This window comes from Mytilus californianus, unplaced genomic scaffold (genome assembly GCF_021869535.1).
Source record: "Mytilus californianus isolate M0D057914Y unplaced genomic scaffold, xbMytCali1.0.p SCAF_9, whole genome shotgun sequence".
Classification (NCBI taxonomy): Eukaryota; Metazoa; Mollusca; class Bivalvia; order Mytilida; family Mytilidae; genus Mytilus; species Mytilus californianus.
Window position 1 is genome coordinate 49,496,594 of NW_026262745.1, and position 65,549 is coordinate 49,562,142.

General features: G+C 33.0%; 2 protein-coding genes across 3 annotated transcripts; one reads left to right on the top strand and one right to left on the bottom strand.

Annotated features, from left to right (window-relative positions):
- Positions 1–826: 826 nt before the first annotated feature.
- On the top strand, positions 827–7,999 carry LOC127714827 (sodium-dependent glucose transporter 1B-like). 2 transcript variants are annotated; one of them, XM_052220860.1, is made up of 4 exons: positions 827–968; positions 3,115–3,310; positions 4,228–4,519; positions 6,569–7,999. In XM_052220860.1, the coding sequence occupies exons 2-4, from the start codon at positions 3,203–3,205 to the stop codon at positions 7,696–7,698; spliced, it is 1,530 nt and encodes a 509-aa protein (XP_052076820.1). In that variant the 5' UTR covers positions 827–968; positions 3,115–3,202; the 3' UTR covers positions 7,699–7,999. The 2 variants fall into 2 exon arrangements, with proteins under 2 accessions (XP_052076820.1, XP_052076819.1); XM_052220859.1 differs by having other exon boundaries at positions 837–968; positions 3,089–3,310.
- Positions 8,000–29,932: 21,933 nt separating this feature from the next.
- On the bottom strand, positions 29,933–39,065 carry LOC127715945 (uncharacterized). Its single transcript, XM_052222051.1, has 6 exons — positions 39,059–39,065; positions 38,347–38,529; positions 37,493–37,657; positions 36,168–36,728; positions 32,738–32,825; positions 29,933–29,936 (listed from the first exon to the last, which is right to left on the bottom strand). Exons 1-6 carry the CDS (start codon positions 39,063–39,065, stop codon positions 29,933–29,935), a joined length of 1,008 nt encoding a protein of 335 aa, XP_052078011.1.
- Positions 39,066–65,549: the final 26,484 nt, after the last annotated feature.

Consider the following 65,549-nt stretch of genomic DNA (forward strand, 5'->3'; position numbering starts at 1 on the left):
TGCAGAAAACATTTACATAGTTACATTTGTACCTTAAAGTCAAGAAAATATCCAACAGAAATATGGGCAAATAGTCTTTTTTCGTTCATTTTTTGTACATAAATTAGGCCGTTAGTTTTCTCGTTTGAATTGTTTTACATTGTCATTTCGGGGCCTTTTATAGCTGACTGTGCAGTATGGGCTTTGCTCATTGTTGAAGGCCGTACGGTGACTTTAGTTGTTAATTTGTGTCATTTGGTCTCTTGTTGAAAGTTGTCTCATTGGCAATCATACCACATCTTCTTTTTTATGTTTTCAAAGTCATGAAAGTTGACAACACAGTCATACAGTGATTAAACAAATAATGTGACTAGCCACGATATTTCCATACTTATGGGTTACCTTGTCTAAAATTGCCTGTTTTCATATTTATCGAGAACAAACCGAAACAAAACACTCTGTCATGTTGTTATGACCTATTTGTTGTTATTACAATGAAACACATCTTTTTGAATATCGGCATAATGAGACTATTCGATGACGACATTTTATTATGGAAGGCACTAATTTATAGAATACAAAATTATTGTATTTCATTGGTGCTTAGTAATCTTAAATGAATTTAATTTACTACAATACAAACAGATTTTAGGCTTCTTTTGGAAAATGTAATTTAAAGTATAACATTTGTCAAAGAAAGCTTTTTTTAAAGTGTCATTTAAATCAGATTTATTATGCATGTATCTACACCACATAGCTCGCGAAGCGTAACCATTTATAAATAGTTATTCTCATAAATGCATTTGATACGGTGTATTTAGTGTGATGTAATTTAGATTTCATTTAAGAAAATTTATAGAGCAGAGAATTTCTTTTTTAAATAATGTTATATGTTGATTTCGATATTTTTCACTTCAAACGATCACGTAAAAGTTCTTCAGAAATAATATAGGATGTATAGTTCAGTGCCAGGGAAAACAGAATCCAAGGTAAAGTGTTAATCTCTTCTTCACAAAAACTTCGAAATGACAATTAAACTTTATTCAATTAAATCTCGAAGAAATTGAAGGAATCATCTGAAAACATGTGGTTATAAATTTGTAAATGATTGATTTACTTTCAATGTATATATTATTTTTAATGAAGTAATATTTGGTAAATGCATAAACTTTTTCAAATGCCACTCCTAACGTTGGCATGGTATCCCCACCTTTTTCAAAAGCATTGAACTGCAACTGGAAGTTAATTACTAAAATATTTCAAATCTACAATGCAAACCTATCTTACGACTTCTTTGGACTACTGTGATAAATACTGTGTCTGAATTTTTTCTTTTTACTTATTTATGGAGTGACTATACATCGCATAAATTCACGTCAATTGTTTACTTTATACCAACCGACTGTCCCTAGCATAGATAAATGCATTTTCCTTCTTAAAATCTTTTTAAGAAACTTTTATTCTTATGGTACCTACACTATTTTACAGTTAGTGACAAATGTATGTAGACAAAAGCGTTGAAAATAATAAATGATGGGAGGGGGAATTAAGTGGATATTATTTTATAGAAATAAGAAGATGTGGTATGATTGCCAACTCTCCACCAGAGACCAAATGGCGTAGAAGTTATCAACCAAAGGTCACCGTACGGCCTTCAACAATGAGCAAAATCCACGCCGCTTAGACAGCCAAAAATGTCCCGAAATGACAAATGGTAAACAATTCAAATGAGAAAACTAACGACCTGATTCATGTAAAAAAAAACTATAAACGAAAATCAAATATGATAAACAGCAATAAACGACAACCACTGAATTACAGGCTCCTGACTTGGGACAGGCACATTCAGAATGTGGTGTGGTTAAACTAGTTTGCTTGTGACAAAACCTCCCCCTTACATGGGACAGTGATGTAACGGTACAACCGAAGATCAAACTATAAAAACAGTTAAAAAGGGCTTAACTCATTGGATTAAAAAGTCAGACATCAAAACAAATGAAAGATTAAAGATGGTCAAAAAGAATCTACTTGAAAAAGAATCTTATTTTCAAATGCAATACTGATAACTCTTAAAAATCGTGACTATATGACTCATTGTTTGGAATGTGTTTAACTTTATTATTATCATTGGCTGTTCCTGTGTTACACATGCATATCATATTGAATACATGGTGAAATTGTATTGATCATAAGAATGTTTGCGTATACAAAATATTCATTAAAAACTGTGATGTACAACGCACCAAAGCATACGGGAGAAAGTTTTTTTTTAATTTTATGTTTTAACTTAACATTTAGCGGTTACAAATTAAATTTCTCAATTCCAATTTGGAATTTGACCATTTCTCACGTCAAACAAACTTGACTTTTCTAATTTTCTGACTATGGTGTGTATATTTCCCTACTCCTTTGCTATCCTCGTGCCTGTAGTAACGTTTTGGATTTCAGTGAATGTAATATATACATGAATATGATAGTTTGTGGAGGGTTGGGCGCCCACAAACATGTTTAATCCCGTTACTTTCTAATGTTGATATCAAATAGGATAATTTACAACCCAAAATCTAAACATGAAGTGCAATAAAGGATTTGTTGGGGTACGATTGACAAAAATAATATGGGACCTGGTATTGACCAAAGAAGCGTGCACGTGTATACCATTAAATAAAAAATTAATTGTTAAAATATTTTCCAGGAAGTTTCAAAGAACCAAGGATATAGTTTGGTACGCAATCCGATTTTTTCTTATCTCTGGATTTTGTTTGATAAATTGAAATTATGATCCATATGGACTATTTTTCACGTTCTACACTTTCATAGGAATGATAAATAACATATACATTTTACGTGCTTCTGTCCACAATTTAAGCAAGACAACTTAATGGGTAGGATTGAGGGATAAAAACTAGTTGAACATAATCTGTATGCGTTTTGCCAAATCAGGAACTTTGTCGGTATTTTGATTATTATTACAAAGTGTAACCGTGTATCTTAAAAAAACGGGTTTAAGACTGAAAACTATTGAGAAAATCATTTAATTAGTATTTTTATTAGTAACTCTTATGAATCAATATAGTATTTTTATAGTCTGAGTTTATGCTGTTTACAGATTCCGATTTTTTTTCAAATTTAAAGACAATCTACAGAACAAAGAATCTATTCTACTATGTAGTATTATACAATATAAATGGATATGCAAATTTGACGTGAGTCTTTACACGTGATGGAATCAAAGCAGAATGATGACAAGAAACAACCGGAGTGGGAAACATATACTACAACTCAGAAGGTTACAAAAACTGCTGTCTTAGTCTTTACATGGCTAACTATTGTAAGTAGTTCTGTATTACAAGATGTAAGTCAACTGCCGCTAGATAGCTGAGTTACAGAAAAGTCAATATTACATCTAATAAAAAAATACATGCTGATTTTGTGGGAAAAAAACAGTCAAATAATAAATGAGACTATTTCTAAGAAGTCGGACTAAAATGAAAAACCACTTTTGATATGAAATTTAAAGTCTGAGACGTGCATAAGAAATGTAATGTGAAGAGATCAAGTAATTACCAGACCATCTTAAGATATAGACTAATATAATCAAAAGTTAGAACCATTGTGCTTTCGAACTGCATTTATTGGTGCCGAACAATTTATTGCTGAAATTTGTGCGAACAATATTCCAGTAATATTAAAAAAAACAACATATGAGATCATGCGATGACAACCTAACATATAGCTTTTCTTTGAGTCTTAAACTATTATTTAAATGTTAGTATTCGACGAAGACGAAGAACAAACTGAATCATTTATAGGAAAGCAAGGTTCAGAAATGTATTAATCCTCAAAGTTGCCACAGAACTACAACTGAAAACACAGGATAACTTGATTCAAACTTTCAATGAAGGTCTCATATATTGCCGTTTTGGTTGGCACATTTCTTAATTTTGATTTGTTTTAATGCAAATTCTTTTTTAAGCTCAACTAGCTTTTGGGAACTGTTGTAGACGGGGTTATGCATACAATGTAAGGTTAAGAGTGAAATAAAAAGACAAAAAAACAAAGTACCGATCTAAGAGTACTCGCAGCTACTGAAAGACTTTATTTCATTCATAAAAATCTGCAATAAACTAACCGATTCATTGTTCTTCTGGTAATGTGCTCGTTCCAATAATGTATTATACTATATGTCAGGATGACGCTTGACAAAGTTTTTAATGGTAACAAACAATAGTTTTCATTTACTTTCAGGGTTTATTCAATGAAATCACAGGACCAACTCAAAAAGATTTAATTATAAAAACAAATTCAGACTACGAGCTGGTATCCAGAGCTATATCTGGTCAAAGTGTTGGATATTTTATCGGGGCAATCATTGGTGGGCCTCTCATAGACAAATATGAAAAATGGTGTTACGTAACGATAGCCATTTGCCTAGATTGCGCTGCAGTCGCCATATTTGCTGCACCATACGCTACAAACACTAATACCTTATGGGCTTTACTCGCTGTAGCAGCTTCGTTTGAAGGCGTTGTAAATATAGGTAAGTTTAACGCGAATGTCATCATGTTTTGTTGTATCACAACTGGATCATAATAGACCTTTTCAACTATCTACACCTATAGTTGACAACGACACCGACAGGTAAAATGTAAGTGATCGTTTCAAAAGTATTAATGATCAAATATGATTACTAATAGTTAACTGAATTGAAAGACAATAATGTTTGCCTATCTGTATTTACCACAACATTTTTTTTCTTGTTGTAAAGCATTTGTTGATTTAAATTTAAGTGGGTATAAATGAAAGAGAGGTCTTTAACAATTTATATATTTTACTAAACATTTATAAAGTGTTGTTTTCAATTTTTGAGATTCTAGGTTACTTAGTACTTGGAAAAATTGGGAAAATGAATAATATATGTTTATATTCTATTTTACATGCACACGTGTATTTAAAAGGGCGGCACATGTCTGTTTTGGGCCTTGGTTGCCTCCACAATCATGATAATGTCCTTTTTGTTTCATAGTCTTTTAATTTGCTAATTTGATGTTCAACTCAATTCTGTATTCAGCAACAATTTTTACAGAACGTTTACGTATTTCGCATATCCTATTTCCTATTTTGGTTATATTGCTTTATTTAGTTTCATTAGAACAAAATGGACTTTGACAATAATGACAAAAGGAACTGATATTTGACAAGGCATGAATAATCATAAAATGACACACTACAATACATAAAACAGACATTCGTGGTTACCGCATGGTGTGATCTTCAAAACTGTCGGAGGACCATCAACAAACAGCGATATCTATAAGCGATCATAAACCCGACAAAAAATCAAATTTAAGTCCGCAGCATAACATTGTAAACTAAAAATTCTACGGAAAAAATAACTAACATATTCTGGGCTTGGGACAGGCACATAACGTATGACAATGGAGGTTTTACTTATTCAATTGGGTCCAAAACCTCCCTCTATGTTTGGACTGGGTGAAATAAAAAGACCAAAGGAACGAAAAGTAAAAATTAAGAAGAGTAGATAACCAAAGCGTAGATAAACAAAAGGGAAAATCAAGAAAGAATACAAATCCGGGGCAGTCAGGCAACTCGCAGACACTTTATTTGATTTCATCATTTGTGACATAATTAGTTTTTTTTATAAATATAATTTTTATGAACACTTTTCATATAAATTATTTTTATGAAAACTGGTGCAAGAGTAACTGTAACCACAAAATGTTTCCATGTACAAACCTCTCGTCGGTTTGCTTAGTAGTTAAGTTGAAATCTTTCGAATCGTCTAAATCGAACGCGGAGGATTAATTTCCTCCTTTCTCTTCATCTTTCAAGGAATTTGTTTAAGTCGAATTGTGATAGCGCAAAATGAGTCTCAACGGCAAATAAACTACCACCCATTTTGGACATTGGAATGGAAAATGAAAAAAATATTGTGTCACGTGATCAATACTTGGGACTACTGGAATATCACATTACTATAGTGAGCACGAAAATAAACTAAAAAAATTGATTTCCAAAATATGTGGATCCAAACACCAGACAAAATCTAATATTTTTCAATACATGTTATTCCCCATAAAAAAAAGAGAAGCAGTATTTTTTTTTTAGATCTGTATGTTTTTCTTCATTTTAGTGATGTCATATGTATCCCTGCTTGAATTTACGTTTGTCTGATTTCTCTTTCTTATTTTTTTATTTTCATACGTCATCATGGTTATTGATTTTTGAATGTCTTAAATTTGTTGTTTATATTTTTGTTGCTTACTTATTCTATTTATCTATTTGTTTATACGTACATATGTTGTTTATTTGGGATTGGAAGGGCATATGAGCTCAACTTTCAAAATAGGGGGGGGGGGTAATATATTTTGTCGGAGTGGTGGGTAATCCCTTCCCTCCCCTCCTTTATTCCCGCACAACTTTTTGGCAATTTGAATTAAAAATAAAAATAACAAATATTAAGACTTTCATAAAAGGAAATTCTTGTTATAAAAACTTTGTCTATCGATTTATGATTTTCAGTGCTACATCAATAGAACACATGTCTTATGTTTATCCTATTTTGTAGTAGGACAGAGGGTTCTCATACAGCTATGGGACGAAAAAGCAACTGGACCTTTACACCTTCTACACTTCGGATTTGGGATGGGATCAGTACTTGCTCCGCAAATAGCTAATCCATTCTTAGCAGTGTTGGCGCCTTCATCTAAAAATGTTACTTCAACTGTAATGCCAAATGAATCATTCGTACAACAAGTTTTAGTTATACCGATGCAAAACACATCGCACTTTCATCTTACAAATAGTACCAATAAAAATACTAGAGTGGAATATCTAAAAGAATCCAAGATAGAGACCGCCTATTTCATTGTTGCAATCATCATAGCTTCCGTATCGATTGTGTACTATATTTATCAGTTCTGTTCTCGGCATATTATATTAACTCCAGGAATACAAGTTGACGCCAAGGAGAGTAACTTTCGAAAAGTTGTACGATTAATCGATCCCGCAACATGTACAGATGGTAATAGATGGTTTGGTATTCAGATTTTCATTTTGTTATTTTTGTGTTTCTTTAATATTGGTGGTGGTGACGCATTGTATGGAAAGTTTATTAGAAGTTATTCCATAGACAAACATAACTTTTCAGGCGATGACGCATCCCTTATAAATACCGTATACTGGATAAGTTTTGCGGTCGGACGATTTATTGGTATATTTACCGTACGATTCATACCAATTCGTATCTTACTTCCGCTTGAAGTATCTGGAGCTTTATTTACAGGCATTTTGTTGGAAATTTTTGCGGATGAAAACGATTTAGCGTTATGGATTTTAACTATAATGATGGGATTATGTGTTGGACCAATATTTCCTTCTGGCTTAGGTTGGGCTAATGCTCACCTTGAGGTCACTGGAGTAGCAATTACATTTATTGTTATGGGTATGGCTTTGGGTGCCATGTCATACCTTTGGGTGATTGGATATCTCTATCAGCATCATGGTTATGACATGTTTTTTCATCAAATGATATTTTATGGGGCAATTGTTCTTTTCTTTACAATTCTAATGACAATAATTGGGAAAATACAAGGCGGGAGATTTGAAAAGAACGAAAAAGTAATAGAAAGCAAACCTGAAAAGTCAGAATCAAAAGTAAATGTGACGAAGTGTTACAAATTTGATACCAAACTTTAATGGTGAAACTTCTAGTGAAAAGCAACGGAACTGAATGGATTCTATAATGATATTGATTCTGATATTATTAGTTACATAGTGTGCTAGTGGCCTAATACGATATATATGGGGTCAGTAAATTCCATATGGGGTAACGAATTTATCTTAACATGTGGTATTTAGACTAGTGGCATATCAAAGTGATCAATCTTCAATACCGTTAGTATTAAGAACCTTCTTCCATTGGTCTAAACAAAAACAAATGCCAACAATAACAACTTGTTAGATTTAAATGTGTTTTATGAATGTATTTCAATCTTCATCATCAATTTCTTCGTCTGTTGAAACCTTTAAGATTTTTCCTCAACACCGTGTTGTTTTTATAAAGGGACGTAACACCACTACTAACCGTGTATTGAAATAAGCCCCGCCTACTTACCCAATATGGAATATACACGGTCTCCACGCTGTTGCTTTTAACCAATCATATTCCTAGAAATGTATAGGAGGTATGATAAAATAGAAGACACTCGACTTAACCACTCATATTTTTTATCCAAAGAATTGTAAAGTCAAATTATATAGATACACTTTTGAAATTATTAAGGGTTCAAGGTATATATAAGCCACTTAAACATTTTTTTTTAAACATACGCATAAACTATATATATGTTCAAAAATGATGACCACAAAACACACACATATATATACATGTACATTAATATATATTTGTATGAAAAAAATTGAAGAAGTGCACGCCAATGGGACAACAACCCAAAGACACGTTCGATAACTATACACCTAGATGTTAATAGAGCTTTCTTACAATCACACAAAAGCACATACGCTTGACGAATCATACGCAAGACCCGTTTTAATGATCCTTTATCTTGAATTATTCTTAAAATTTGACATATTTATGTAATCTTAATCAATGCTGTCATGCCGGGGACTAAGAAGGTGTTTCGCCTCAATGTTTGTCCAACAAGGACCAAAACACTGCATGCAAAGACATTTGTCAAACTTGATATGCATGCAACATAGGAATTTCGTGATGTACGATGTAAATATATATATATGAAAAAAAAACAGGGCGAAGGAGATAACTTAACATAATTTGCTAAACACAGACTCTTCAGAAAAAAAATCCCTTAAAAAATTGTGCTCAACTGCCCTTCCCTCCCCAAAAAATAAATAAATAAAAGGAATAAAATATTTTTTTCACTCCTTTTCATGAACTAACCTAAGAAAATATCAATGCAAACCCCCCCGCCTCCCCGCAAAAAAAAATTAAAATATAAAATTTTTTTCTTATATTGTTAATTTTGAAACCCAAAAAAATTGTTAGCAGTAAATTAAAACCAAACTAGTATTATTGCTATACATATAAACATTCATGGTTCTACAATCATGCACATTCACGGTTCTACAATCTGTCGATACCTGTATTTTGGCATTGCACAAGGTCATGTTTTTCTCTGACTGTTAATGACGTCTTTACACTAAATCCATTGAATGTTGGATGTGTGTTGACTGATACGTTAGTCTTATTTACATGATTTTTTTTATTAGTTGTTATTGGCTTTGAACTAGCTGTCAGTAACTGCGAGTACTCTCTTATCTGTTTCAACTGATTTTTATAGTTTGTTCATATGTTGTACTCAAATTTATTTAGAATCGGGCGATCTTTTGACAAATGTAAATTTGTCTGCTTATCATATTCAAAACTATTTAAAAAAATCGAAACTGTTTCCAGCAATAGTGTTCAGCTATGAAAGATCTCGAAAAAACTGCAATATGACTTAAACCTTCAGTTGACTCGAGCTCTTTATGGGAATTTTTGGTCTATATGTCGATGTTTCACTACTTTAATAATTAACCTATTAAATTGAAATCTAAAAAGATAAACCGAAACTATAACACTACTATTCTAAAAATCAGAAGCTTAAAAAAATAGAATCGAAACAGCTTAATTTAAGGGAACCAACTTTTTAAAAGAATGACCAAAGGCTGCTTCAAATTATTAATAACATAGTATTTCTTGACAATACAATCTATCATTTAGGTTGCATAATAAATATTACTGAGAAAAGATACACCAATTACTATAAAATAAGGAAATGTGGATGATTACCAGAGACAAACATCCAAAAAAGTCCAAATGTGAAACAGTTAAAAAAAAAAAAAAAAAAAAAAAAAAAAAAATATAACGATCTGATTTATGAAAAACAATAAACGAAAAAAACATATGACAGACAGCAACCAACAACAACAACTGCATAACAGGCGCCTGACTGAGGACATACAGAGTAAAAATCAGCTGGAAATGGCTTGACTCATTAGATCGACACGAAGCACACAGCACAACTAACATAAATACAAAAGACATAGGTACTGATCTAAGAGTATTCGCAGTTACTGACAGCTAGTGTAAAGACGTCATCAGCAATCTGAGAAAAGCTTAACCTTTTTCTATTCCAAAATGTAAGTGCATAACATCGAAAGGGTGAAGGACCATAAGTTACCATCAATGTAAAAATATTACAGCCATATTTAGTAATGTTTTAATTAAAAAAAAAAAAAAAAAAATCAATGTAAGCACCAACAAAAATTATTTTATGTTCGTATTGACCAGTCTTTATTTTTTTAATGTTTATAACAATAGGAAACGAACAATTGTCTATCGTGAACAGATTTATGCCCATGTCCGGCAAATTATGTATTTCGAAAAGTAAATACCTATCTGGTATGGCATGGTATTGGTTGCAAAAATTTGATATTTTTCATTTAAATGCAATATTTTTCATTTAATTGGTATATTTTTTCATTTATATGCAATTTTTTTTCATTTATATGCAATATTTTTTCATTTGTATGGTATATTTTTTCATTTAAATGGTATATTTTTTCATTTATATGCAATATTTTTTATTTTAATGGTATAATTTTTCATTTATATGGTATATTTTTTCATTTAAATGCAATATTTTTTATTCAAATGGTATAATTTTTCATTCAAATGGTATAATTTTTCATTCAAATGGTATAATTTTTCATTCAAATGGTATAATTTTCATTCAAATGCAATAGTTTTTATTCAATTGGTATAAAATGTCATTTGAATGCAATATTTTTTATTCAATTGGTATAGTAGTTTTTTATTTATATGCAATAATTGCATTATGGGAAATTCTTTGACGTCATAAGGTCAAATTTGCAACAACGTTTGTGATTGGTCGGAAATTGTTTGGATGTCTCCCCTTTCTTTCTAAACATGGGTGACCAAGAATTAAAAAACGCGTCAGAATATCGCCCCTCTAACTAAATCTAACGTTCGTGCGAGTCCTGCACTGGCTGTTAATGCCAATAATGGCCAGAACGAGCAAAAAATGCGAGTGACAAGTAATAATAATTAATTTGACACACAACTTGTTCATGGATAGCGCTGAAACAGATGCCTGCGTGCATGGCAAAAACACCTCCAATGAAAACCTTTTCTGAAGAAACTCTCCTACAGTCTACACATTGAAATAAAAAAAATACATAGCTAGCCCCCCTCCCCCTTCTAAGTCCAGATACATGTAATCATGACGTTCTTTAGTGCTATATCATTTTTTACTTTTCTTGATCCTCAGAGACGTTGCAGGAAGGCACATGAAAAAAGAATAAAAAGCATCCAGGACGTTACAATTATTTGGACTAAGCCCCCTCTTTTTAACTACATGTAGAAAAAAAATCACCTTATTACGACAGCAGAACTAGAAACCCACAAGTAGAGACATAAGCTGTTATACTCCGGAACTAATTCTTTAATAAAGACAATTCAGGATAAATTGGAACCAGTTACTAACCCATGTTACAACAATAGTCCTATGACATAGGACTTCACTATATGAGGAGTGAACTTCATATTTAATACTATCTATGATATGTGCTCTCATGTCTTATGCTGCAAATCATTTTACATCTAGGATTCGTTGCTGAGCTTTTTTTTACTGTTCTCGCCTCCGAATCCCTTAAATAGATTTTTTTCAAGCCCCACAGTAGTTAAATAATTACTATATGTCTTTGCATAAATAAGTATGCAGGGCATATTTCAAAACATATTTTATCTTCAGGACTTTTAAATGATTTACTTTTCAATACTGCATTGGGAAGGGGGGTATAAAAGTTTATTTTGTGACACATTATATAATATAATTAGGTATCCAACAAATTAAATGATTGTACGTTTAGCTATTATCTAGACCCGTACACAATGTATATAATTAGACACATTTAACAGGGGCGGATCCAAAACCTCGGTGTCTAGAAGGGGGGGGGGGGGGGGGGGGGGGGGGGGAGTAGGTTCAAATTTAGATATTTGTATAGAGATGTATATATGCGAGTATTGGCAGTAATGGTTATGGTGTGTGTGTGTGAGGGTAGGGGTTTCAGATCAAAGATCGTTTCTATAATTCTATATCTTTTAGTTTTTACCATTTCACTCTATTCTTTATCCTTTGATCTCTATTATATTTGTTCTAAACATGCGTGACATATTTGCCACTGGACATAAGGCAACCAAAAGTCAATCAACGTATTCTGTATATTTCATCATTTCTTTATCATGTTTTCTATAGGTTTGGTCCCGCCCCTTATCCATTTTTTTGCACATTAGGGACGACATCAAAAGTTAAATGTAGGATAAAAAAAAAAATAATTCATATAGTTTTTTTCACTGACCCCCCTACCCCCCCTCTTAATTTAATTTCTTAATTTGGGAAAAATTGATTGACCAATAAGGATATATATAAAATCGATGTTAATTAAACAAAACTTGCAGCAATTTTGACCCCCCCCCCCCCCCAACTATTTGAATTAAGTTTTTTATCCTTCATTGATTTTCTGATGTCGTCCCTTATCCTCTCTATGTAAACCCAATTCATGTCCTGATAAATGGTGACTCATGCATAGCATCATATGTGGTTATTAAAACAAGAAACATATTCATATTATAATAATTAATGTATGCTAGGACTTATAGATAGATGTCCTTAGTCCCAGGTCATGTAATAAAGTAGATCTTATAAAAATACAATAGCATTTTAATTTTGATGATTATATATATGTTTATATATTTAATAATGCCATTTTTTTGGAAAAAAGGTAGGGGCAAGGCGTTTTTAAAACATATCAATGGGACGCGTTTTTTTTTTTTTTTGTTCTTCGGAAGTGAGCCAGAAGAAGTCCATTTCTGTTTTTTTTTGCATTGGGAAGATCTTCTGGCTCTCTTCCACCTCTTCTTTTTTAATAGGTTGACGGCAGAGGCACATAACAAACATGGCGTCGTTTAGTCTAAATGAAATTAATAAATTTATGAATGCAGATATATTAGAATGTGAGCTGTTTTATAAACGTTTTATGGTATGACAGCCTTAGTAGGACATCCCTGTAGGACGATAAGCTGGATAAATATAAGAACTACACGGACAATAACAGTTAAGGGACGATTATTTGATATTCTAGGGAAGGGATTTTGATTGATTGGTGTTTTACGCTACTTTCAACACTATAGGGCTATTCCGTGGTGGTCAGTTTAAATTTATAGATGAAGGATGGGGAAGGGGAGAGGGGGCATTATTATTCATTTCAATCTGTCGCTAATCATGCCTATTTTTCAGCTCTTACCAGGCAACCATATTCATATATGAAATCCTTCTGTCCCCCGACCCAACAAATAAATAAATATCAAATGGGTTTCCTCTAATTTAACACAAGTTTAAATTGATTGGTTGTTTGTTGCTAATTTTAACGCCCAGTGAAAATTATTTCATGCTTGTTCAGGAAAACACGAGTTTAGAAGTCACGTATATAATATAAAAATGAAGAGATGGAATATGATTGCTAATAAGGCAACTATCCACCGGAGTTCAAATATGAAGTGGATGTAAGCAATTATAGATAAGATAAGATAAGAAAAATTTATTTTAATTCGGGTTACATGAAATACTACAAACATGAGCTCTGTAGAGCTTTTTGCCGTCATGTAGACAAATGATTTTTGTAGACAATCGTAAGGCCTTCAACAATGACAAAAACCTGATACTGTAAAGTCGTCTATAAAAGGCCCTACATTAAAAGTGTGACTGACAATTCAAACGAAAAAACTAACAGCCTAATTATACATAACAAAACAATTTACAAAATATCAAATATGAGTCGAGACAGGAACCAACGACAACCATTAAACTACAGGCTCCATCCCTGGGACAGGCAAATAAAGAATATGGCAGGGTGGATATAAAAAGGAAGATGTGGTATGATTGCAGATGAGACAACTCTCCACAAGAGATCAAATGACACAGAAATCAACAGCTATAAGTCACCGTACGGCCTTCGACAATAAGCAAAGCCTACACCGCATAGTCAGCTATAATAGGCCCCGAAATCAAAAATGTAAAACAATGCAATCGAGAAAACTAACGGCCGAATTAATGTACAAACAAATATGTATAACAAAGCAACAAACGGCAACCACTGAGTTACAGGCTCCTGACTTGGGACAAGCACATACATACAGAATGTGGCGGGGTTAAACATGTTAGCGGGATCCCAATCCTCCCCCTAATCTGGGACAGCGGTGTAACAGTACAACAACATGTTTATGAGCAACCCATCCCGAAGCTGGGACAGTGGTGTAACGGTACAATAAAATAACAACCTGCACAAATCAGCAAATTACTCAAAAGATCGATAGGAGACACACACAAAAACTAACATTAAGACAATAGACACAAAGCACCGACATAAGAGTATTTGCAATTACTGGAAGTTTGCTCAAACCTAATTACAACTGGTACTGAAATAAATCTTGTTCTCCCAGACCGAGTTATCAATCAGTACACAACGCGCGGCAAAGGATTTATTAAAAAAAGAAAACAGTCTGAGAAACGTCTGGTTTACGTTGAATATACATATAAGAAGATGTGGTATGAGTGCCGATGAGACAACTCTCCATCAAAGTCATAATTTGTAAATGTAAACCATTAAAGGTCAACGTACGGTCTTCAACACGGAGCCTTGGCTCAAACCGAACAGCAAGCTATAAAGGGCCCCCAAAAATTAGTAGTGTAAAACCATTCAAACGGGAAAACCAACGGTGTCTAATCTATTTAAAAACCCGATATACTTGCATATAAATCCATATACAATGAAACGGTTTTTGAAAAGTGGACCGAACGTTTTGACCATCGAAATTTTGCAATAGAAATACTAGTTATGACCACAAGATTTTAACAGCCAGTGCAGGACTCGCACGAACGTTAGATTTAGTTAGAGGGGCGATATTCTGACGCGTTTTTTAATTCTTGGTCACCCATGTTTAGAAAGAAAGGGGAGAAATCCAAACAATTTCCGACCAATCACAAACGTTGTTGCAAATTTGACCTTATGACGTCAAAGAATTTCCCATAATGCAATTATTGCATATAAATAAAAAACTACTATACCAATTGAATAAAAAATATTGCATTCAAATGACATTTTATACCAATTGAATAAAAACTATTGCATTTGAATGAAAATCATACCATTTGAATGAAAAATTATACCATTTGAATGAAAAATTATACCATTTGAATGAAAAATTATACCATTTGAATAAAAAATATTGCATTTAAATGAAAAAATATACCATATAAATGAAAAATTATACCATTAAAATAAAAAATATTGCATATAAATGAAAAAATATACCATTTAAATGAAAAAATATACCATACAAATGAAAAAATATTGCATATAAATGAAAAAATATTGCATATAAATGAAAAAATATACCAATTAAATGAAAAATATTGCATTTAAATGAAAAATATCAAATTTTTGCAACCAATACCATGCCATAATCTGGTTGAAGTAAGAAACACTAACTATGATGAAGATAGCGATGTTTAAGTTTTCATTTGTCTGATAAGACAATGATCATATGACAGACGAAAAGTTCGTTACGCAACGCATCTGTTTGAAGCATGCAGGTCCTCTCTCCTGAAATAAAAAGCTCTAAACAAAAAGTTCAGGTCGCCGACGCCGCCATCGGTTTGTAATCTCTATGTCTCGCATTCTGTGAATTGCGTTACAGGCGAGACAAAAACCTGCCTTTTGGCCATATTGATTTTGTCATCAGTAAATGTAAATCAAAATCAAACTAAATATCATTTTTATATACATATGTACATTCATGGCTCTGTCAATACCTGTATCTTGGCATTGTACAAGGTCATGTTTTTTTCTCTGACTGTTAATGACGTCTTTACACTAAATCAAATGGACGTTGGATGTGTACTGATTGATATTTTAGTGTTAGATGCGTGATTTTTTTATTAGATGTTATTGGCTTTGAACTAGCTGTTAGTAACTGCGAGTACTGTCAGATCTGTACTAAGTGTCTTTTTGTTGTGGGGATGTAAAAGTACCCTTCCACGTTTACTCTATGTTTTTGTTAGATGTATTTCTGTTTTGTATCCATCTGACGAGTTTAGCCTTTTTTGACTAATTTTTATAGTTTGTCTTATGTTTTACTGTTACACCACTGTCCCAGGTTAGGGGGAAGGTTTGCGCCTTCAAACTACTTTAAACCCCGCCACATTCTATATGTGCCTGTCCCAAGTCAGAAACCTGTAAATAAGTGGTGGTTGTTGTTTGTTGCTTTTTATCATATTTGTTTTTCGTTTATTGTTTTGTATAGTGTGTTCTTGTGTTGTGCTGTTGTACCAGTGTCCGAGGTTATGGGGAGAGTTTGGCGCCATTTAACTAGTTTAACCCCGCCACAATCTATATGTGCCTGTTCCAAGTCAGGAGCCTGTAATTCATTGGTTGTCGTTTGTTGCTGTATGTCATGTTTGTTTTTCTTTCATTGTTTTTTTACATAAATCAGGCCGTTGGTTTTCTCGTTTGAATTGTTTTACATCTTCTTATTTCTATATTCAAACTAACAGAAGGCAATGACATTTTATAAGCTTCTACTAGCTTTGACAATTGTTTTATGTTCTATGTAAATGTTTGTGAAATACATCGATGCTGTACAGGATCCTATCCCTTTAGATAGTATTTAAGTATATGTAAATGTCTCAGCTAATTTGACTTTCTGTTAAATAAGTCATATAATTGTGTAGGATGGAGGTATTAACCGGTTCCTACATGCTTTCATAACTTTGACCCACTTTTTTCACCGTTTGCAGTCTTTTGCATTTCTATAAAGCAAATATATACCAAGAACTGCTAATTCAATCCATTCTGCGTTAATAATACACAAGGTTTAGAACAAAGTACAAATGTATGTGCTTCAACACTCACCAAAAGAAAATTAGATAGTACCTAGAAATTGAAAACACCTGTCAAAAGACGGGGAAAACAACTTTTTTTACACCTTATAAATGTTTAAAAAAACACCTCTAGGTTCACTTGTAGCGAAACTAATACACGGTATACCAATTCCAAATTTTCAAATTATAAGGTCGATGTTATTTAAAAGCTGCATCAATTCTCAATGTGCACCCAATAGGTACAACTGTCAATCTCGAATCATATTCGGCAACATGAATATTAAATTAGTCCTAAATGTAGAAACTATAGGGATAATCCTTTGAATCATTCGAATCAATTTTACTCTTAACGCCTTTATGTAGGGATGACAAGCTATCTAAATGTGACTATGTTATCCTCAAATTTTAGCTTCAACCCTTGACCCAAATTAGAAAAAAAACGTGACTACTGCACACAACGACGATATCGATATTTCGACGAGTCTTTGTCTCCTTTTTCCTATGATATAAACTACAGCCTTGTATTATTCTGTTAACCCTAATAGATCAAACTCATTGACTGGGGACCCTACTATAAACGACAATAGTCATATTACTAGGAATTTTAAAAAAAAACATGGTACATAATCAGCATTTCACAAAAAGGTAGGACACGCGCTTATTGATACTAACTGTTTATAAATTATAATTTGAATAATAGGAATAAATATCCGTTATGATGAACACAGTTATAATATTGATATAAAAAACTCTGAATAATAATATTGGACATGGTTCTATTTTTAAAAGTTGACCTAGCTAAACCAGATGTGTTTTTAAAGGGCAGAAGACGTTAGACCATGTAGAACAACGATGTAAAAACTTTGGAGTGACTTCATGTTTGTAAAAACTCAATTTCCGAGGAATTTGAATGTGAGAAAAAAGTCACATTTGGTATCCCAAAAAATGTAACCACATATGTGAAAATGTCTCAGCTTCGTACCAAACCCTCATCAAGTTGACGATATGGGCAGAGGAATTAAGTCATATTCTACTATTTATAGACTACGTGAAATGAATGGCGCATATTGACACAGTTAGAACACATGGAACATTTTTATGATTAGTCGTGACTACAGATGTAGTGTGTTTTCGTTCTGACTTTTCATGATAACACTGTTCACAAAAGTTTTAATTTTGCACCGATACATGTACGGTTTAAAAATTTGTAGATTTCTTAAAAAAGGGGGAGATGATATAAAAGGGCAATCGAAAATAACAGCGCAGAAAAATGGACATCACCGACGGAAAACAAGTACTGTCGAGCAGCAGTTCATAACATACAACAAAGAATATTTGTGCTTTAAAATCACTGTCCCTGGTTAAAAGAGAGTTAAGCGAGCACACATATGCTAAACCCGCCATTTTGTTTATGTACATGTCCGAAGTCTGTAAATCGGTGAAAGTGGTTGACTGCTGTCTTGTATATTTTTTTTTATCGTGACTTGTTATGTCATTAATGAGGCGTTGATTTTTCTCGTATGAACTGTTTCACTTTTTGTCATGTCTTTTTAATAGCTAGCTATACGGTATGAGTTTGGCTCGTTATTAAAGGCTGCTGTACGATGACCAATAGTTGCTAAGATCCACATCATTAGCTCATTATTGAAAGTCGAACGGTGACCATTAGTTGGTTACATCCACGTCATTAGAACTATGATCGATACTTGTCTCACTGAAAATCATTCCACATCTCCTGTTTTTTTTTTAAAGCTTGAGCAATACGAATCCAACAATAATAGTTGAGAACTCTGTGCACTTATCCCTCCCTTTTCTGACAGAGCAATAGCATCTTTAAGAATTCAGTTTAACTTTACATTATTATTCAAAATTAGTTCAGAATTGTTAACTTGTCGTGAGCTACATGACCAATGCCATGATTGAGTGGAAAAGGTTTGCAATGCTTCCCAAAATGCATGCGTTCCCTTATGCTTTCTTTGTTAATTTTTTGAGTGTATAGATCAGAAAACAAACCTGAAAAATTATATAACAACATTTAAAAGACCGAAAAATATTTTCAAAGATGTTAGGTTCTTTTATATTTATTTTAGTTGTGGTATTTGACTACAGTAATAATTTCACAGATATTTAGATTTTTTCCCTCTATATTTTAGTTATGGTATTTGACTACAGCCAGAGAAATACGACGTGACTATGGTTGTTTTGATTACAGTGGTAACCTTGATATACAGGTTCAATCGTGTCACCAGATGAGAGGTAACCAAGCATGGGAGTTTAGAGAGGTATTATCTTCTTTTTTTTATTTTTTGGTTTCAACCCTTTCCGATTAATTTAGATTACATTAAAGCTATTCTGTTATTAACGATACAATTGTTTTATTTTAATTGGGTTGCTGAAAGAATGACGTATATCCAACGTTAACACCACTTACTATCATAAGTAAACTTGTCGAACTTCTCCGCTAAGAACACACCATTAATGAGAGAGAGCAAATGCTGGTCGGCTCGGAATTAAAATTATATGTCTTTTCTCGCTGTGTTGGAGACCCATTGGTGGCCGTCGGCTGTTTTCTGCTGTTTGATCGGGTTGTTGTTTCTTTGACACATTCCCCATTTCCATTCTCAATTTTATCTTGTTTTGTGATATGTCTTTCTGCAGACTGTTGCAATGTGAACTAGCTCATTTAAATCCGGCTAAATATAAAGCAGGGTATATATTCATATCGCACAAACCTGTTCTAGGATTGAATATGCATTTTGTTGGTCAATTAATGTACGTTTAACAATCATCATCATTGTCGTCCTCCTGCACCTCCTCACCCTCCTCCTTATCGTCATCATCTTTTTCTATAAACAATGACGTTGTGAACCTACTAATAAGGTAGTAGGAGTAAGATGAAATTCAAACATCGCAAAAATAATTGATAGAGAGAACATGTCTGCTAATTGTAAGAATATAATAGTGTAACGTTATTTCTCTAATTTGTTCACTATTTCACATTTCCCAACTGATTGTGAAAAAATTGTTCTCCTCACTAGTGAAATATCTGTTCTCGGCAAATGATTGGTCGAAATTTAATTATGACGTCAAATTTTCTTGGTTTCTTCTGAATTTCCTATTGTGACGTCATGGAAAAAGGCGATTATGCCTGATGACGTCACATATAAAGAACAAAATCTTTCAGAAGGAAGGATAAAAATCATTAGAGAAACAGATTCCACCACTATAACTCGTGTATTACGATATTTTTCCACTCTCAACAGTTCAATTTTAATTATTTAAAAAGCTCGGCAAGCCTCGCGCTTTAAATATTAAAATTTAACTGTCTCGAGTGGAGAAATATCGTAACACACTTGTTGCTGTGGTGGAATCTATATTTCTAGTTGGATAAAAGTTTTAGGGTTTTCTATCACATACTATCTTTAAACAAACAATGCACCAACTTAAAGCATAACGATAAAGATGTTTGACTTTCAGTTTATCTCTAATCACAAAATACACTGTGCATGTTGAGAATCTTAATACTTTATATCTTAAATGTTATGTTTGCTTTACAAAATTATGTTTTGTTTTTTTTTAAATTCTATTTGTCTTTTGTTTAGGATAATACACTGTTTCACGTGCTGTCAAAGAAGTGCCTTGAAATATCACAAGATGGACAAAAGTTATTTATGAACACTTGCTTAGGAACAGATTATCAAATTTGGAAGTCGAACAGGAGAAGACCGAAAGGGGCAACCAGGAACTGGAATTCAAGAGATTAATTTCCTTGAATAACATGTTAAATTCTGCTTAAGGATGTACTTAGGTCAGGTTTAGGAATGTTTGTCAGATGTTCGAACTCCTTGGGTTTTTTCCTGCGATAAAGGGTGAAATTGTTTGCCCCATAACACCCATTGTTTTTTCATGTAAGACTTAAATAGCTTATAAAAGGCCATTTACTAATATTTAAGCAGATTCTAGATTTTTTCTTTCGATTTGAGACCCAAATAACACCAATGAAACGATAAGGTAAAAATCCGAATCATCTTTTCCCGTCATTTAAAAAACAAGAGATATCTCGAGAAGGAGCTTCATAACCTATTTAAAACTTTTTAATTTATCTTATTCCTTAATGCCTAGGTCACAATTTACGGATTTGACGCTGGATTAGCTACGGTTACGATCCGGCATCGTTCGTGGCAATCTGTATTAGTCCGTGGATTTCCGTATTGTAGTCGTAGTTATACGTAGTAGTACTTGTATATCCTTGACAATTTTTGAACATGCGCAAAATTTGACCACGGATAAAACGACCGTAGTATATCCTTACTAAACCGTATAAGACCGTACTAAACCGTTTTAGTCCCTATCAAAACCGTATTAGTCCGTACTTATTCGTAGGCCCGAATGATTTCTACGGCTAGTTCCGAAGAACTACGTACTAGTACGGTTACACCACGTATTGGTAAGGATACAATACGATTTGTTACGAATGTGTCACGGAACGGCACGCTTTCATTACGTTGCAATAAGGATAGCTAGATTTCAGCCAGGGTTATGAAAGTCTGTTACGGTTTACTACGTTACAACACGACAAGATACGGAATATATTACGGTCCACGACAAAATGATATGAGGCTTCTTTATAAATACTCCATACTTATAGGGCCGAACTTATTCTGTGTCTTGCTGTTGAGTTATACATAACATTATCTAACAGAATAATCAACAACTGCTGCTTGCAATTAATTGGCTGGAATTGCATGGATATTGATATGGCAAAGTGGTCCAGTTACTTAGACGTAGAAGTGACCGGAGGCAGAGTAGATGGTGGACTAGGGACTGACTTCCTTACCATGGCCAGTATGAGCCCCCCATGACTAAATTGTGTGCGGAAAATCCAGCTACATTTAAGAACTTTCAAAGGATAGTCCCAAATATGTTCCAAGAACTGCTACATGTCGTTGGTCTGAGGACTACGAAGAACACCACATGCATGAACAGACAGACAGATAAATAATTTATTTAACAACAACAAAAAAGAATCTACGATTTTCTGCCATAAAGAAAGGATAAATCAAAAGCTTAATTATAGAAATGTGACGGTTCATACTAATCCGTTTCAGACCGTTCTAATTCTTACTAACATTACTTATACCGTAGCAAACCGCTATTTATCCGCAGTACATACGTCCCGACACGTGTTGTTGCGTACAAAACCGTATCATGATCGTATTCAACCGTGTCTTCCCGTAAGAACTCGTATCACTAATGTCGCCAAAATGAAACCCGTCCTTCATTATCCGTGGTAGTAACGTCAAAACCCATAGTCATACCGTTGTGTGTCCGTATCGTATCCGTATCGGAGTACGGAAACTGCATTTCCGGGATCATCCGTGAGATTTAATCCGTAGTGGATCCGGCGAGGTAATCAGTGAATGTGTGACCTAGGCATAACTAATGCTCGTCTGACTTATAGTACTAATTTCAGATTCACTTTGCAAAATGGAAATTTCAAAATATATCTATAACATCTAACACATGTTTTTTAACGATGCGATCGAGTGTATGCTCTAATGTTTTTAGAATTAATTTTGATATACAATGTAAATGTATGATTTTTTTTTTTTTTTGATTTTTTTTCAAAAGTGAACACCATCTCTTTGTAAATTTTGGCAATCTTTAATAGAATTGATGACAGTAAATCAAAATTCCTAACTTAATATTTCTTCTTATAGCACAACCATAATGATTGCTGAAGCGTCGTACTCAGACAAAAATGTACTTAAGTTTAAGCCCTATAAAACATCTTTAAACACTAAACAAAATCAAATGGACAAGTTGAATCGAGTTCATGGTTTTCTACTCGTCTTCTTCTTTGTATACATGTGAGAGAGTGTCTTTATGTGTGTGAAAGTAACATTGTTCATGTTTATTTATGTGTGTCTTTCTTTTTTGTTGTTACATGTTAAAAGGAAGAAAATCATTACATGTATTTCATTAAATCATTTAATCTATTAAATAATTTTGACAGTTTTATTTACGTTCTGCATTTGTGAGTAGTTTGTTTATCATCTAGAGTCCGACAGGTCTCGAATGCATATACATGTATACTCTACTTAAACTGGATGGTATCTCCTTAAGGCAAAGTTTTTATTTTCGCCTTTCTTGAAGATAGCGTTCCGTTGGTTCCCAATGCATGGATATATTAGATTGGTTCACTTTCCTTCTTGTCTTGAGATGAACGTAATGTATGTATGACTGGTTAAAAGTAAGACAACAAAAATACCAAACTCCAAGGAAAATAATGGTAAATTATCCAGGCAGAGATGTCGTGACAACACATTACTTAAAGCCTATGATTAATTTTTTTATTCGTACAAATAATTGGTTTGGATGGTTGACCAGTCCTGTACTGAAACCTGAATGCATGCCCCATAATATTTTAGTGGGTATTTGTTATGCTTTGCAATTGAGATTCGATATATATATAAACAAAATGATCATCGATAAATGTGTTTCTAAATGTTATTCAATTAACATTGGTACAGTAGTCCAATCTTAAAATGTTGTCTTTATGGTAAAAATATAGATTTTTTTTTAAATAAACAGTAAGTCTTATGGTCCTCCATTATTTTGATAGTTATATATTTGGCATTTCACAAGTACTTACAAATAAGAAGTATTAGTATGATTGCCAATGATGATGACAACTACCATAACTTTTATACCGTAGTCACAGGGAGAGGAGAAGGTTGGGCGCTTACAAACATGTTAAACTCCGCCACATTCTGTATGTTTCTGTTCAAACAGGTCTAGGCCAGGAGCATGTTTGTTTTTTGTTTTGTTTTAGCATATTTTTGGCCTATGTGTTCTCTTTCGGATTATTTAAAATTTGGTCATCCTTTGGCCTTTAGTATCTTACTGTATGGTATGGAGTTTTTTTCGTTGCTGAAGGCTGTACGATAACTTGTAGTTGTTACATGCCCTTTGACTTTATACACTTAAAATTTATATGACCCTGACTGTTTTACTATCAAGAACGATTGCACCGAAAAAGGAGATGTAGCATAAAATTGAGAATGGAAATGGGGAATGTGTCAAAGAGACAACAACCCGACCACAGGACAGACAACAGCAGAAGGCCACCAACAGGTCTTCAATGCAGCGAGAAATTCCCGCACCCGGAGGCGTCCTTCAGCTGGCCCCTAAACAAATATATATACTAGTTCAGTGATAATGAACGCCATACTAAACTCCAAATTGTACATAAGAAACTAAAATTAAAAATAATACAAGACTAACAAAGGCTAGAGGCTCCTGACTTGGGACAGGCGCAAAAATGCGGCGGGGTTAAACATGTTTATGAGATCTCAACCCTCCCCCTATACCTCTAGCCAATGTAGAAAAGTAAACGCATAACAATACGCACATTAAAATTCAGTTCAAGAGAAGTCCGAGTCTGATGTCAGAAGAATATCAATTAGGCCAAGAATACATCACCATACGGGCTTCAACAAAGAACAAATCCTATATAAGGCCCTGATATGAAATATGTAAAACCAATTCGATAAAAAAAAAAGCAACGGCCTGATTTATACAAAACAATCATGAAAATACGACTCACAACGAAAACCACTAAAATACAGGTTCCTGACCTGGGATTAAACATGCTTGAAATTAAGTAAATATCGTCATACATGTATGTAAACGCTCAGCGCAAATGTGCAACCTACGGATGTAAACCCTTAACAGTCTTTACTATATCAAATGAAAAGAAAAAAGTATTATTGTGCTTTATATGTGGAATTATGAGGGGAAAAATGCATCTGTGCTTAATGTTTCTGAGTAATTTGCTTTAGATTTGAATATCAGATTATTAGGGTTCAACGTTCAATGTCAAAACTAAAGCATGTAAAGTGTCGTACATAACAATTTTCATTGTCAAAATATTATTAATGAATATACCATCTTCATCATCAGCATGTATCAATTGTTAGTAGTTTTAAGGTGGATGGGGAGTCTTAATTAAAATCCATAGATTTTTTTTCATAATTTGTCAAAATGTAGTTTTTATCAAGCTTTTTTCCAAAATATAATAAAAAGTATGGGTCACCGGATTTTTTTTCACGCTACAGGTTGTGCAGATTTTGTATATCTTATGCATTGAAAATCCAATTTTGTGTGATAAAAGAAAACTACACCATAGAATTTTAAGATGAAATGTGAGAAGATAGCTCTTATAACATGCGCTCAGATAAGAAAAAGAAAAAATGAGATCACCGGACTTGTTTTCTTGCTACAATTTAAAATCTGTAAATTAACAACACTTACTATTATAAAAATTACTTTATCTGAGTCATCTCCCCTTCTATCTGAGTTATCTCTCCTAATGTGGCAAAGTTGGAAAAAAAAGGAATAAAAAAAGATATTGCGTTTTTTTTTTAGAAAATACAGCCGTAAATATGATAAAAAACATAATTTTCTATATCAACATGAAAAGTCTTACACATGAATTACCTATTACTCTCAAAATTTGCACATTTCATTAAAGATCTATACCAATTGTTATCTGCTACTTCAAAATCCAAGATGGAGGAAGACAGCCATCTTAAGTAGTTTAATGAGAGGTATCAAATTGTTACGTTTAAATACAAAAATCGATCGAAAATGAACTGACAATCATGTATCAATTATTAATTATTCTTTTCTTCTTATACATGTTATACTTGTTATAGAATAAGGGCAACTTTTCTTGTAATATCATATTGTCACCTAGACAAATCTTTTATAGCAACGAAATATATGGAGATAGTTATATACAAAAATAAAAATTATAACTTAGTCTAATGAAAGTAATTAGAAGTCTACAAGAATACTTTCTTTAAACCTGAAGTAGATACATTGTACATGTATCGGACCATAGCACATGAAATGAATGCTTCCAAAGTTATGTCTGAATTATTTTTTTCGTAAAGACGTTACTAAAATGTCCGTATTAAAGACCTTCACTCTCTTTACTCAGTTACAAACACTCAATTTTTTAAAGAAAGTTTGCCTTAATTTCTGACTCATCAGTAGGCAAATTAAGAAGTTTGATGAACAACCTAAAACGGTAGAAATTTTTTAAATTTCGGTTAAAAGTTTGAAGTTCTCTTTGCTTATATCAATATTTCCCCAGATAATATTGAACACGTAGGTCATTGGTTCGCTGTACGGAGATGAACCTAATAAAAGAAAAGGGAGATTATTATGAAGGGAATTAATTGAACTCTCGTAGCATTCACTGAAATTGAGAATCAACGTGATCATGACGATTTCCGCTTCAATAATGTTATCGTAGCAGTTTAAAGTGGGTTTTATTCTCGAGATAGCCTTACGATAGTTTGTTTCAGTTAATGATGACAACTTTTAGAACAGGTCCTCTATCATATCTTCATATTTTTCTTTGATTCTGAATTTCAGTTGCATCCCATAATATTTGTAAACATGATTTTCAACATAAACTTTTTGTTCGTTATTGTTGTGATACTCCATAAAGGTCTAAGTACAGCTAACATTTTTTGTAGTCCGAGAGAAGCTGTCGATAGAACAGAAACGAGATGGAAGCAATCGGCGAACTGGGTAGCACAGTAGTGAATGACACACAGAGGATATTTGATATCCAATAGATTTTGAGTGTCTGTTATGTCAATATGGATGTCTCCGATTTCCTCCGAGCTTCCAATGGGTATGGTAAAATTGTTGTTGTTACCAGGTCTACCCATATTATCATAATAAATTTCAAACATCGGCTCGAACCCGTAAATATACAATGCTGTCAAACTGTCGGCTACAGCAAGTCCTTGCATGAGAATTGTTGATGGCGTCTTGATTGCTTTGTCGAAAAGACCATAAAAGGCAAACATATTCATAATAATAGCTAGATATGTAATGGTAGGTCCTGCTACATTGTTAACTATGAACGGAATCCTCGAGAATATTATGAAATACATCTTCTCCTTTCACCGGATATGCTTAGTACTAGTATGTAGCTTCTGGCATTATTGGGGGTCTGGATTGGGTTTACAGAATAGAGAATAATGGACCATCATACTATAGAAAAATAGACACAAAAAAATCGAGAAAAATTGCCAAAAGCAATTTTAGAAATAGAAAGTAATGGTGTGCTACAATATAAAGAATAGAAAACACTAGACAAAATTTACAAAAAATAGAAAAAAAAATAATGGCAGCAAAAATTAAAAAAAAAAATAAAATTGAAGGACCCCCAGTCATACCTCATTATAGTTTGACATGTGATAATTTAGATTCATACACATATTACATGATATTAAATTATAGAATTATATTATTTTAAATGTTAGAATCATTATATATTCAAAATCTATGAAATTCCGATGAGAAATTATCTAATTAAGACACAGAGAACTATAAATCTAAGTGCGAATTTTTCGATAAGTACAGATCTGATTTTGTTTTATATAAGGAATATGTGCTCACAACAATATATGTTGAAGATTTTTAATGAAACTTGAAGTTTTATCGCAAGTCGACCTTAAAGCACGGAATCCCGGACGTCTCACATAAATTTGGGATATGGTTAAATATAATATATATTAAGAATGTACTTCGGTGAAATAAAAAAAATATAGAATTTATTAAAATTGATACTAAATCTAGAATCTGCTTAAATTTTGGCCATGACCTTTTTGTGAGCTATTGAAGTCTTCTATGAAAAAAATGTGGGTGATATGGGGTAAAATATTTTACCATGTATCGTAGGAACATCGGACAAAAATTCCTAAACCTGACCCGACTACATTCTGTTCTACTTTTGAAATTAAAAACAACGTCCGTATAATTCGTCGATTACAAAAAATACTTTTTTATACGAATATTACAGGATTTTTCTCAATATCGCAAAAATTCAAATCGTATTTCAGTCTTAAACAAGTAAAACTGCGAGCTACTGCTCACTGATGATACCCCTGCCGCAAGTGGATAATTTTAATAGTGTAAAAATATGTGACTGTTCGGTAAACAGGAAGTTGTTGAGTGATGAATCTGAAAACGCATCACACTGTACGGTATAGGTGATTTATATAAACCCTGAAACCAAATTTCAGAAATCCTTGTATTGTTGTTCCTGAGAAAAATGAGACGAAAATATTCAACTTGGCTATCATGTGTAAAATGATACAAGTGTTCGGTAAACAGGAAGTTGTTGAGTGATGAATCTTAAAACGCATCACACGGTATAACTGACTTATATAAACTATGAAACCAAAATTTAAAAATCCTTGTCAAGTAGTTCCTGAGAAAAATGCGACGAAAATATTCATGGGACGGACGGACTGACGGATGGATGGACTGACGGACGGACTGGCAGATGGACTGACGGATTGATGGACAGACAGAGGTAAAACAGTATACCCCCACTTTTTTAAAGCGGGGGTATAATGACAAAATCGCAATAGTAAATGCATGCAATAATTTCTGAATTTACAGTATACACCAAATATCATTGATTTGACATCATTAGTTTCCCTTACACTAACCATAGAAATTTTAACCATGTCAATAATTTATGAATGACTAAAGGATTAGGCAAATCTTTTTTAAAACATAAAATAAACATTGAATGTATAAGATGTACCTTATCAAATGACATATGAAAAATATTTTATAACTAAAAATACTCCATAAGCTATATTTGATTTGCGGTAGGTCAAGTTTTCGAGCTTATTCCATCTACGCCAATAACTTATAACCTTACGACTTTTCACAGTGCGCCAGAGGGTTGCATCCTGTTCTGCAAATTATGTTTTGTATCCATAATGAATTTGTTTCAACAAAAGTTAAAAGATATCAAAATAATTTTTATAGTTACATAAATGCTGGTTTTAGAATTTTCATAAAACATTTGTCATTTGAAAAGATATAATTTTATCTAAAAATACTGCTTCATATCATAAACAGTCTGGTTAATTCCTTTAATACGGTGACTAGTAATGGTCTGTTTGATAAGTCAACCTTTACAACTGCACACTGACAAGCTTTGACTCCAGTTCCATCCATTATTGCTGCCTGCATTTTAAAAGGAATGGTGATGTTTTTCCTTCATGATACATACATGCACATTTTCAATCGCATATGGGTTATCTTTGCAGCACAGATCCTCTTTCCTGACTATGCTTTACTAAATTCGTAATGAGTAGCTCTTATTCCTGAAACATAAAACATAGTTTCTTTGATCACTCTTAGAATCTATCACGGACATTACATCCGAAAAGTGTACAAAAAGAAGTAACTCTAATAACAAGAACATTTCTTACTAAAAAAAAATAATTGTTCGACACCTTCAAATTATTGTACCCGATGTTTTTGTATTAAAGACAGGAAACACCAGCTTTATCCGAAAACTGACCATCATTCGTCAAACTTTGAACTCCTGATTTTGATGATTTATCAGCAGATCACAATTCAAACAAAACTTTGAACTTTTATAAGGAGATAGTCAATCCAAGCCAATACAGATTAGAATCTTGTGCACCTATGCCTGCTTTTTTTGAACTCTTAATCTAAGTGTTGAGTGGCTAGTTATAACAAAAAATGAACAAATTATACCACTTGGCTACTGAGGCCAACATTGTTATGGTTATATTGAATGTGATGTTTTCAACAAAATTCTGAAATGGTCTTTTCTTAAGAACATTCTCCAAATTGACATATAAAGTTTAATTTTGAATGAGATTAACAAACTTAAAGGATAACATTAAAGCAATTTATACATGAAATCCTTATTTTTGCTCTTTTATTTATTGTACTATTTTTTCTGTTTTAATTAAAGGACTGAGTTCCAATTTCCCCCATGTTGCACAGATATTATTTTTCCAAGGGGCATAACTCTTTAAAAAAAGTCGATCATTCACCATTACAGAACTTGTCCGAAATATTGCTGATATTTACCTACAGTATAAGTTTTATAAAAATTTGGCAAGAATTGTACCTGTGAGAGCGCTAACGTGTGGCTATTTTCCATACAGGGAAATTACTCTTTAAGAAAAAGTTGATCGACCACAATTATAGAACTTGTTCGAAATTTTGCTGAAATTTACCTATAGTACATGTTTGATAAAAATCTGACAAGAGCTGTTCCCATTAGAGCGCCATTTTCCATAAATTTAATATTTTTAAGGGACATAACTCTTTTAAAAAAGTTGAACAGCCAAATTATAAAACTTGTCCGAGATGTTTCTGATATTAATATATAGTTGAATTTTATAGATTTTAACCTGACGAACATGTTTACCCCATGTCAGGTTCGCTCTAAATGCTTTAGTTTCAAAGATATAAGCCAAAAACTGCATTTTATCCATAAGTTCTATTTTTAGCCATGGTGGCCATGTTTGTTGACAGACGGGGTCGTGGGACACATTTTTAAAACTAGATACCCCAATGATAATTTTGGCCAAGTTTGGTGAAAAGTGACCGGTGAAAAATAATGTTAATCCAATTCTTGAACCCATATGAATACATATATCATAAACTTAGTCCTCTGTGCACGATTTCATCATTTTTTTTTCGCATAAATTACTTATAATCGTCAAAAAATATTTCAATCGGTCCGTGTTGTTGTGAAAATATGGCAGCTAATTAATGGTCGTGTTTTGAAGCCGAAGTTTAACGATTGTCACCCGTTTGTAAACAATCAAGTAAGAAGTCATAATATCATAAGTAAGTCCATGCTCAATATGACCAAATTTCTGTAAGTATTGGGCGAAAATTGGGTTTGAACTTAGCCATATCGAGATACATGAACTTTTTTTTTTTTTTTTTTTGGTGAAAGTCCCGCTTTGTACCGACATCATACACAGAGCATGTTAAGTCCTGATTTGTGCCCATATCATACACAGAGCATGTGCAAGTCCCACTTTGCTCTGATAGCAGCGGCCAAACTGATTGTATTTGGTCAAATCTCGCGAGACTCACTTACGATATCATGATATCATAAGTAAGTCCATGCTCAATATGACCAAATTTCTGTAAGTATTGGGCGAAAATTGGGTTTCACAGCAGACCTCAATACTATAACGACAATATTCTTACAATTCCTAACTACAACCCTCAACATTCCCAATACTCACCCAAAACTTAAATTTTGTCTTGTATAAATAAATACGTCAAATTCTTCAATGAATGAGTTATTTTCGAAACCATCAAAAATAATTGAAATATCACAAACGAAGCCAATCCAAGCAAACCACAGTTATGAAATCTCATACAGAAAACTGATCAAAGCAGGATATGCCGACTGCTTTTTCTGCCGTGGGCGCCTGGGTGGCCTAGTGGTTAAGGTAGTTAAGTTTACCTGTAAAATCACTGTACCATGTCACCTCTGCGTTGCGAGTTCGCACCTCGCTTTGTAAACAACAACAAAAAAGGTGCACTCGACTTGCAACCGTACGGGATAAAGTTTGTCAGTTACCTGCCGAAGATCGTAGTTTCCCTCCGGGTACTCCGGCTTCCTCCGCCACTAAAAATGACCTCAACGATATAGCTGAAATACTGCCGACAGTGGCGTTAAACCCAATTCAATCAATCATCTTTCGTGCACCTGAATTGACCTCTTGCTTTTATGTTTTTCTGACTTTCACGTTCTAAATCGTGAATTCTTCAATATACACATATAACCTATGACCTAACTGTAAAGTGTTAATATATTCGGATTAACTGTTGTTTGGGGACATCCAGAGTGTACTATCTGTTATGTGGTAGTTTCTGCTGCATTGACAATCAAATTGGAAGCTCTAGATGTATTTTATGTATAACATCGGGTGGTTAAGTAATGTCTTAGTGCCCTTGCCCTTTATCCGTTCATTTTCATCATCAGGAAATGTCCTTCAAATATCTACCCTAAGGCTTGCGCAAATAAATATGAATTTTCACTTAATATGACATGTGTAATTTGTTGTCAACATGATTTCTAATTAGAATAGAAACACTTCCTCGAAACTCAATAAAACAAATTAAGTAAAAACGAATTAAAGAAAAGAAATATTTATTAAAGAAAAGTATATTCGATACAATCCTTACACGACAAATTCTCAATTTCAACATAGATAATACAGTCACACATAATATTCCTCAAAAATACAGGCAAGTCTTATTTAAACAAATTCTCAATTTCAAAATACATAAATAATGGCGATGCATAATATCCCTCAAAATGCAGGCAAGTCATATTCGACATACATAAATAGTAGTAATACATAAAGTCCCTCAAAAATACAAAATCAAATTTAACAATGCATTTAATAGTAACAAACTGTTACTCCAAAACACTTCAAATTGTCACTGAAAAGCACTGGAAAGTTTATTGACCTCACAATACGACTCAAAAATAGATCTACAAATATTAGATTCAGAAGCCCCCGTATTCGCCATGATGGAACTGACTGACCCTCGTCCTACCATACTGGACATTCTATTGTATCTTTGGTAAGAAGATGAGGAAGACCAACCTATATGCTGCATGACGTCATTTGCAGGCCCCCTGACAATGCCAAAGTAATAGCACACGCTCCCCGAATTCCATGAGGGGTCTCGCCGTCGTAAATATCGAGTTTCTTTAAATATTTCTTCAAGCGATCATACATAGCATTGGAAGATACAGGATTGTCAGTAACCTCTTTTCTATTTTTACTCAAAGTACGGAATAAATAACCAAACCTTAAATCAACCCCAAGCGCCCTGGCACTTTAACATACCTTTCCAGGGCTTCAACAGGACAAATCAAAGTATCATCAAATCTCAAGATGGAAAATTCATTCACCTTCCCCTTTCCAAGAGTTTTGCCTACAGTGTGTGAAAAAAGAAAACCATCACCTTTTGGTAATAACTTAACCTCTTGTGAAATACACAAACCCAAGTCATTCGCTCTATCTCCTGAAAAATATTGAACTTTGAAGAAAGCCTGATCCCTTAAAAATATGAATCTTTCGGATGGTTTCAAATCGGGATTCATCAACAAATCATCGATATGAACACTAAATGATCGGAGTTTGTCTAAAAACAGAGGCTTTGCTTGTTTTTGTACAACATGTGATTTTGACTGCTCAAACTGAATAGCATGCAAATATTTTTCTACTTCTGGACTACACACAGGATTACCAGTGTCAGTTATTGCATTCCACGCAGAACCCCGACCATTAGATTCAAATATAGCCTTTAATTGTCCTAGCATAGACTGAACAGTTCCCGCCGCCAACCTCAACGGACACTGACATGAATAAATACCTAACTTACCAAGAAATTCACAAGACAAGTCATGTACTTGAGTTTTTCCCTTTGAATCCTTCATGACCATAAATCGCCTAACATCTAAAGGGGAAGCAGACTTTATACATTTAACGGGTACACTTTCAGACAAAAACTTCTCAAACGCCTTTTCCAGCGAAAGCTTTTTCCTATTATAACTAGTATTTCCGACCAAATTGTCAAAATATCGCAGACGTCTTTCAACTGCACAATCACTTGTGCTTTCTTCAGAACTATCAATCATAACAGGTTTTTGTTCACATGACTGGCAAAACTGATATCCAACATCATTTGCATAACCACACACTAAACACTGTTCTGCTGGAAGCCAAACTCGTGGTACAGCCTTCTACAAAAAGGTTAAACTAAAAATGAAGTCGTGCGACAATTAAACGCCAAGGTAAACCATTAGTGTCTATCTTAAAACCTTTAGCAGATGGGTACAACAGAGCTTCAAGTTCATTTTGTCGAGCTAAAACATTCCATTCTGACACATGTTCCCAGAAAAAAGGCCACCAAACTGGTCTTGGGAACAATTCAGGAACCACAAATGTACAACTTCTGACCCCGATTTGAGCACAAAACTTCAAAACTTCAAAAATTAAACAAAAAGGGGGGAACACATAAGGGTTTTTCTCTAACTTCAAGTCTTGAGAGAAAACATTTACACCATCTGAAAGAACTGTGGGGAATGGTGTAAAATGTTTTAACGGATTACCAATTTTATCAATCATAACATTGGAATCTAAAGCCATCAAATCTGTAGTGTGGGGACCAAACCTCTGTTCAACAAAGTTCCATTTCAGAGGAGACAACATAGCATCTGACAATCTTAACCTTCCGGACTCCCTGTCAGCAGGGTTTCTACTAGAATTAACATACACAAGACGTAGGTCCATATTAACCGTTTTTGAAAGAGTGAATATTTTCCGCAAAACTGCATTCAAAGAGGGGTCCCTACCACCTTGATTACTCCAAGCATTAACTACAGCAAGATTATCACAAAACGCGTCTACCCGAGCATTAACAATTTTCTCCTTAACAGAACAGAGAGAGTGGAGTAGGGCATTTGCCTCTTTAACATGGATTGGAGCGTTATCGTAGTCTTTCCAAAAATCACCAAATTCTACTGAAACCCCTTTGAAAATCATAAAGGCACCCCACTTAAAAAGCGACGAGTCAGTTGCTAAAATCAATTGTAAATGGGTTTCTAATCTCCAGGAGGCAGCTCCCTCCCAGTTATCCAGAAAACGCCAATACTCTAACTCGTCCTTAACTCTTTGTAAATGCAAATTTTTTTGCTATTTCTAGAAGCAAGGCTAATGGCCCTATTGATTTCCCTTGAAAACAATCTAGCAGAGGGGATAGCAAGAAAAAATGAAACTCATTTTCCTGCAAAATGTTGCAGGGTTTTAATGCCCACTTCATTGCCATCAAGGATAGATTCCCTTAAAACTCTAAACGATTCTTTTTTCGGCCCCGGCAAGATAAAGGCCAGTTCAGTTGAGTCACAAAACATTCCCAAGAATTTCAAACACCTGGTTGGTATAAAACAACACTTAGCCAAATTCATGAAATATCCCAATCTAACAAGAACCTGACATAGAATGTACAGACTTTTTTCTGCCATTTCTGCACGTCCCGATCCTATCTTCAAATTAGTACCTTTAAACTCACAAACTAACCTATCGTCTATATACAATAAAGAAGGTACACCAAGGCAGCGACAATAGCTGATTGGAACCAGACCGGTAGTGTGATAAATATAAGCACTGGCTTTGAAGTCGAATGGGAGGGAGTTGAAAACCAAGTACCAGCCTGCAAACTGGATTCCGAAATACTGTCTAGAATTAGGATTTAAAAGTATATGATCATAACCAGACTTATCATCAAGAGATGCCATGAACGAATCCTTCTCTAATAATCTAGGAACCTCTTTGAGAGTATCTAAAGAGAAAGGGAGATCCTTAATCCACAAGTTCAGGTATCTTTCATCATGGCACATACGGGGTTTTGAAGGTTCAATGGTGATAGGTAAAACAAGTAAAGGGGGATCACATTCTCCAACTCTACCAAGTACAGTTAAAGATCCATTGGCTATTCTTTCTAATAAAGTGTCAGAGACAAATTTCTCAAATCCTTTACAACTAGCAGAGTTTTGAAAATATACAGGTTGAGGAAGGTTTGAATCATAACTATGACCCTTAAAATTACCCTTAAAATGTTTAAACATGGGCTGAATATCTACCCCGTTTTTAATCCAGTCCAAAATTTCATCAGGACAACCTATTTGCTCCCATTGTTCTGAACAATACATCAAATTTCCTGCTTTGAAAAAATTAGGATCTAAAAAAGACAGATCCTCAAAATTAAAGTCACTACCATTTACAACCTCTTCAGCCTTAGGCAAACAAACAGAGGGTTGGGTGATCTCTCCTTTATAATTTACTGAAAGTATGTCACCTTGCTTTCTTAATTTAACTCGTGATGGATCGAAACCCGATTTTAACTCCCAATCTGGAATTTCTGGCTCAAACTTTTCTTTCTTAACCAAAGGTTCATGATCCCTGATATTCTGAAATTAACAAAAAATATCCTTTCACATCTAAAAAATGCTCAGTATTTACAAATTATTTTAAAGGAGAGACACTCAACCCTTACCCGCGTGAAAAATTTCACTGGAGATCGAAGCTCCTGGGAAGGGAAAGGTATCAAAAAAATAAAATAAAATAAAATAACAAAACAAAATACACAAAATACAAAAATACACAAAATACAAAAATACACAAAATTAATTATCTTTCTTCATTTTTGGACAATTGGCAATAAAATGTCCTGACTCCTTGCAAAAGTAGCAAACACCGTTAGAACCTCCCCTACCTCTACTTCCTTGCATTCTTGGAGGCCGAAAACCACCAGTATTAAAGTTTGGCCCCGGATAAAAATTTGGATATGGAAAACCAAAACCTGGATTTTGAAACCCATATCCAGGAAATGGAAATCCAGAAGCTGAAGCAGGTGGTGCATCTAATTTTTCCTGCCTCTCCTTTGACCCTGATGGTTCCTCGTATTTCTTAGATTTTGCCCAGTCTGAAATTAAGGAGGAAATCTTCTTGTCCTCCTGGGAACCAAACAATTTTAACACAAGCCCACAAAAATCAACATGATCTTCAAATTTTTTACACATGGCAAAGGATTTTGAAAATAATGAACAGTCTTTATGATTCGCTTTGTTAGCTGCATCAACCAACATTTCGATGGCCGCAAGCAATACTCCCGGTGTTGTAAGTTTTGGTCTTGCTGCCAATGTCCTAACATAAGATAGTGCTTCATCTACCTGTATATCTTTTGATTTGTTCTTTAATTCATCTAAATCCTGCCTCATGGCTTGCAGCTGCTGATTAGTACATGGTTCACCAGGGACAGCTTTAGTACCACTTCCTACAACAGCCAAACAAGAGGGAAATTAATATAACATCTTAACAATAGCTTACTCAAAATGTCAAATTAACAAATACAAGTAATATGACTACAAGACAATGCCTTGACCTCAATTACATGCCTAAGCTGTAAACGGTAAGTGCGTAAAACCAAATAAAAATTATATACCCTTTTTGTTGTTTCAATGCTAAACATATGGAAATTTAGAGAAAATCCACAGCCTTTCCCCTTGTACTCTTTATGTTTGACAATTCTGTATAAATAGATTCATGCAAGTAGTGCTAACACTGATTTCCCTAAATGAGGTTTAAAATAACAAAAATAGTTAAAATAAATACAAATGTAGACCTATTCAAGTACACCTTCTAATGTGTGCTGATTATAAAGATTATAAAGGACTTTGTAAACAATAAACAGTCTATCACATCATGGACAGAGAAGTGAGTAATCTATGTTTAAAATGCTATAACGAAAATCTCTGTAAAGTCTGTATTCTGTAAAAATATAGGCTTGTTAGCCACAAAATCCACATTTTCTATTAAATGCAATGATGTCTCTGACAGAAATAATTATTATTGCTGTGAAGGACATTTCCCTTTAGAAATACACAGGTCTACATAAGGGTTCATAAACCTTAAGTTTCAAATTAAAGTGAGACTACCTTCACAAAAACACTTAATAAAAAGGCTAAATAAGGGCAGACAAACAACCTAACCTGCACAAAATTATTAACACGAATAAGGTAAAAAAGAAACATTCTATACCTTTAGCCGCTGGCGTTTCTGTTGGTGAAGTGTTTTGACTGCTCAACCTCTGACCTCTAGCCCCCAAAGAATTGGCCAAAATGATGCTCTCATGCACAAGTAATCTCACATTCTCAATAGAATCATTCTTTCCACACAGAGTTGATACATCCTTAACTGATTCACCTGGATATAAATAAAATCATTGATCAATTAAACGCAACTGATAGAGTACTATGTGTAAAATCACGAACCGTGAAAACGAAAAAACTTATTGGCAACTCGTTTATATAATAACATCCAACAACAAGAATCAACTTAACATTTCAAAATTAAACTGTCACAAATCTAAAACTGAAACATTATCAGCCAATGCGATAGCCAAATATCAAATTTTAAAGCTACATAAACTTTAAACTGTAGGTTTGAAAAAGTCTTAGAAAAACGTAATAAATTATGAGGCTGCATGGTAAAGGGTTATATACGTGCAAAATGTTCGGCCTTTTTAATTTTCCATGCTTTCGTGTTCTTCGTATTCTCGTGTTTGCACGTATACACGTGCTTCGTGCTTACTTTAATTTATTTCCCGTGCTTCATGCCCAGACATCTAATTTCTCGTGCATGACCTGTATTTTGTGTAAAAAACTAAACCGATGTAATAACATCGATTAAAATTCATCTGTATGCATTTACATAACAGACGCAATTAACAGTTTCTAAATGGACCTTGTGATAACTTCACGGATGGCTGACTATTAAATTTTATTACTTTTCTTGTCCTTATTTCTCGTGCTTCGCGCTTCAACGTTTTGAGGTTTTTATGTTATGTGTTTCCGTTCTCAGACCCCCCTTTACCACCCTCAATTATTACTTACCCGTCAATTTCTCAAATTCCGCTATCAACGCAGCTTTTGAAAAACTCTCCAGGGGTTCGTCCTTCTTAAACCGGGACAACTCTACGACATCTACGTCAGCGTCTGCGGCTTTAACTCTCAATATTATAGGAATAAGACTTTTACCCACAAGGGAACAGTTAGGTTTTAACACCTGAGCCATATCTGAAAAAAAAACAACATTAAAATAGCACTTAAAAATTGTGCAGTGCGGGCAGTTCTCGCCTAAAAGTAAGGATAAAAATTACCTAGACTTATGAACATTTTGATGGATATATTTCATAAAAATAAATGCATTCAAAGTCTTAAAATTGCTAACTGGACTAAGCAAAGCATTTTCCTTATTATTTTCATTACTTCGACAAAGACACAAAATACGGAAACTACTTATCCGAGATATATTAACCAAAGACCCGTAATTAACTAAATTTTAAACCAAACGCAAAGAGAATAAAATTAAAAGTAAACAGTTACATTAACTATAAGTTCAGATAAGTCAGAAAAGTGGCAAGTCGAAAATAGTTACATCAATACAAAATCAGCCTGCAATTGGCAGAATCTTGGCAGCCTCTTAATAAAACGCCGCAACCTTCTGAATAAAACGCCACAACCTTCCTAATAAAACGCCGCAACCTATGCAAACGCCACTTTAAACATGTACATGTATTTAGCTAAAACAAACTTCCCGACTTACAGGACATTTCCTCAACACGCGTCGCAACCAATGCAGACGCAAACTCCATTAAAGTACATTAATTACAAAACAGCTTCCAAATCTCCAAGCTGTTGTTAACAAAATATATTAAAAACATTCATTACATTTAACAAAGATTAAAAAACTTACTTCCACAGTAAGAAAATTCTCTACTTAAGAGAAGTCCAACCACGCTCTACTCAAGAGCAGTAAAAGTCCGTGCTTCACGCTTGATAGCAGCGGCCAAACTGATTGTATTTGGTCAAATCTCGCGAGACTCACTTACGATACTCGGATAACCAGGGGAGCACGTGGAAAACAGGTACAAAAAGATATAGTTTATCTTGATGACGGAGCGATGTTTACGTTTGGTTTTCCATTCGCACTTGCGTATTGCGATCACCGGAATTTTACGAGAAAGGTCACACTGCATACGGAAAACATGTCGGCGAATTGTTTGCTGGAAACAAGCAATTAAAAAAAAGTAAACTTCTTCTAAATTTGGACTAATTAGAGAATTTTCTTGAGAAAAAAGTATATGTACATAAGTTTTATAATAAAAACTACCCATTTAGTAATAAAAAACATATGCATAATATTTTTTAATTTGAAGTTTCATGTGACTTTAAATTTGGCCCAGTTGATTCAGAGGAGACGATTTTTGAAAAGATTACAAAATTTACGAAAAATTGTTAAAAATTGACTATATAGGGCAATAACTCATTAAGGGGTCAATTGACAACTTTGGTTATGTTGACTTATTTGAAGATTTTACTTTGCTGAACACCATTGCTGTTTAAAGTTTATCCCTATCTATAATAATATTGAAGATATTAACCAATAAACATCTGCACCATGAGTACAGGATACACCCGTCACATTTTCAAAGAATAAAGTTCAATTACTACTCAATGTCATATTTGAAATTTATGAAAACCAAAGGGAGCTTACATCAATAGATATAAACAATTCACCAAATTTTCATGAGAATTGCTGAAAGCATTTTTGAGTTATTGTCCGAAAACTGGAAAATTCCCCCTTTTTAAGGAATAAAACCTCATAACTCGGAAAAGTAAAATGTCAAATTTATAAAATTCTAAAGGGAGCTTACATCAATAGATATAAACAATTCACCAAATTTTCATGAGAACTGCTGATAGTTTTTTTGAGTTATTGTCCGAAAACTGGAAAATTACCCCTTTTTTAATGAATAAAACCCCATAACTCGGAAATGAAAAATCTAAATTTATAAAATTCTAAAGTGAGCTTACATCAATAGATATAAACAATTCACCAAAGTTTCAAGAGAACTGCTGAAAGCATTTTTGAGTTATTGTCCGAAAACTGGAAAATCCCCCTTTTTTATGAATAAAACCCTGTAACTCTAAAACGTAAAATCTAAAATTTATAAAAATTGAAATGGAGCTCATGTCAATAGATATAAACAATTCACCAAAATTTCTTGCAAGTTGGTGAAAGCACTCTTGAGTTATTGTCCGAAAACTGGAAAATCACCCCTTTTTTAATGAATAAAACCCCATAACTCGGAAACGTAAAATTTTAAATTCATAAAAAATGAAAGGGAGCTCACGTCAATAGATATAAACAATTCGCTAAAGTTTCATGCAAATTGGTTAAAGCTTTTTTAGGTTAATGTCGACGGACGGACAGACGTAAACGGTATACCATAATATGTCCCGTAAACGGGCGTATCAAAACTGCAAAATTTTCTTAAAACTACCAATTCAGGGGCAGCAACCCAACAACGGGTTGTATGATTTATCTAAAAATTGCAGGGTAGATTGATCTTGACCTGATGAACAATTTTCATTACTGCAGATATGCTCAAAATACTTTGGTTTCAGAGATATAAGCAAAAATCTACATTTTACCCCTATGTTCTATTTTTTTCCATGGCGGCCATCTTGATTGGACACAACTTTTAAACAAAATACCCTAATGATGATTGTGTCTAAGTTTTGTAAACTTTGGCCCAGTAGTTTTAGAGGAGAATATTTTTGTAAAAGTTAAAGGGGCACTAGCTACGAGATATATAAAAAATCTAATATATATTTTTTTTTTGCCCAATCATTAATGAAATGCAAATAGTTAAAAAATAATTAGCTTCACGCAGACAGTATGGTTCAATTTTGTCAAAATAAGCTAAAAAACATTGATTATGAATTATTCACTTGCAAGTGAATAATTCGACCTCATTGAATCCGTATTCATGTGAGCTTTAATCTAACCTCCTTAGCTTGAGATGGATAACCCGTGAATTGTATGTGTAAAGTTATTTAAAGGAAAAGACTATCAACATTGAAAGTGAAACAAAGGTTAATCATTTGATTGACTGATTCGATCCACAAAAAAATCCTTTTTATACAGGTAAAAACGATGATAAACATTTATTTTTCATCTATATATGAAATTAAATAGACCTAGAATAATCCAACAGCACGAGTTAGATCAATTTATTTATATCTATATTTATGTTTACATCGCTTATATGGTCATCGGATAACTTTAGAGGTCAACTCGATAATTAATTAGATGGCATCTAGACTAAAATACACACGAAACGAAGCTACGTATTTTTATGCCCGTGTCCTGTTAATTGTTAATTTTAGACTTTTAATAGTTTTGATAAATGTTTTACATTGTTATAAATCAAATGTGAGAATTTGATTAAAATTGGTGAACATGAATTTAATTTGACAGCTAGTGCCCTTTTAACAACGGACCCCAAGTGATGAGAAAAACACACTTGGCCCTGTGGGCCCGGTGAGCTAAATAGTGTCTCCAAGGATGAAACTTATTGGAAAAATTGTATTTTTGTGTGCATTTTTTTATTCTTCAAAAATTTTAAATGAAATTATTTGTAGAAGAGTAAGGTACATGTATTTCAAATTTTATTCAAAATAGTTCATTGAACTTGAATAGCCCAATTTTATACTTAGTGCATTGAATTTGGGTATACATTCAACAAGATATTTACCTCAAGGCCTCTAGCTTCTTCTAAATGATCAGCCCTACTTGGTGCATCACATATCTGAAATATAGAGAAGGTATTTTTAAGCCCTGCAATCATATAAAATAATTATATAAAGTAACCCTACAAATCTCGAACAGTAAAAAATGCATATATGTCATGCATTTTCTTTCCTTAACATGTTAATGTTTAAAATCAATATTACCATCTAGAGTACTCCAATTATCACAAGAATAGAAGCAATCAATTTTCTTAGTTTATTATACTAATGGCATAGTAAAAATTCACAAATTTAAACAGTGCATAACTTATAAGATTGTCTGTTACTATTATACAATTTAAGGTAGTATACCAAATTTTAGCAGTTTAAATAGTTTTAAAATATATAACCGGTATTCACATTTGTATATGCTATTTAATTAATTTAAACTGCCTGGTTCAAAAAGTTGAATTTAATTCTAAGTAGTTTTTTTTATGGTTCAAGACCTTAAGGCCTGTCAATTGAGGGACAGTTTGGTTGAGGCCAATACAATATTTTGATTGTCTTTTTATATTCATATATTTATTGTATAATATACAATATGCATGCTATTCAATTAAAATTTTACCTCAAATATGGCCATTAAAGTTTCTTCTATTTCTTTGCTAATCATCTGCGTACATTTTCTGCACAAACTTATATGGAAGAAAGAATCTTGATTACTACAATGTACATGCACATTAGACATTAGACATTATTTATTTTACCAATCATGGGCCCTTGTCAGGCAAGATACATAAACATAATAATTATACAATGATTATTATAAAAAAAGTTTTTAGTGAAATACACAATACATGTACATAATAAAAAAAGTTATAAAGTGATAATATGAGCAATGTATGATATTATTACAGTATGAGGCATTGATGCAATGAGGTCAGTTTTATAAAAACATGAAAAGAATATGATATAAATTTATTAACAGAAAATAATAAAAACCAGAAATGTACATTTATGCATTATCTGAAATAGATATAAATAAAAATTTCTCAGATTTTTACACTGAGTCTATATTAGAGATATTATTATTTTACAAAATAAGTACACTTTTTGTTCAATTGTATGCTGTATATAAAGTTACAATTGAACAAAAAGTGTACTTATTTTGTAAAAAAAATGATGAATGTTTTTCCTATCCTAAAAAGTGCCCTGACCTCCACTGACACCCTGCCCCTTTCAATTTCTAGATGGAGCACTGATACATGTACATAGAGGAATCAAAATCTTGGTGATTGTTCAATAACAGAACTAATCATCCTTAGTTTCTCATATATTTATAGACTTCTACAATTGTCTGTTCTAAAAATGGAAGGTTTCACATAAACGATACAGTAATTTGAGTAAAGATCCGAAACATGTGATGGTATAGACTGAAAAATAAGATGTTATCATTCTACACCCCCCCCCCCCCTCCCTCTGAATTTATTTTGCTAGAAAACTACAAGTTAAAAGCTTGGGTGCTAAAATAATACCAAATTATCAAACAGCATGCTTATTTATCTTTAAATATGAGATTATCACCTGATCCTATTGGTAGCACAACTTCGCTGGTCCCGAAAAGGTGGTGGCTAATTTGAGGTGTGACTGCAGTCCGGTCGGATTCTAGTTAGGATTTTCCAGGTGATCAGGATGTCTACATAAAATGCTACTCCTCCTCCACTTGCTACCAAGATAATACTTGTGATTAGGACACACAGAATATTCTCCCCGGAAAGAAAATATACCAGCCCGATAACAAATCAAATCATGACAAATGCCCCTCATCTAAGCATGTAGATTTTCCAAGTTTGTAGGAAATCAAATGGTTTCGTTTGTCCTTTGTACATTCCTTGACTAAAATTACAGCAGTTTCAGGGGGATAGAAGTTAGAAATGACACATTTAACATTACTGAAGCATGAAAAACTACATTTCATCTAAACTTTTTTTTGCATGATAAACATAGAGGAGTTATAAAACTTCAATTTGGTGCCTAGTTATAAATAGTTCTTAGTTGTTCAACAAAATAAGCATCGTTGAATAGTGTGCCATTTACAAAGGAATAATAGGAACAACTAGTGATTTAATATCATTTTTTGTATCACTATTTGTTGGTGACATTTTTTTGTATATTCATATTTTCATTACTATAGTGAAGATATTTATACAAAATAAACTAAAAATTGGTATGTTGGATGAATCACCTTTTTGTAGATCTGCATGGTTCTTACAAATAGCTCAATTAAATATTCAATAACAAACTCCTAACTTGTGTAAATTTTAAACGTTGAGGAGTTCTTTAATATCCACGAATTACTGAGGTGTGATTATTTCAGAAGAAGTAAATTACAACCCTTATATAAAAGCCTGTAAAATAATATGACATTTTATTTTATGATCTGATTTTTATTTGATGGATAATTGAGAAGCAATTACGACAGATTATAGTTAACAGTTTCATAATATAGTTTTATTGTATGTGTTGTACATAAACTACATGTACTGGCAGCCGTTCAACCACCCTCATACTCACAAATTATATGTTTAATTATAGGAAATTGGATTTCATCAATTCTAAATTATGTTTGAATATCTATAATATTTAAAACGAACACGTCTAAGTTGTTGTAAAGATTCGAAAAAGAGAAAAAATAGTGCATATAATAATTTATTCTAAACAGGGAATAAAAAAAAACAAAACCACACACACTAAAAAAAAATCAACCGTTATATGTCGCGTTAATTATTACGAAACACAGTATGACAATGTGGTCACAGCGAAAGAGAAACTTGGTACATAACATACTAACAATTAACTCTCTCTCTCTCTCTCTCTCTCCCTCTCTCTTTCTCTATACATAAAAGGAAAACGTGGTATGATTGCGAATGAGACAACTCTCCACAAGAGACCAACATGACTAAGAAATTAACAACGATAGGTCACCGTACGGTCTTCAACAATGAGCAAAGCCCATACCGCATAGTCAGATATAAAAGGCCCCGAAATGACTGTTATTGATAATGAAAAAGATGACTGCGTAACGCTCAGTGAATTTTTGTTTTTGGTATTATACTTTATTAAGTAAACTGCTTAAAAAATACAATTGAAATTTAATTTTCTTTGCAAATTTAAACGAAACAAGTTTGTATAATTTATTTCAAAACTCTTTGATTTTTTAGTAATGAAAGGTTAAGTGTCTGATTGGTTGACCAACATATATCATGCTACCTTTTTAGACAAATTATATCAAAATTATAGAAAACTTCACCAGTTCTAACCCAACATATATACAATTTTATGTTAAGTGGGTCTTGAACTCTTTTGACTGCTTCAGACTTGCTAATTTTTAATCTGTTTCAGCTAGACCAATTCAATACTTTACTTAAAAATTCATGACTCTAAGTTTTTTACAGTGTATTTCCTTGCCCTACTTGCTATTTGAGGCATTGAACATGAAGAACTGTATTTGAAAGGTGAAGGGAAAAAAATGCAAGTTACACACTGTCCACACTATGGAATACATATAATATATAATAAACACTGGACACTTTTCATTTGCAAAACACTCATTTGCAAATCCGCCGCCGCCTCTCCTTTGACCTACAGTATCGTGTATATAACCAAAATGTGCGGAATTACATGGGATTCAATAATTTCATTGCATTTCTGCTGTTATTATTATATATATTTTGTAATTTGATTTAGAAAAACATGGGATTTTCAATATCCCATGTGATAGGGCAAATCCCATGGGATTGACCATTATCCCATGGGATTTTGGTTAAAGTCATAGGATTTTTTTAGGTCCCATGGGATAATTGTAGTCCCATGGGATATTTGTTGTCCCATGGGACTATAATTATCCCATTTGATTTTTTATAACCCATGGGACAAAATAAAATCCTATGGGATTCAAATTATAAATATACAGTAATGTGTATGTTACAATGAATTCTGTTTGGTAGTAAAAAGTTTATAATATATATGTATGAGTGTATTTTGGTTTTTTTCATTTTATCACAAACATGTTTTTAATTTGTTTATATGACAATAAAGATAATTATTATTTTGGAAAGTATAATAATATTCAAAGTAAAAAAATAAAGTCTTTAAACTGAAATAAAATGATGACATGTTTTAATTAAAGAAAAAAATATTGATTTGAAATCTTTGTCTTGTTTGTTTTATTATGAAAAATAGAACTGAAAAAAATATTTCATCTTCTGACTAAATAAATTGACAAAACACAGTTAATAGTTTACTCTTTTCATGAGGTAAAGTTTTCTTTGTTATAGTTCCATTGCAATACATGAATATGCAAACGATTTGAATCTTATACCTTTGTGGTGTTCATAATATTACGTTTATATTTGCAAATTTATAAAATAAACACTTTTCCTGTTAAGTTTTAGTTTTCTTGTTTCAGCATGCTATGTACATTTATTCATTCCACTATATAAGAGTCAAGTAAATAAATTATTTCATCCACTAGAATATTCCTACAATTCTAAGACAAAACATTTTAGCAATCTGTTCTTCAAAGATCTTCCTCCCTACATCTTTATTGGATGGAGCGATTTAAAAGAGTCGACAAATCATTCATTCATTTGGACAACAAAATCCTAATATATTTTTTCATTCCTCCCTTCTTTCAATTGATAATTACGTTGTTGCATTTACATGATTAAGTTCTTGTGCATCTATGATCATGACTCCTTTTGTTTATAGTCATTATGTTGAAATCTCCTCTTTCTTATGTAGGAAAAAAACACATTCCATTTCAAATTAATAAAAAAAGTCACACTATGTAGAAAATATCAACTTTAATTTTTCTGTTCAATATTGACCTGTTGAATGATGATCATGAAAACCAAGATGTCTGACCTACAAATACACAAAACTCAAAAATTATAAATGAAGAGAAATACAGCAATAAAATGGCTATTTTATCAAGTTTTATGTACATTTTGATAAAACTTTCATTTGAATATTTAACATTGTAAGAACTCTTATTTCAGTGCTTTGTGTCTATGGTTTTCATATTAGTTGTTTTTTTGTGTCTTGTTGCAGTCTTTTGAGTTAAGCCAATTGCAACAAATGTTTACAGTTTGTTTAAATGTTGTGCTGTTATTAAAACCACTGTCCCAGGTTAGGGGTGGGTTGGGTGCTCACAAAATGTTTATTTTATTAGTTGATATTTGCTTTGAATTAGCTGTCAGTAACTGTGAGTACTAATAGATCTGTATGTTGAGTATTTTTTGTTAAAGGGTAAGAATAAATTTCCAGCCACATCCGGTCTGTGTTTTTGGTAGCTGTTTTTCTGCTTTGTTGCATTCTAATGAGTTAATAAAACTGAGAATGAAAACGTGAATGTATCAAAATAACCTGATCCAAGAGCAGAAAAAAACCCTTTTCAACAGATTTTATAGTTTTTATATTGAACTGACACTTACACCACTGTCCTTAATTAGAGGAGGATTTGGCGCCAGCAAACATGTTAAACCATGCCACATTTTGTAAGTGTCTGTCCCAAGTCAGGGGCCTGTTATTCAGTGGTTATCAATTGTTGATATATATCATATTTGTTTTTGTTTATTGTTTTGTGCAAAAATCAGGCACTTAGCTTTCGCCTTTGTGGTGTTTCCCCAAGCATGTTTAGCATGAATAGACACCATGCCCTTTTTAAATGACGCCATGCCCTTTTTGAATTGTTTTACATTTGTTATTTCAAGGCCTTTTATAGATTACTATGCAGTATAGGGTTTACTCATTGTCGAAGGCTGTACAGTAATTTTGTTAAATTTAATGTCATTTGATCTCAATTGGAGAAAAGTCTCATTTGCAATCATACCGCTTCTTCTTTTTATATCAACCCTGCCATATTTTGCCTGTCCAAAATCAGGAGCCTGTACATAGTTCAGTGGTTGATGTTGGTTCACGTTCGTCATATTTGTTTTTTCATAACTTGTTTTTTTTTATAAATTAGTCTGGTATATTTGAAGTTTGAATTGATGTTTTGTTTCAAATTTTGTTTGTGGTGTCTTTTATAGATGACTATATCATGTATAGGGCATGACAGGAGCAGGCCCCCTCTTAGGCAGTCACTTATGAACATTTCTGGATCCGCCACTGTAAAATCGTCTTCAGTTGTATTATATTAAAAACTTTATACCTGTATAATCTATAGTGCAAATTAAAGGAAAATAATGTAAATTAAAAACCAATTGTTCAGAGAACAATTGAAGGTCTTTCCACAAAAAATCAAGTATTTTGATATGAAAATAGTAAAAATTGGGTTTAAAATGTCATTAACAGTGTCAAAGGATAGCTTATAGTACGCTGATTCCCAAAATATATGGTTTCTATACAATATTTTTAAATAAGGGATATAATTTGTTACTTCCGGTTTGAAATTTTTTATTTCCGGTATTATTTAACTGTTTAATTGACACTGATTCCAAAATATATGGTTCAATATACTTTTACATTCAAAAAGTAGAAAAGAATAGCTACTTCCGGTTTACACAGGGTCACTTCCGGTTCCTTTTTCAAGGTCATATGGCTTGCAACTTAATGCAAAAAGTCCCATGGCTTTATCATGCATACATATGAGGTAAAAGCAAAGGTCAAAATCTAGAACGTCAAATTAACCTATGACCTTAAGCTCAATTTCAAGGTCATAAACCAAGGACCTCAAATCAAAAGACCCAGGTCTTAATCAAATTTGGTTAATGAGTTATATCACCATATGCATATTTTTAAATACAAGAGGGAGAAAACTCTAAATAAATGTTAGCGTAGCCCTCATACCAATATGTATGTGTTACGACATGTCGCAACTAACAATTAAGTAAAAATATGTTGTCCCTATCGTATATGATGTTTGAAAAGAGGTGAAAATAAGCCAAAATCCAAATTAAGAAATGACCTTGACCTTTGACCTTGACCCTATTTTTTTTGGGGACCAAGGACCTCAAATCAAAACACCCTAGGTCTCTATCACTTATGGTTTACCAATCACACTTACATTTTTACTTATTTTAAATACAGAAGGGGGAATAACTCTCATATGGAGTTTCCGAACCGCTTCGGTCAAAATTATTTTTAAGATCCTAAGGATATAACGAGCAAATTAGTGAAATAATTTTGTTTTAATCTTTAACGGTTGCGAAGGAGATGTGTACACAAGAAAAACAGTGTTTGGGGAGATAACTCTTACAATAAAAAGTGTTTTCGGCTAAACAGGGTCAGTTTCAAAAGCGCAATAACTGTTCGATATCATATACAAAAAATCTAAGCGACATCATGCGAAACAAAAAAGCACCACCGTGGCGGAAGAAGAAAAACAAATAATAAATATAAATCAATTGTTTTAAAAACAATTGTTAAACGGTCTTTCCCCTCCGAAACATGATTAATTGATTTTTTGATTGATTGATTGATTCATTCATTGAAAGTCTGCATGGCACTCTCTCTCAGCGAGGCCTAGGACTTAAATCGATATTCTGACTGACGACGTGGCTGCGTACTTATACATCCTGCACTCCCAAACGGACAGCCTTGGGATATCCTAATGAATAAAAGTCTTTACATCTTCTTTTTTTTTAAATTTACTCTATTTTCTATTGGAACTCGTACTTCATGGTTTCTTTTATGTGTTGTGTGTGCATTTTGTTTGAACTTGTAGGAAAAAACTCAGTAATATTTCGTCTTGGAAGTTTCACTTTCTATATTTGGATATGGAATGTTTTATTCTAATTTTAGGTCCGCGCGCGTGAGGGTGTTTTGAAGTCACGTGACGCTAAAATATATATGTCTTTTCAGGGGAGACCGTTGAACAGATCACATATGTATTGATCGGAGAAACACGATCACTATTGGTTTTATGATTTACAGGTCATTGATGACGGATCATGCATGCATCTTACGTATACATGTTTACGAGAGCACAGAATTGTTTTTTAATGCAAGTTTAGAAATTTGATGGTAGGAATTCAGCAATATTTACGAATTTAGGAACAATTTCAACGTCATTGAATTTTAACCGCACCTAACTTTTTTTCTTGATTCATTTTACATTTTACAGGTTAACTATTGTCGTTCAAACAAAATGATGCTGTAATTTTAGTATTTTAACAAATCGTTCATCGATTCATTAAAGAAAAACACATGAATTGGAGCAGATTTTTGCAGGGATGAATTTCTATTTAAGAAGTTTGTTTATAAGAAGGATTGCATTTTTACAGTAGAATGTACAGGACTGAATTTCAAGGCGAAATGGAATTCCTCCAAAAAGAAAGAAACAAAATGGGGGGGGGGGGGGGGGGGGGGGGGGGGGGGGTGAGGATGTTGGACCTTGGTTGATAAATCACAAGAAGATGCATGTATACATCATGATAGCTGCAAAGTTTGATGCTATAATTAGTTCATTTTGTTCATTTTACCGTTTCAGTGGAATGGAACCCCTACAACAAGGACACGTACCATTTCGACAAAAACTTTCCACTTATATCATGTCGCGACTAACATTTTGGTCATTTTTTTTTATACGGCTTACGGTTCATGTGTTACAAAAACAGATACAAAGGCAGATAACTCCTATAAGATCTCACTGGATCGCTTCGATCCAAATTAGCCAAGAATTCCTGAAGATGTAATGAACAATTTGTAAAAAGAATTCTGTCGATATCTTTTTTTTTTTACGAAGGAGATGCAATCACATGATAAACAGTGAATAGGGAGATAACTCTTACAAAGAAACTGGTTCAGCTTAGAATGGGTGAAAATAAAAAGCGCATAAACTGTATGATACTATATAAAAAATATCTGAGCGACATATTGCAAAACAAAAAATTTACGCGAGAACAAAATTTGGCGGAAAAAAAAAATAATAATAATAATTAAAAACCAATTATTCAGAGAACAATTGAAGGTCTTTTCACCAATACAGATCAATTTTGATATAGAACTATGAAAATTCAGTTTGAAATATCATATCCAGCGTCAAATGATAGCTTATTGTACACTGATTTCAAAAATATATGGTTTCTATACATTTTTTTCTAAATTAGGGAGATAAGTTGTTAATTCCGGATTGAAATATGTCACTTCCGATTTTATTTGATAGTTTACTTGATACTGATTCCAAAAATATATTGTTCAATATACTTTTACATTAAATAAGTACAAAAAATGGCTATTTCCGGTTTATACAAGGTCACTTCCGGTTGGCTGGGGGGGGAGGGGGGGGGGGGGTGGGGGTGAGGATGTTGGACCTTGGTTGATAAATCACAAGAAGATGCATGTATACATCATGATAGCTGCAAAGTTTGATGCTATAATTAGTTCATTTTGTTCATTTTACCGTTTCAGTGGAATGGAACCCCTACAACAAGGACACGTACCATTTCGACAAAAACTTTCCACTTATATCATGTCGCGACTAACATTTTGGTCATTTTTTTTTATACGGCTTACGGTTCATGTGTTACAAAAACAGATACAAAGGCAGATAACTCCTATAAGATCTCACTGGATCGCTTCGATCCAAATTAGCCAAGAATTCCTGAAGATGTAATGAACAATTTGTAAAAAGAATTCTGTCGATATCTTTTTTTTTGTTACGAAGGAGATGCAATCACATGATAAACAGTGAATAGGGAGATAACTCTTACAAAGAAACTGGTTCAGCTTAGAATGGGTGAAAATAAAAAGCGCATAAACTGTATGATACTATATAAAAAATATCTGAGCGACATATTGCAAAACAAAAAATTTACGCGAGAACAAAATTTGGCGGAAAAAAAAAATAATAATAATAATTAAAAAACAATTGAAGGTCTTTTCACCAATACAGATCAATTTTGATATAGAACTATGAAAATTCAGTTTGAAATATCATATCCAGCGTCAAATGATAGCTTATTGTACACTGATTCCAAAAATATATGGTTTAAATTGAGAATGGAAATGGGGAATGTGTCAAAGAGACAACAACCCGACCATAAAACAGACAACAGCAGAAGGTCACCAACAGGTCTTCAATGCAGCGAGAAATTCCCGCACCCGGAGGCGTCCTTCAGCTGGCCCCTTAACAAATATATATACTAGTTCAGTGATAATGAACGCCATACTAAACTCCAAATTGTACACAAGAAACTAAAATTAAAAATAATACAAGACTGACAAAGGCTATAAAAAATATCTGAGCGACATATTGCAAAACAAAAAATTTACGCGAGAACAAAATTTGGCGGAAAAAAAATAATAATAATAATAATTAAAAACCAATTGTTCAGAGAACAATTGAAGGTCTTTTCACCAATACAGATCAATTTTGATATAGAACTATGAAAATTCAGTTTGAAATATCATATCCAGCGTCAAATGATAGCTTATTGTACACTGATTCCAAAAATATATGGTTTCTATACATTTTTTTCTAAATTAGGGAGATAAGTTGTTAATTCCGGATTGAAATATGTCACTTCCGATTTTATTTGATAGTTTACTTGATACTGATTCCAAAAATATATTGTTCAATATACTTTTACATTAAATAAGTACAAAAAATGGCTATTTCCGGTTTATACAAGGTCACTTCCGGTTGGCTGGGGGGGGGGGGGGGGGGGGGGGGGTGAGGATGTTGGACCTTGGTTGATAAATCACAAGAAGATGCATGTATACATCATGATAGCTGCAAAGTTTGATGCTATAATTAGTTCATTTTGTTCAATTTACCGTTTCAGTGGAATGGAACCCCTACAACAATGACACGTACCATTTCGACAAAAACTTTCCACTTATATCATGTCGCGACTAACATTTTGGTCATTTTTTTTTATACGGCTTACGGTTCATGTGTTACAAAAACAGATACAAAGGCAGATAACTCCTATAAGATCTCACTGGATCGCTTCGTTCCAAATTAGCCAAGAATTCCTGAAGATGTAATGAACAATTTGTAAAAAGAATTCTGTCGATATCTTTTTTTTTTTACGAAGGAGATGCAATCACATGATAAACAGTGAATAGGGAGATAACTCTTACAAAGAAACTGGTTCAGCTTAGAATGGGTGAAAATAAAAAGCGCATAAACTGTATGATACTATATAAAAAATATCTGAGCGACATATTGCAAAACAAAAAATTAACGCGAGAACAAAATTTGGCGGAAAAAAAAAAATAATAATAATAATTAAAAACCAATTGTTCAGAGAACAATTGAAGGACTTTTCACCAATAAAGATCAATTTTGATATAGAACTATGAAAATTCAGTTTGAAATATCATATCCAGCGTCAAATGATAGCTTATTGTACACTGATTCCAAAAATATATGGTTTCTATACATTTTTTTCTAAATTAGGGAGATAAGTTGTTAATTCCGGATTGAAATATGTCACTTCCGATTTTATTTGATAGTTTACTTGATACTGATTCCAAAAATATATTGTTCAATATACTTTTACATTAAATAAGTACAAAAAATGGCTATTTCCGGTTTATACAAGGTCACTTCCGGTTGGCTTTTCCATGTTCAAGTGTCCCATGGCTTTATCATGTATACATATGAGGTAAAAACGAAGGTCAAAATCTAGAACGTCAATTTAATCTATGACCTTGAGTTCAATTTCAAGGTCATAAACCAAGGGCTTTAAATCAAAAGACCATAGGTCTTAATTATATATGGTTAATGAGTTATATCACTATATGCCTAATTTTTAATATAAGAGGGGAGAAAACTCCAATTTAATGTTAGCGTACCCTTTTAACCAAAGTTCATGTGTTACGACATGTCGCAACTTACAATTTAGTAAAAATATGTTGTCGTTATCTTATACGGTTTTTGAAAAGAATTGAAAATAAGCCAAAATCAAAATTTAAAATATGACCTTCACCTCTGACCTTGACCTAATTTTCTTATTTTTGGATCAAGGACCTCAAATCAAAAGATCCTAGGTCTCTATCACTTGTTGTTTACATGATAGAAATGCATATCACTTATATCAAATGCATAAAGGGAAATAACTCTCATATGGAGTGTTTATATCGCTTCGGTCAAATAGGACAAATCATGTAAAGGATATAACGAGCAATTTTATAAAATAAATTTGTCGCTTTCTTTTACGGTTACGGAGGAGATGCAGTCACAAGGAAAACAGTGTTCGGGGAGATAACTCTTACAAAGTAAATTGTTCGGCTTAGAATGAGTGAAAATAAAAAGCGCATAAACTGTATGATACTATATAAGATATATATTAGCGACATATTGCGAAACAAACATTTGTCGGAAGAAAAAAAAAATAATAATCAGAACAAATACAATAGGTCTTTCCACAGAAAAGTGGAAAGACCTAATAATCAGAACAAATACAAGAGGTCTTTCCACAGAAAAGTGGAAAGACCTGATAATAATCAGAACAAATACAATATGTCTTTCCACAGAAAAGTGGAAAGACCTAATTATCTGGTAGTAGCAATACAATATAAATATTGAGCAAAAATTCTACCAACTTTACCATACTCTATTCAAAAATAAACATTATACATCAAGATAACAAAATAAAATTTAAAATCAGGGCGAATGGACCCAGGGCAAACATATATTAACTTATTCAGGCTAACAAGTAATTAAGGTTGAATGTGAATCAGGGCGAACGGACCTGGATCCAAACTCCAGTAGGGTAACTCCTATAGGTCAAAAGTTCATGTTTATAAATTTCGTCAGGTCACCAGTACCTCACTAATCAAAATGAAACAACATATTACAGACAATTTACATCTTTAATTTCAACATAATTTTGGTTTTGGTTATGAATATCTTTCTTCTACATTTTTGGATAAATACTCATTTATCCGGCAAATTCCAAGTTGAACCTTCTTCAGTCATGTCAGTAGGCCTATCCCCACCAGAGACCAAATGATGCACTAGTTAGGTATACTATAGGTAGCTATAAAAGGCTTTGAATAATATAAAATAAATCAAACAAGGATTTAATGGTTTTGGGCAACCATTTTGAATTTAAAAAAAAAAGCTTTAACAATGTTAATTTTTGTGTGCATTTATTTTTGCTAATTTTGAATAATGGACAAAAATGTGAGATTGATTATTGTGATTTCAGAAAAATCTTCATACATTAAATTGAAAATTGGAATGGAGAATATGTCAAAGAGACATCAACCAAAACAAAGAGCAGACAACAGCCAAATGCCACCAATGGGTCTTCAATGCACCGAGAAAATTCCGCACCCGGAGGTAGTCTTCAGCTCATTAATATGTATCAGATATAAGAATGCAATACAGCTCTCAGTCGCATTAATAAAAACCTCACAATAAGTTCTGAAAATCAGAATAAACAGTATTGTAAGATTCTCAAAGTGTACACATGGAGCTGTGAAACTCTTAAATAATCATGTTAATTAAACATGTTAATTAAAAATGTTAAAGATTGGCATACAACTTGGAGTAGCCTTATGGCATTGTATAGTGTAATGAATTCAGGGGATAATGGCACTAACTCTTTGATTTTAAAGTCCTCAGAATCAATCTTTAATATTAATATGCATACTCTTGTACAAAGGAATATAAGTATGCAATAGACATATGGTCTTCAAAATTAAGAGGTATCCATGCTATACATTTATGACAAGATCTTTATCAAGTATTAATTTTGGTTTGTTTAAATATTTCTGAGGTTAGTATGACGTCCTTTTTTGTGATGATGTTTTCGTTTAAAGTTGAAAAAAATTTTGTACCAACAAAAAATAAATACACGAAGTTAATCCAGAATTATGTGTTTATCATTTTTTTGTTTAGGTTGCCAGCAAGATGAAAAGAACAATGCAGTTCAAAAGTCAAAATGTGAATAAGCTGAGGTACAAAGTCCTACTTTTGCAGATTTTCATATTTTGCATGAATGAATTTGAAGTTTATATCATGGAGGGCAGAGAAAGAAAAGAAACACTTCAATTTTCCTGCTTCTGAAGGATAAATGTAAAACATCTTGTTCGGTAAGTTTTATGCTCTGTTTTGATAGTGTTTGTGCATCCATCTGTCTTTCTCTAAATTGTATTCACTTAAAGGTTTTGGTTACAGTTCACCATGAACTTCAGATAGTAACTTGTGGTTTTACATGTATATACTCAAAATTTAGTACTTTAAAATGTTCATGTATTTTTGTCGAGCATGCGACTTTTGTCGCAGAAAGCTCGACATAGGGATAGTGATCCTGCGGCGGCTACGGCGGTGGCGTTAGCTAACTTCCAAAAAGCTTTATATTTTAGAAGGTGGAAGAGCTGGATGCTTCATACTTTGTATATAGATGCTTTATGATACGATTTCTGTCTGTCACATGTCCATTGTCCTTGACCTTTTCATGGTTCAGTGACTACTTGAAAAAAAAAGTTCAGATTTTTTGTAATGTTAATTTCTCTCTTATTATGAGTAATATGATAACTATATTTGGTATGTGCGTACCTTGCAAGGTCCTCATGCTCGTCAGAGAGTTTTTACTTGACCTAGACCTCATTTCATGGATCAGTGAACAAGGACTTAGTCTTAGATGCATGATTTTTTTTATTTGTTTTAGTGGCTTTGAACTAGCTGTCAGTAACTGCGGGTCCTTTCAGATCTGTACTTAGTGTTTTTTTGTTGTTTGGATGTACAAGTACCCGCCCATGTCCACTTGTATTTGAAGTATTTGTATTTTTATCCATCTGATGAGTTAAGCCTCTTTCAACTGATTTTTATAGTTCGTTCTTATGTTATAAAAATCAGTTGAAAGAACCTGTACTGTTACACCACTGTCCCAGGTTAGGGGGAGGGTTGGGATCCCGCTAACATGTTTAACCCCGCCACATTCTGTATGTACGTGCCTGTCCCAAGTCAGGAGCCTGTAATGCAGTGGTTGTCATTTGTTTATGTGTTACATAGATATAGGAAGATGTGGTATGAGTGCCAATGAGACAGCTCTCCATCCAAGTCACAATTTATAAAAGTAAACCATAATAGGTCAAGGTACGGTCTTCAACACGGAGCCTTGGATCACACCGAACAACAAGCTACAAAAGGCCAGAAAAAATTACTAGTGTAAAACCATTCAAACGTGAAAACCAACGGTCTAATCTATATAAAAAAACGAGAAACGACAACTACTGATCATCAGATTCCTGACTTAGGACAGGTGCAAACAATTATAGCGGGTTTAAACGTTTTAATAGTACCAAACCTTCACCCTTATCTGAAACAATAGTGTTACATCACAACATAGAAAGACACACTATAAAATATCAATTGGAATGACTTGACTCAATCAAAAGACGTAGTGACCAAATGAACATACACTGAACGAATAAATTTGATCTATGATACAATGTAAATACAAAGTTAATAAAAATAAGGGATGAATAATTATAGTAAAAGTATTATACCGCTGTGAAATGCTAAACAATTTCAGAAAAACACCAGCTTTGAAAAAAAAATTACGCCATTTGTAATATCAAAATTAAACACCGGTGAATGAAAATAATTTTGTAGATAAGTAAACTTCTTCTTCTGTCTGTATAACCTTACGTTTAGGAACACTAAGAAATTTCTTGTATGACAATTAAGCTATTCTAAAACTTAGTAAATGTTGGGTGAATATCAACAATTAAACTATAAAATTGGTGCTCGATAAAACTTCTCCGCAGAAGTGTGATGTACATACAGTATAAAAGGAGAAAGGAATTAATTTTGATGTTCATAGTACGAAGAAGTGAAAATCTATAGTAATTCCAAACACTTATCAAAGCTGGCATATAGACCAGATATAAGTTAACACCAAACAACAAAAAAGCATTACAAATAGCATCAACAGGTCAAATTAACAAGTAAGTACGATTTGAGAGTACTCGTAGTTACTGACAGTTAATTAAAAGCCAAAACAATTGATAATAAAAAATCATGCATCAGAGACTAATTATTTTTCGGTTTATTTTTTGAACATAAATTAGGCCGTTAGTTTTCTCGTTTGAATTGTTTTACATTGTCATTTCGGGGCCTTTTATAGCTGACTGTGCGGTATGGTCTTTGCTCATTGTTGAAGGCCGTACGGTGACCTATAGTTGTTAATTTCTGTGTCATTTGGTCTCTTGTGGAGAGTTGTCTCATTGGCAATCATACCACATCTTCTTTTTTAAATTTAAAGTTAAATTTTGGTGGTCAAGTCCATATCTCAGATACTTTAAGCAAAAGGTCTAGTAAATTCGGTGTATGGAAGGACTGTAAGGTGTACATGACCAACTGGCAGGTGTCATCTGACCTTGACCTCATTTTCATGGTTCAGCGGTTATAGTTAAGTTTTTGTGTTTTGGTCTGTTTTTCTTATACGTATGCAATGGGTCTACTATATTTGGTGTATGGAATGATTGTAAGGTGTACATGTGTAGCTGGCAGGTGTCATCTGACCTTGACCTCATTTTCATGGTTCAGTAGTCAAAGTTAAATTTTTGAGTTTTGGTCTTTTTTTCTAATACTATATGCAATAGGTCAACTATATTTGGTGAATGGAAATATTTTATGATGTACATGTCAGTCTCGCAGGTTTTATTTGACCTTGACCTCATTTTCACAGTTCATTGCTCAGTGTTAAGTTTTTGTGTTTTGGTCTGTTTTTCTTAATCTATAAGCAATAGGTCAACTATATGTGTTGTATGGAAGGATTGTAAGCTATACATGTCTTCCTGGCATGGTTCATCTGACCTTCACCTCATTTCCATGGTTTATTGGTCAACGTTTAGTCTTAGAAACTATAAGCAATAGGTCAACTGTATTTAGTATATTGAATGATTGTAAGGTGTAAATGTATTTCTTGTCGGGTTTATATGACCTTGAATTCATTTTCTTTGATCATGTTGAGTTTATGTGATAGTTGTAGTAAAGCTTTATATTTAGGACTATCAACATGATATCAATGATTAGTAAAAAGGCGCAAAATTTCAGCATGTGCACTCTTGTTTATACATTATACACCACATTTACTGTTTTTATCCTGATTTTATGGATCACTGAACATAGAAATGTCATAATGTGTAATTATAGTACATTCTTAGGTTAACAATTTAGGTTAAGGTACATAGCTTACATGATTGACTAGACATTGACACATGCTAGTGTTTGCCAGCCATGGTGTCCTGTACTAGGAATTTGTCCTGTACTAAGAACTTTAATAGTACTCGCTGAGTATGGAGTTTTTGGTAAAGTTTAATATAAGTGAGATGTTTGCATGACATCATGTCAACTGCTTGTTAATCATGTTTATACATGTCTTAAAATTAATATCTGACACATTGGTGTTTTGTGAACTTGGAAATAAGTTATTTGATAGAATAATAATGTTTTGAGATTATCAAAATAAAAAATATCCCATTTTTACTATTAATAATTAAGTATTAAAAAAAAAGATTTAGGATATATGTATAACCATATATAAAAATGAGACAGCAACCGAACAACACAAAAATAAGAAAAGAACCCAATATAATTGTTTGTATCAATGATATAATTTCCAACATGTCCAAAGAGTTCAAGGTATTTTCTCATTGAAATAAAACACAAGTGGAACTCTTTCAGAACTTCAGAAACTTAAAGAAGTGCTGTTTCTATTGTTGGCGTTTTGTAAAATATATTGCAAATTCTTGTGAAAAATGGAATGTTATTGTAATTGCCTTAATTTTTAACATTGATCAATATGGCTGATATTTTTGTTCGAGCATATTGTTTTTCTTCAATTGTTTAACATTTCTTACCGATATAACATGTTACTTTTATTATTCTACCCTTAGTTTATATATTTTGTATTAACATTGTGTCATAGGCCAAATTTATTTGTTCAGTGTATGTTCAATGGTGTTAATATGTCCTTTGATTGAGTTAAGCTATTTCAATTGATATTTTATAGTGTGTCTTTCTATGTTGTGATGTTACACTATTGTTTCAGAAAAAGGGTGAAGGTTTGGTACCATTAAAACGTTTAAAACCGCTGCATTTGTTTGCACCTGTCCTAAGTCAGGAATCTGATGTTCAGTAGTTGTCGTTTGTTGATGTGGTTCATAAGTGTTTCTCGTTTCTCGTTTTTTATATAGATTAGACCGTTGGTTTTCCCGTTTGAATGGTTTTACACTAGTAATTTTTTGGGGCCATTTATAGCTTACTGTTCGGTGTGAGCCAAGGCTCCGTGTTGAAGACCGTACTGTGACCTATGATGGTTTACTTTTATAAATTTTGACTTGGATGGAGAGTTGTCTCATTGGCACTCATACCACATCTTCTTATATCTATATAACTGGGGAAAATACTCAGATGTTATAAAGAAGAGTACATAAATTGATTGTTATATAATATTAGAATAGGAAGATGTGGTATATTGCTAATTTGACAACTCTCCATCAGAGACCAAAGGATGTAGGAGGGTAGCAATTGATGACACTGGACAACCTTCAACAATCAGTAAAGTCCATACCGCATAGCTATTTTTATTGAAAATCATATGTTATTGCTACATGTATGCAAACAATTTTTTATTATCCATAACTTCGGATTTTATTTGTTCTTCTTCAGATGGATTGAAATTCATCACTTAGAATAAAAGGAGAAAACACAGAAACAAGACCAGAATAAAGTCAAAGACAAAAGTCAGATCAGTTATTATTTTCATCACTCAGTCAATGAATTGAAGTTCTATTAAATATCTAAAGATATAAAAACCACAATAATGAAAATGTTCTGTGCTGAATGGCCAAAAAGTGGACTAAACATTACTATCACACAGTGCTGGATGATAAGAAACTATTAATTTTTCGGGTGGAGGGATATCCTGAAAAAAAAATAGATTTATGTAAAAAGCTACTAGTATGTTAAGCCTAATAATAGAGTTTTCATTGTTTTCAAATGGGAAAAAATTGTGTTTCAAAAAAGTATTCTAGATTCATAAATAAACATATATTGATACTTACATTATCTGCTTTGTTGTTTAAAAGTTTAGCTTTGAACAGTTATAGAACAATATAATTGCATTAACATTTCCAAGGAAAAAAAGATATTCAACTAAAAAGATTCATCTTTAAACAATTTACTACCAAACAGAATTCATTGTAACATACACATTACTGTATTTTTATAATTTGAATCCCATAGGATTTTATTTTGTCCCATGGGATAATTATAGTCCCATGGGATTTTTTTTTGTCCCATGGGACAACAAATATCCCATGGGACTACAATTATCCCATGGGACCAAAAAAAAACCTATGGGATTTAACCAAAATCCCATGGGATAATGGTCAATCCCATGGGATTTGCCCTATCCCATGGGATATTGAAAATCCCATGTTTTTCTAAATCAAATTAAAAAATATATATAATAATAACAGTAGAAAAGCAATGAATTTATTGAATCCCATGTAATTCCGCACATTTTGGTTATATACACGACACTGTAGCTCTAAGGAGAGGCGGCGGCGGATTTGCAAATGAGTGTTTTGCAAATCTAAAGTGTCCAGTGTTAATAGACAATGAAAATCAAAGGACGATTAACTGAGTTTCCAGACAAGACATTCCAAATAAACTGTTCACAACTGTCATGAAAACATTACTGTCCTCACCTAAACCAGCCATGACCGTATACTGACCGTGCTATTAAAGTTGTAAAAAATGTTCTTTGATCAAAATGAAATTGTTTATTTTTATATTAGAGTTATAAAGAATCGACTTCAACATTCCTAATACGTTTAATAGTTTTAACACGGTAAAATAGGGTTGTAGCCCAAGGTTTCAAAGAAAATTATGTACTTATGTAATCATATACAGTACAAAGGCATGTATCTAAATCATACTGATTTACATAAATATTGAGACATAATATAATCCTATTGTAATATTTCAGATAAATTTGAGAACAGGCTCTAAAGAGCATGTGTCGCTCACACATATTTCAGGAGGAAAGTGAAATAAATGGTTTGATTCCATTGAAAACTAGGGGAATAGAAAATTACGACATTGAGCTCTAAAAAAAATAAGGTTCATTTGGTAACGAAAAAGATTTTTTTTAAATATATAGTTGTGACAATATGATGGGCTTCAAAATATATATATTCTTAATATGTTAAATAAAATTCATTGAATGAAATAACACACGGAAATATCTATCAAGAAATTATACAAATAAGTTTTAGACTGATTGTTTTAATTCAAGGTTAAAATTACATATACATATAAGTACATGTGCACATTTATGCCATATGCTGACATGTTATAATAACAATTAGTTAATGAACTGGACATACACAAGATTCGCAACTATAAATTATGGAAGCGCATATGGTACACCCCTTGTAAAGTTATTTTGTTGCAAATAAGTCGGAATTATTAGTTAAGTTGTGTGTAATAAGCTGGAATCAAATCATCATGTGGAGTCAACTTGTCGGAATGATGAAGAAAAAATTGCATTACAATGTCGACTTGCTAATATAAATGTAATGACATAGTAATATGAAGTCGACAATGTTGAATTCAACTTGTTAATTGATTAAGTCGACAACTTGTTTATTTGATGATGATGAGGTAAAACCACGTGACCATTTTGAAAAAAAACATTATTCTACTTTTAAATCGATTTCCATATGTCGTTTGTTTAATGTGCCTCGGATGAGTGTCGCTATCCATTGAGTTCAAGTTCAAATTAATAAAAGGTCAAGTTGTTGCTCAGAGTTATTTGATATGAAAAGGGGGAACGGCAGTCAAATATCAGAAAAAAAGTTATAAAAGTAACAATATTTCGGACATAAGGGGGATATCCCCACACCACTTGGTCCGGCGTTTATTTTCCTTAGTTCTCAAACGGAAGAAGTAAATGTAATAAATTCGTAAAGGTTTCCAGGGCACCCTCTGTTTTGCATGACATTGCTGCTGTCAGTGTAAAATTGTAATGTTGACTGTAAATAGTTTATTTTTCAGTAACATACAAACTTTAAATAATTTTTGGAAATTTACAAATTTATCAGGACAAAACAGTTTTATTAACTGCAAAAAAACTGAAAGCCTATATAAAAAGAAGATGTGGTATGATGGCCAATAAAACATCTCTCCATCACATACCTCAAGTCATGAGCCTGAATTGTCGTTGATTCATGTGTTTCATATTTGTTTTTCGTAAATTGTTTTGTTATAAATAAGGCCGTTACATTTCTCGTTTGAATGGTTTTATATTTCAACGTGGTGGCCTTTTATAGCCGACTATACTTACGATTTGCTGAAGGCCGTACGACTGCCTATGATTGCTTACATCTTCTTCATTTAAACTCTGGTGGCTAGTTGTCTCATTGGCAATCACACCACATCTCCTCACTTTATTCAGTAATGGCGTCGCCGAAAAATGCAGTACTGTCATTTAGATCGTTAGGTTTCTCGTTTGAGTTGTTTTACATGTCATTTAATATTCTTACTATGCGATAAAGGTTTTGCTCATCTTCTTATTTTTATTTAGCTTGCGGTTCCTTTCACGTGCGCTTTCATTGTGTATACCGGTAATTCACTGCGATTCTACTCATGTACTTAGATACTAGGGAACAGGAAAATTTGGTTTATTTTAATTGCAACTGTAACGTTGTGCACGATGTTCCTACAACACGACGTTACACTAAAAATGCGGCGTCAAAGAGGGTTTTTGACTTCGATTAATTTTTGCAAGTTTTATTCGTTTTTTTATATGTTGTTGCTTGATTCTGGTTCTGTTCTTTTTGTGATGTCATTTCATCATAAATTACCTCAAGTTGTGGAAATTGATTTACTAATGTTTACCCTTCAAGTTATTTCGCCGAAAAATGCAGTACTGTCGCAAGTAATGTAGGAAGGAAAAACTGGGACGGAAGTACATGTATACGGTTTTCCATAAATAAATTGTTTTTTTTAGATGTACAAAACTTTTATCATAGGATGTTTAATTTCATGGTGCAAATCATCTGTCATTTTAAAATTTCTATATCTTAATTCAACCCAAATGCAAATATATCTGATACTCTGCAAGTAAATCGAAACATTTTTACCCTTGGTTAATTTGAATAGAATTGTATTTTCCCTGGCACATAATTTGTCGAAATACACCGCTTCAATTACTTGAACCTTGGCTTGAGAATTATTTCCCAAGTCATCTTAAGTTGCTTGCTTAAATTGTTTAACTTCTGATATACATTTTGAATATAGTAATCTACTCCTGGATCGTCCGTAAAAAAAATATTACAATCCCGGGTTTTATTAATTCAATGACACGGTTTTCGTCGCTGTTTGTCTTTCAATTACCTCCATTTCATGCACAAGCTTATATTGGCGAAAAGTTCCGTCTTCGCTAGTGCAGGAATTACTTTCATCACGACAGTTATAACATGAATAGCAGGACAAATCGCGAAGTAAAACATTCCGTGGACTTGTATTAAGTCTTTTAATATTGGTGAATGCACCTTACTGAAGTGACGATTTTAAATGATCTATTTCGGAGTACTTCCGCAACATAAATTAAAATTCGCATTTTGCATTTAGAGAACGGTCATGGTGTCTCCAATTTGTCTTTGCAAAATTTGAACGAAGTTCATGTATTCGTTCATGTATAGAGATTTTTTTTCCATTTCACCATTCTTTTAAATAAATCGTTAAAAGCTATAAACGATTAATAAAAATTGCAAAATTTAACTCGTGTCGAATCTATGTCCCCGGCCGGAGTCTATAGCAACATGCAATATTCTTTTTTTTCGGCAGCCATCATCATCTTTTTCTAAATTTAACCACACGATTTGTTTTAATTATCATGAGCATTTAATTGAAACTTTAGCACATGTAACGTAGGAAATTAGCGTTTTCGGATTTTTCGACGTTTTCAGACGTTTGGACAAATTGGCTACCGTTTTGTAATGTGTGGAAGCATTTTATTCCTTTAACACTCAAACATGTAGTTAATAAGAAAAGAATCTTGGCATTTTGTACTCTTCGTGTATCTAACTTTTGTTTTGATCAATTATAAATAACTTATTATAAAATATCAGTTAAAAAATACGCGTTAACTGCTTTGAAAAATGAAATATCAACTTGGACAAAATGGCTACCGCTTGAAAAACGAATGTGTAGAGAAGATTTTATAGAATCTGCAATATTTGAACTCACGAACAATGAGGCAAATATTTGTACTTTTGATAGATGTTATTATTGTGTTACTCTTTTTATTTATTTTCTGCTATATCTACTTATAAAATTCACTTTCAGTCGTTGAGTTAACGAAAAACGTCGTTGGACATTTTTCTTATTCAAGCTTAATATACAGCCACCAAGTCAAATGGAATTTGGCAAAATAACGGCTTTAACGCCACAGAGAACCGACAGATGTCGTTGTTCATGCCAAGTTTCAGGAAGATCAGAGAATAAGAAATAGGATCACTATATATAAGAGTTA

Coding starts and splice junctions, on each gene's coding strand:
- LOC127714827 (XM_052220860.1), top strand. CDS start 3,203: ATGGAATCAAAGCAGAATGATGACAAGAAACAACCGGAGTGGGAAACA. Junction 3,311..4,227: donor TCTTTACATGGCTAACTATT/GTAAGTAGTTCT, acceptor ATTTACTTTCAG/GGTTTATTCAATGAAATCAC. Junction 4,520..6,568: donor TGAAGGCGTTGTAAATATAG/GTAAGTTTAACG, acceptor CCTATTTTGTAG/TAGGACAGAGGGTTCTCATA.
- LOC127715945 (XM_052222051.1), bottom strand. Junction 36,729..37,492: donor AGAAACGCCAGCGGCTAAAG/GTATAGAATGTT, acceptor TGGCTGTTGTAG/GAAGTGGTACTAAAGCTGTC. Junction 32,826..36,167: donor AAGAATGCAAGGAAGTAGAG/GTAGGGGAGGTT, acceptor CACACACTGTAG/GCAAAACTCTTGGAAAGGGG.